At 38.9% G+C, this 72089-nt stretch overlaps 4 protein-coding genes across 5 annotated transcripts; all 4 read right to left on the reverse strand.

The window, feature by feature from the left end:
• Nucleotides 1-5871: 5871 nt before the first annotated feature.
• Nucleotides 5872-7833, reverse strand: LOC121760253 (protein ROH1-like). The gene is made up of 2 exons (XM_042155901.1): nucleotides 7666-7833; nucleotides 5872-7518 (listed from the first exon to the last, which is right to left on the reverse strand). Exon 2 carries the CDS (start codon nucleotides 7359-7361, stop codon nucleotides 6189-6191), a length of 1173 nt encoding a protein of 390 aa, XP_042011835.1. The 5' UTR covers nucleotides 7362-7518; nucleotides 7666-7833; the 3' UTR covers nucleotides 5872-6188.
• Nucleotides 7834-13365: 5532 nt separating this feature from the next.
• LOC121770651 (L-type lectin-domain containing receptor kinase S.6-like) lies at nucleotides 13366-15583 on the reverse strand. The gene has a single exon (XM_042167411.1). It carries the CDS (start codon nucleotides 15505-15507, stop codon nucleotides 13459-13461), a length of 2049 nt encoding a protein of 682 aa, XP_042023345.1. The 5' UTR covers nucleotides 15508-15583; the 3' UTR covers nucleotides 13366-13458.
• A 6138-nt stretch (nucleotides 15584-21721) lies between these two features.
• On the reverse strand, nucleotides 21722-23237 carry LOC121760262 (U-box domain-containing protein 28-like). The gene has a single exon (XM_042155913.1). It carries the CDS (start codon nucleotides 23071-23073, stop codon nucleotides 21850-21852), a length of 1224 nt encoding a protein of 407 aa, XP_042011847.1. The 5' UTR covers nucleotides 23074-23237; the 3' UTR covers nucleotides 21722-21849.
• A 24064-nt stretch (nucleotides 23238-47301) lies between these two features.
• On the reverse strand, nucleotides 47302-56171 carry LOC121785719 (PH, RCC1 and FYVE domains-containing protein 1-like). 2 transcript variants are annotated; one of them, XM_042184138.1, is made up of 9 exons: nucleotides 55557-56171; nucleotides 54574-54660; nucleotides 52315-52404; nucleotides 52076-52162; nucleotides 51880-51999; nucleotides 48888-50987; nucleotides 48644-48790; nucleotides 47728-48275; nucleotides 47302-47647 (listed from the first exon to the last, which is right to left on the reverse strand). In XM_042184138.1, the coding sequence occupies exons 1-9, from the start codon at nucleotides 55602-55604 to the stop codon at nucleotides 47506-47508; spliced, it is 3369 nt and encodes a 1122-aa protein (XP_042040072.1). In that variant the 5' UTR covers nucleotides 55605-56171; the 3' UTR covers nucleotides 47302-47505. The 2 variants fall into 2 exon arrangements, with proteins under 2 accessions (XP_042040072.1, XP_042040080.1); XM_042184146.1 differs by lacking the exons at nucleotides 52076-52162; nucleotides 52315-52404; nucleotides 54574-54660; nucleotides 55557-56171 and having other exon boundaries at nucleotides 48888-50845; nucleotides 50946-50987; nucleotides 51880-51976.
• Nucleotides 56172-72089: the final 15918 nt, after the last annotated feature.

The raw sequence follows: 72089 nt of genomic DNA on the forward strand, positions 1-72089 counted from the left end.
AACTAAATCTCCACCACACATTTTAAAAATATGTGGTCTAGATTTAATCTAACAAAACTATCATTTTATCAAATAAAACTATTATATTTCGGATATATTAAGGGCAAAATTGTCATTTCGTTATAAAATTGGGCGGGTAAGAAGAAAACGTGAATTAAACGCTGCATTCAATTTATCTCACACTCAAACCCTCCGAATCGCATTCCAAACCCTTGCTTCTTCAGTTTCGAAGGAAAAATCATCCAAATTCTGGAATATGTCGAAGGAAAACGCTCAAGCATCATCGAAGAAAGGTTGGATGAAGTTTATTACCTATTTCACTTTTGTTTTTGCTCGATTTTATCATTTTGCTAGAGATTCTCGTTTTTTAGAGTCTATAGTTTTTTAGTATAGATTTAGAGTTACATATGACAGCATGATGAATTTACTTTGAATTTACTTCATACTTGGTTTTGTATCATCAATTCATACCTTATTCCATATCCTAATCTCCTGACCTTTTACACTTGAGAAGCCATGATCTACTAGTAAAACACTTTGGTTTAGAAAATTGTGTGCGACAATAATGCAGATTCGAAGCAGTTTATTTGAGTGATAATTTTGTGAGTAGTGTTTTGTTCTACTTAAGTGACAAGTTATGCTCTCTCTGCTTTTTTGAACTCATTGAAATTTAGAAAATGATAGTTTCAGAAGGTAAAATGATAGTTGCATTTGATAAAATGATGGTTTCAGATTATGAAATGATACTTTGGGTAGATGAAAAGATATTTGTGTAGATAAATGATGGTTTTAATTTATAAAACGATAGTTTCAGGGGAAAAATGATACTTTGACTTTATATAATGACATAAACTGTTTAACACACTGAAATCTTTTGTTTATTAGGAAAGAACATTCGTAATGATGATGATGATGATGATGAAGATAGAGCATTAGTAGATCAAATAGAAAATATAAGAAATAAGAAGAAAAGAAAGAATGATAATGCAACTAATGGTAAGGCAGCTTCAAAGAAGGGCAAGGAAAAAGTTGTTCAAGATGATACAGTCATTAAGACAACGACTTTGGCAGGAAGAAAAAATACTGACTTCTTCGTTGACATGCTTGAATCTCTAAACAAGAATCAAAGAAGAGCTGTTCGAGAGATTGGGTTTGGCGCACTCCTAAACTTCAATATAAGAAGTTTCCCAAGAGCATTGGCATATTATATGATTTACAACTTTATCCCTAAAAGTTCATCAATTAAATTGAACAGCGGGGAATCACTGTTTTTAGATGATGAAGATGTTCACATAACTCTTGGGTTCCCAATCAGATCTTTACCTATGAATAAAATCAAATTTCAGAAAAATATCAACATCAGACACATGAATATGCCATGGAAGAACGATACAAATAAAGTTGACTGTGAAGTTTATGTGATGCGCCATTTGGAGACTTACATGGGTGGTGCTGTTCGTAACTGGAATTCGGGTTTAACGAAGAAGGGGACAGAGTCTTTCACAAAACTCCGTGCCAGATATACTGAAGCATTGCTTATTGGAGATACTAACAAGAAGGCTTTTGAGACATTTACAATGATACAAAAGAAGTTTGAGAATGATAGCAAAAAAGGGGAAATCGATGTTGAAAAGATGATTAGAGAATGTAATAGTAACTTGTATGACTTGATACTAGTGTTTTGTAATAGTGGTTTCGAATATAATCACCCAAGATTATTATTTTATCAGTCAGAAGTATCATTTTATCTGCTGCAAGTATCATTTTGTCATTTTATAGGTCAGAAGTATCATTTTATCTGCTACGAGTATCATTTTATCATTTTATAAGGTTATTGGCATATTATCTGCTGCGAGTATCATTTTATCTGCTTATATATCACTTTTTCAGGTTAAAGTATCATTTTATCAGTTTATATGTCATTTTGTCAGGTTAAAGTATCATTTTATCAGCTTATACGCCATTTCTTCAGCTTATATATAATTTTATAAGGTTACTGTCATTTTATCCGCTTAGAGTATCATTTTATCAGGTTAAAGTGTCATTTTATTACCAATGTATCATTTTATAAACAAAAGTATCATTTTATGCGCTGAAAGTAACATTTTGTTAACAAAAAAGTATCATGTTATCAGCCAAAGTGTCATTTTATAAGCCCAATGTATCATTTTATTAAACAAAAATGTCATTTTATACACCAAAAATACCTAAAGTATAATTTTATGAGCTGAAAGGTATCATTTTATCAGCTGAAAGTGTCATTTTATATCAAATGGCTTCAATCTATCTTCTCATTGACTCTACCACAATTTCTTGAATCATGACGACCCATCTCATGACATTTACCACACCGTCGTAGAGGCTTATTTGCTTTATTTATTGCACTCTCCCTCTTTGATACCTTGTCACTAGCTGATTCTTTGGTACTAACAACGTCTGGAGGATGTACATCAATTACATCAGGTACTACCATTCCATAAAAATCCTCAACCATCTTTTTCTTTTCAATGACTGAAGGTGTTGCACAATTTTCAAATATATGCTCTTCCAAATCATCAAGACCAGCACATAACAAAGACAGATGATCCATACTTCCCTCATAGAAATGTTCATAGAAATCAGCTGCTTCTACTAATGTATTGAATTTCATACCAATCATTGGCTTCAAAGCATAATCACAAACATGAATGTACATACCTACAAATCAGTAAAAGTATCATTTTATCAACTCATAGTATCATTTTATCCGGCAAAACTATCATTTTATACAGTAAACCTAACATTTATAAGCCAAAAGTATCATCTTAACACATAATCGGCAATACATAATATAATTAAATAAGAATTTCAGTACATCAGAAACATAAACCAATCGACAACTAATATTAATCTAAAATCAAATTCAATACATGAAGCAAAACAATCAATAAATTAAAATATGAACACAATCAATAAGCTAAATAATAGATAATGATTGTTACATTCGTTATTTGCTACAGACTCCATCGAAGCAAATTCTGACAGCTATTGAACAGGTAATCAATGAAAATAAGAACGCAAAATTGAAAACATCTTCCCGATCACAATTATGCGAGAAATATGGAAACAAAATCTGGAGATTATGGAATAATGAACCAAATCGGAAGAAAATCTGGAGCATATGGAAATAAAATAGGCGAGAAATATGGAAACAAAATCGCTGAGAAGAGGAGAGAATCGAACTGTGAGAGAGTGAAAGAATGGAGCAAAATTCAGAAATTAAATGAGGAAAATGACATATTTACCCTCTGCGCTTTTTTATGAAGTAAATCTAAGTTTGAATCTCAACCACAAGTTTAGAAAATATGTGTGGTTCATATTTAGTTATAGAGTTATTATGTGATTTGGGGTTATCATATGATCACATCCCTATATATATATATATATATATATATAGGTTTGAGTGAGCTTTGACCAAATGAGATATCATACTAAGAAATATGAATGGACTATGATTTTGTTTCTCTTTCTTTCTCTCTTTTATCATTTATCTCTCCTCTTTCTCTTCTTCCTCCTCCTCCTTGAACTTTCGATCCTTCATTGTCGAAAGACGAAGGAGTGGAAGGAAGAGAACAAATGAAATATGAAGAGGAAGAGAGTCAAATGATAGAAGAGAGGTAGGTCGACATAGCACAGAGTTTTATTTATTTTCAATAAAATTTACAGATAATCAAGAAGAGACAAGAGGACACATGGACGAAGAAAATCAAGAGGAGCCAAAGTCAAAGGAGAGAAGGGGGACATAGGCACATAGCTGGAAGTTTTATTTATTTTCAATAAATCTATAGATAATCAAGAAGAGACAAGGAGACCAATGACTTTGAATATCAATATATCTATCTAGTTAAATAATTTAAAAAATGATTTTTTAATTTGCTTTAGAATTAAGTTTTATATTAGTTGGATTGAACTAATTTGTTTGAATCGGCTTAGTCACTTTTTATAATATAAATAAATAAATAAAATTAAAAATATGATCTCTCAGTACTAGTTAAATAATTTAGAACAATGTTGTTTTTTTATATTTGCTTTAGAATTAAGTTTTGTATTAGTTGAACTGAAGTACTTTGTTTGACTAGGCTTAGTTAGTCACTTTTTATAATATGCTAGTAAATAAACAAATAAATAAAATTAAAAATATGATCTTTTATACTGATTGTGGAACAGAGGTACGAACGACTAACTACTTTTCCTAGGTTTAATAAGTATGTTTAGGAAATATATGGGTTTCAAATTTTGAATTGGTCTTGGGCCTATAAACTAGCCTTGCACCTTTATTTTATTTTTATACTCACTAACCTACTAAGAGCATGGAAGTGGTCGGACCCATTTTTATTCATTTTTTACTTCATGCTATTCCGCAAGAGCACAACACTCACATTCATGCTCTTCTGTAAGAGCATGATCAAGGGTTTCACCATTCCATTATTCAATTTAAATACTTCAATTACTAAAAATATTTTCACAATATAAAAATACATTAAAAATACTCGAACTACGATTACAAATTAAAAAAATATAAAAATTACATAATTAAATCCTAAAAAATAAAAATTACATACTTAAAATCCTAAAAAATAAAAATTATAATTAAAATCCTACAAATTAAAATTTACATAATTAAAGCCTTAAAAATATTCCCTTGGAAGACTAGCTCTCTTGCCCTATCCCCAATGTTTGAGGAGGAGGCGAGAATTCCGTATCCGGACTAGGGAATGGTGTTGGGCCGAACCATTCGTGGTTCCATCCGCGGGAGTCGGAGGGGTGATCGTCGGAGCCGGACATTTTTTTGCACGGGTGAGAATTGATGAGAGAATTTAGATGAGAATTGTATGGTGTGGTGGAAATTTTTTTATGTGGAAATGAGGGTATTTATAGATGAAAATGTGAATTTTGGGGGAAAAAATAAAAAATAAATTAAAAGTGGTGAGAAAATGGATATAATTTATTGGGAAGTGGGAAAATATTTTTTTTTAAATTTAAAAATAATTTTTTAATTAATTAAAAAAAAGAATTAAAAAAATGCCAACGGCTATGGCGTTGGCCAATCCCGTCGCGCCACATCGCCGTGCCGTCGGCAAGAGCACAGCGGCGAGCAGGTGCTTGCGGCGCCGACGGTACGGATGTCGTCCTTAGCATCGAGCACCGATGCACATGCTCTAATGACCTAAATTAATCTCTCATAAAATTTTATTATGATTTTAAATTGAATTAATTTTTGTTTATAGGGACAAAAGAGTATACTTATTGTACAATTTTTCTTCTTTTATTTTAATACCTCCGTCCCACATTAAGTGTTACATTTTGCCATTTCGGTTCGCCTCACAATAAGAGTCTCATGACTCACATTTCACTTTTACCATAAATGATAAGTAGACATCACTATCCACCAACTAATTCTACTTACATCTTATTAAAAAATAATATATATAAGTGAGACTCATAGTCCACTAACTTATTCAACTCACTTTTCTTTTACATTTCTTAAAATCCACGTCCACACTAAATATAACACTTAATGTGGGACGGAGGTAGTAACATTTTATCTGTAGCAAGGGAACGATCAGTGCAAGGACAAAGGAGGAATTTTCCTCGCTTCTTCTAACAACAAAGTTCCAAATATCCCAATGTATAGGTGCAGTCCATGATCAACAATATATGTGCTTCTTTGATTCAATAGACCCATTCATTAAATTACAGAATACTTTTAAAAATATTTTACTAATTTTATTTTATTCTACAAAATTTTTTCATTTCAATCTTATTCCCAAATCATGTTAAGGAAAACGTGCAGGCAAACAACATTCAAATATGTATATGCTAGTAAATCACTAAATAATTGGCACAAAACTATGCCAAGTAAAGAGATTATTAATATCATGTCATTTTCAATACAACTCTCTGTCTTTGACATAATCAACATTGAGATTCATGACAACAACTCATCTCCACTTTCCTCTCTCTCAATATCAACTTCCCAAAACTTGCAACTTCCTGTCTGAATATACACAAATTGGTACAATGTGAAGCTCAAATATACCCACAGACAAAACAAGAACAATGAAAAACACAAGATGCCTCCCATCTAATACATAATCACATTTCTCCAATACAACAAACGACTGTTGATCTCCCTTCAAACTTCATAATCACTCCAGCGCGTTAGCTCGGGCTATGGAGTCGAGCCCCTCGGTCCTGCTCCTCACAATCCTCCGAAACACCTCCCTCACGAGGCGCTCCAACGGATCCAAACCCTCCTTGATCGCCTCGTATATCTTCCCGATCTCCTGAACCCTCTCCTTCACCTGCCTCTCCCTCTCCTCCGTCAATGGGAATTCGACGCAGTCAGTCAGCTCATTCATAAGCCTCACACATTTCTCAATTTCATAAATCTCCCTCATCAATCCACAGCTGTTCCTCCGGTCCCTCCTCTTCGACTCCTCCATGATACGCTCGTAGAGGGAGCCTATGGGGGCCGCCCACGCAAACTGCCTCATGAAGACCTGCGTGGGGAGGCCCCGGTCCTGGCAAGGTATGGCTGCAACGAGCGCCCACATCACGAATAAAAGGACGTAGCTCATGGCGAAGACGCCCACATTGAGGCCATTGGTGGCGGAGGTCTCGTTGCTACGGGGTGGAGCCAGGTTGCTGCTGATCGCCTGCAGTTGCCTCGCGGCCGACCAGGTTCGGGAGACGCTCCACGATAGGGACCGGAAGTTGGCCATGGAGCGGGGCTGGTGGTTGCTCTGGCGGCCGAAGGAGCGGTTGCGGTGGGAGACGGTGGCGCTGGAGTCTCTGTCGTCGAGCATTGCGATGGTGAGGTCGATCAAGGCCTTCTTGGCGCGGCGGAACTGGCCTTCGCCGATGCTGCGCTGGTTGCTGTCGAGGGCGGAGAGGACGATCTCAAGCTGCTTCTGCCAGTGGCGAATCTGCTCGATTCCGTCGCGGATGGCGTTACAGACGTCGAGGGCTTTGACGCTGCGATCGAAGAAATCGTTAATGTGCTTGTCCATGGGGGGTTTCGCGAGGCTGCTCCTGTTGTTGAACACGATCGCTTTGAATTCTTCATGGACGCTCAGGAATGTCTCCAGAAGCTTATGGATCCAGGGGATCGACAGGAGCTCCTGCGAGGGCGCCGCCGCCACGTCTTGAAAGCGCTCCGCCACCGTGCGCTGGAATGCTTCCGATTCGGATTCCTGGCCGTTGGATTCGAGCGGGGAATCCGTCGAGTGGACCTGATCGCGGCGGCGGCTCAGGATCGAGAAACTGAAGGTGGATGGGGATGGAGATGAGGATGATTCCTGAAGATCTGTTGACGGCATTTCTTCAATTAATTGCAACACAAATGTCAGATTATCAAATTGAAACCGTCAGGAACGCATCTCCGATTTCCCCCAATTGAAATTTCACACTCTCTTTTTCCCTATTTGAAGCTCAGAGCAACCGCAATTCAAATTGAAGGAAAAATATCTGCAAATGCTAAAACCAGATAGAAAACACAAAATTGCAGAAATTTAAGAATCCGAATTCCACTCATTCAACAGAAAACAAATCGAAGGCAGCTGAATCGCAAAAGAAATGCAGCAAAAAACCGATTAAACTAAAAATTAATCAATAAATCAGTACGGTTTGAAGAACAGCAGAGAAATTGAACAGAATTGGAGGGTGATTGCCGGTGGAGCGTGGAATGTGGAGATGGGAGAGGGGCGTTGGAAACCCTAAAAGGAGGAGAGAGGCCAGGCCTTATATTGGGACCGCGTATTATGGGGGAGAATGTTCAGATATTCAAAGCTTCACTGATTTTAACAAACGTTAAATAATTGATGAAGAAGGGATTAGTACATAATACAGTGGTGTGTAATTAGTGGTAATTAATCTCTTTAATTATTAAATGCGTATATTCGTTTCTTTTGATGAAAATTGAAACCGAAATGGGCGGAAGGAATGTTTTTTCCCTTTATTTTTGTTACCTTTTTTTGCAGTTTAATCCTCCGGTCATTCATATTTCCTCAAATGGATCCTTCATAAAAAAAGAGAATTTTTTCATTTTCCACGATTAGTTGTGTATAATAATTAAATGTCAATCAGTATTGTGCGAGTAGAAAAGTCGCCACAAAATGCTCCATTTTACTTTTATGATGTTACATACTCCAAATTTCATTAACTTATTTATTTATTTATTTATTATTATTATTATTATTATTCATATTCCTTTACTTTATTACGAAATGCAAAATCTACATCTATAAAATAAGAGTAGAGGAGACATGTAGTAGTAAATCCATACCATAATTTTGAGCTCAGTGACTAAGAACTATATAATCGCAAGCACTGGCAATTCAATTCTCAACTTTTCCATGATGAAATAATTAGATTTTTTATTTGTAATATGTTGTTGATTTGGTGTCATTGTGTTTCTAATTAATGATATGCTTAAATTGTTTGTTAAGCATATTTTGAAAAATTATAAAACTTATTAGGTCTCGTCCTTGTAAAATTTCATCCAAATTAAAACTCTTAAAAAATTAAATTTTTATATAGGAGATTTCAAAGTTAGAATCATAAATCAAAATTTGGCCAAAATTCATAATTTTTCTTATAATTTATCCTAACTAATAATAATAATATATTGTCCCTCTAGAGCCACGGACTTGTTATTGAGCTTATTAAAATAATTAATTCAATAATTGATGCCATGGATAACTAGCTTATCAAACTAGCCCTTAAAGTATTAATAAGTAGTGTAGTTCTAGAAGTTAGTTCATTTATCGCATTAATATGGTCAAGGGAGTTGATGTAGGTTAGTCCAAATGTTCAAATAAATTAAGGTGTAACTCCTATTAATTAATAATTATAATAGTGTTTATAAATATTTTACAGGGAAAGGCCAAGGGACTATTTATTAATTAAAAATGTACATACACCTAACTTAACCCTTTATAATATCATCGTAATTTTACAACCTAACGTCATTCTTGTCATATAGTATTAGGAAAATGATATTATCACTTCGAAAATTACTTTTATAATTTAAATGATTGACAAATTTGACACTTGGCGGTATAATTTTCGTTGCTTCGTTAGTTTATTTACAAATTTTATCATTAACGTGTAATGATGGACAATAATTACTGTAGCTAAGATAGTCAAACTTTATCTACAAAATAAAGTCTAACCCAACTAACCAATTAAATTAATAATTAATTAAACGACTGTCGAAACATGTAATATAGTTTTCTAGTCATCCTGTACAATATTAGAATTCTTGAAATAGTCATTTTTCTCTTTCTCGAGAATCGAATGACTTAATTTGAGTCAAGAAATTAGGTAATTGGAAGTAAATCTCACCACCCAATTAATTTACATCTTGAATTTCCCCAAACTTACTTTGATTGTGAAGACTGCCAAGTGCGGAGTGCCAGCCAACTTGTATATTTAAATTGTATTATTAATAGCACGTTGTGTTTGATTAAATTGAGGTTGAAATTGAATAGAAACATGGCACATTACTACAATATGGGAGAACATGTGATATCAACATTAGGCAAGTCGAGGTTGACCCCACTCAACTCTCTACTAGTTTAATTTCGAAATAGATTTTTTTTATATTAGAGTTTATCAAGCCAATTAGTACAATTTATTAGTTATTACTATTATATAGGCTAATTAAACATTAAATTTAATCATATAATATAAATAAATAAAGTAAATGTGGTGAGAACCAATGTACGTGAGATTAGGACTGAGAAAATATACCGAAATACCGCACTTGTCATACTGAAAAAATATCGAAAATACCGAATTTTCGGTATACTGTACTTTTCGGTACGGTATCATACCGTACCGACAGTTTTAGGTACGGTAAAGGTATGCATTTTGTATATACCGCGGTATACCGCGTTATACCGCAAATTTACGGTATACCGACAAAAGCGGTACGGTAACGATATTTAAATTTTGGTATACCGACAAAAGCGGTACGATAAAAGTATAATTTTTGGTCATACCGCACGGTACGGTATACGGTATGACCATTTCAACGCGGTATACCGTACCATTCCAACCCTACTGCCGAGCAAAAGGGCATGGGGATATTTTTTCTTGCATTGGATATCGATCATTATTGGAAATATTAAATGCATTACCCCACACACATAAAGGTCTGCATACTACTACTAGTATTTTTTTAGTTTTCTATTAGATGTTATTCGCTAGTTCCTTGCATTAATTTTATATCGAATTTTGGTCGGTTCTTCAACTATAATAGATTGATTATCAGTTATAATTGATAAACGAAAAATTTATAAACAATTAACCGAAATTTAATCAAATTAAAATTTTTGTTACTATTAATTAATCAAATAATAACTATAGGAATGTTCCCTCCTAATTATGATAGTAAAACTATGATTAGATCTTGATCAAGACTAGCATTCTTCCCTTATTTTATATCAATAACCGAAAGTGAAATTAACAAAACGATAAGTATTAAGTTACAATCATATTTGTCAACTTCTATATACATATTGGTCAAAAAAATAGTAGCCTTGGCAAAATGATCTTTCATTCATAAAACATCTAGTTACTATTACAATTTGACTCAATAATGTTATAATGAATTAATCAATACTTATCAAATAAGATTCGAAAAATGTTAATCACTACCCTATCTTAAAAGAAAGTATACCATCGCAAACAATGCACATTTTCAAAAGAAAATAACGTCACATTAAAAGTTTATTAATCTTGTTTTTTTCATAGGTTCGATGCATTTATTCTGTTTTGAAACCTCCAAAAGTCGAAAACTAACGACCAGGGAATTCAATTCTTTGATTTGGACCATTTGGTATAGACTGAAACATCAGAAAGACCACTTTCAGAAATTTGACTAAAAGTAATTACTCAAATAAAACATAGATAATTCTTCCTTTTCCCTAGATTTCATGACAAATGTAGGCAACCGTAATTAAACTCGTGATAATTTGGTGAATTAGTCAGATAAAGAGAATTCGTCACCATAAGCAAGTAATTTTTTTTATGACAATATATGGAAAAGCAAAATAAACAAGCTCCATGATCAAGATCATCATAAAGAAATCCATAATCAGGACGTCCAAATGCCAAAAAGCTAGCTAAACCAACAAAAATGAAATGTTAACAAACAAATTAATTCCACTGCAGAAATAGATGGATAATCATGTAATAATTAATTATTATCGTCCTTCCAACTAAAATAATTTATAAGCATCTTCATATCTACACTGAATTCAGCTACTACATAACAGTCAAAGGAGCGAGTACATGATGTGCTTTAAAATAAGGATTTTAGATGATAAAAATCATCACAAAAATTGAATAGATAAGCTTAATTTGCAAATAGAATAGACAATACAAAGAAAAAGAACTCACTCAAAACCAAATTTGATGCTCTCTCCAACCCACAAAAAACGAGACATTTTTTTAAGCACAAAGCATATAGAGTAGGACTTTAGCATAGGGCATGAAAATTGTAACCAGACTTCCAATTAAAACAATTAAATCAGAGTAGCAGAATTTCATTTATTTAAAATGCATATTCATGGCCTGAAATTTCTTTCTACGTATAATACATGGAAGTGTAAATAACGTTTTTCATAATTACAGTATTCAAGAACATAATTACAGCTGACAATTATTGAAAATTGGCATTTGATCTTGCATAAGTTCATTTTGCTCAATAATAATACAGAGTGCCAGTATCATAATTATAAATCAAAAGTTTTATGTTGAAATGATTATAAATAAAATATTGAGTATAAATGCGGATACGTTTGGATGTTATAGAGTATTGAGTCATTGTATAACATGAGACCATGGTCCAGATGAAAATATAACAAAATTATAAATGATATGATAAAAGCAAAATTTAAATCATCCAAAGATTAACTTAAAAAAATTGGAAAAACGATCAAACACCAAAAAGGACTTGAAGTAGACCAAAATCCACAATTGGATCATTGCTACCTTCAGAGGACAAACATCATAGTAGTATTGAAATTACAACATACATATGCCGATTTGAAATTGAATTTTGGGACAAAAAAATTGAGCAAAACATACAAAATGAAAAGGCAGATCAATCGAAAGCAAAATGATAAAGATGAATTAATGCCCTCAGAATCCAAATATGCAGAAGTGGTGATACCAACAAAGCCAGTCCCTCGCCCCAAATGCAAACAAGGCATATTTAACAAGGACGGAGGGAGTAATAGTAAGAGAAGCAGCAGCTAATTGACAACGATGAAAATGGTGGTGGTGATGATGACGAAGACGATAATGATGATGATGAAGCAAAAGCCTTGTTACACTGAAGGGGGCGGGGAGGCTAACGATGGAAACCAAAGCATCATTCTGCATTTCAGATTGAACATCACTGGGCATAACAGAACATACACACACACAACAATACTTATACGTCATCATGTTCCTATCTTTGAGTTTACCAAAGTAGCAACTAATATAGAAAACGGAAACTAGTCACAAAATCAAAGGATTAGCATAACAAAAATTCTATAAAATGCGAAATATATTATAAAATAAATAGAATTTCATATTCATAAAACTAAGCCCTCAGATCTCATAGCTTATGAATCATAAGCGGCGAAGAAAAATGGACCAGATTCATCAGGAGCCTCACGCGCCACCAAAGACAATCTACCAACCTCCGCGTGCACGTGTGCGAGTGCTTGATTTTTAGTGGTGGTGGTGGGGGTGGAGGCGGAGGCGGCAGATTATCCAGGTAACACGAAGGCCACTGATGAATCCAGATCCATCATCACGCCGATTCAATGTTTAAAGTTTTCCATCACCGGGCATTTTGTTTGAAAAAAAAAATGAAAAACTAAAGTTAGGTCAAATTGCTGCAAATCTTTAGATGAAACTGAACACAATCTGGAAAAAAAAAAAGAAGAGAAGCATAGGAGGAAAAAAAGAAAAACTGCAGGCATGAATTGAATCGTGGATTCGTGCGTTAAAATGATCTAGGGTTTCGACGTTAGGTTTAATCAGAGATTGGGGCTTTTTATATAGGCCTAACGAATTGGGCCAATCAGAATTAAAATAGGGCCCAAACGCATACATTATCACCAAATATTTTCAAACAAAAGAAAAACTTGTATACATCTAGAATCCCAACCAAATTCTATGGGGGATTGGATTAGAAGAATAAAATTAGAAGGGTGCATTATGCCTTAACAAACTTGCTTATGCCTACCACAAACATAACATAAACATTAAACATAACAAGAAATTGATCTCAAGATAACAAGAAATTGAATAGAAGTGTATCATTAATCTTCACATTGACTATTTCATGAAACAAGTGTGAAAGTGGAGAATGCAAGAAAAAAGTTTGTAGTTATTGACTCAACTCAAGAAGTCTCAAGCATTATTATCAGGATGATACTGATTCTTGCTGAAGTGTGTTCTAGGAGTAGACCATGGTGTATCAGTCTCCTCACCAGTCACTACCATTTCCTCAGCTGACTGAGGCATCACAACAGACTGAACCATCACAACCGGCCTCTTCGTAGGCAAGGCCGGGAGCAGCGCCTCCCCTTTCAGCATCCGCAAAGCCTCCCTCATCCTCGGCCTCATATCACCGTTAGGATGCACGCACACCAACCCGACCATGAGCATCCTCTCCATCTCCCCCTTCCCGAACCGCCCCATGAGCTTCGGATCAGCCGCATCAACCAGCACCCCCCTCTCCCACAGCCCCCACACATGGTCAACCAAAAGGCAACCCCCCTGGTCCACAGGGAGCCTCCCCGTGGCCACCTCGAGCACCACTACACCGAAGCTGTACACATCCGTCTTCACTGTCGGGATGCCCGAGAAGGCGTACTCGGGAGCAAGATACCCCATAGTCCCAGCCGGGAACGTGGCTCTCCCCATATCCCGATCCCTCAAACTATGCCGGTAGACCTCAGCCAGCCCGAAATCGCCAAGCTTCGGATTCAAGTCTGCATCGAGAAGTATGTTGCAAGTCTTGACGTCTCGGTGGATGATCTGGCTCTCGCACTCCTCGTGGAGGTAGATCAACGCGGCTGCGACGCCATGGATGATGCTGAGGCGCTTCTCCCACGTCAAGAGGCGCGACGAGCAAGGATCCCGGCCGTGGAGGATCTTGTCCAGGCTGCCATTAGCCATGTATTCATAGACAAGAACAAGCTCATTCCTCTCACAGCACCACCCCTGCAGCTGCAGTAGATTTTTATGCTTCAAGCAACCCGCCATTGTAGCAAACTCGGTGTTGAAAGGGACTTGTGCGAGCGATGAGTCATAGTGATTATCCTCATGGTTGAAACGCTTGATCGCCACAGTCCCACAATGTGGGATCTTGCCAGCGTACACAACAGCCGAGCCGCCTTCTCCGATGATCTGATCATGGTTGAATCCGTTCGTGGCTGATCTGATTTCACTCAGAGATAGCATCATCGGCACCATCTTCCCGTTCTGTAACCGATACGGCTGGCTCTGTTTCTGCCCTCCCGGGCGACGAACAAAGCACACGCAGGCGATAATGGCGGCGGCGAACAAGACTGTGAGCGCGGCGAAGGAAGCTAGAACGACAAGAAAGATGAGAATCTCCTTTCTCAAACGAGGGTTATTGGTGAAGGAGCCGAATTCGATGCTGGTGTCGAATTGGGAGCAAACAGAGCAATCCCATGTTTTGACGGCGTCCATGGCTATTGTGGGAGGGATGTTTCCAAGAAAGGTCTTGAATCGCCAGCGCTCGACGGTGTAGGCGGAGGAGCCTCTGACGTTTGCGGCGGTGAATCCGACGCTCATGAACTCTTTGAACCGATCGGAGAGATCGATTTTGGATACGAGGATGGGGTTTCGAGGCCTAATTCGGTTGGAGTAGCTGATCCAGACCCTGATCATGGCGTCGGAGTGGCGGTATTCGATCCACGAGGTTACCTCCTTGCCGTCTTTGAGGCTGATTCCGGCGGCGGAGGAGGAGACCGGGATGATGGAATTGTCGACGGAAATGGCGATGTGGTTGTCGTTGGTGTCGAATTCGACGGCGAGGTAGGAATCTTGAGGGGGGAAATCGATGAGGATGGAGGCGGCGGTGGTGGAGGTGATGAGGAATGCGATGCCGTCGCCGGAGGGGCAGGAGCGGGGGGCGGTGGTGGCGGTGAAGGAGAAGCGGCAGGAGAAGGAGGCGGTGGCTTTGGTTGAGTGGTCGAGGAAGCGGACTGGCTTCGAGTAGAATGCTCTGCCCACGCCGAAAGGAGGAGGCGGCGGGGGCGGGGCGGTGCAGTCTTTGTGTTTAGTGAGGGAAATGGAGTCGCGGTGGGGGCTGCTCCAGAAGGCGTCTTCGAAGAGGGTGACGTTGTGGGCGGGGGAGAAAACGGTTGAGATGGATGGGGTGAAAAAGATGATGATGAGGGAGAGGGCGCGGAGGAGATTGGGCTGCATTCTTGAAATTCCGGTGGGATTTTGGAGGGAAAATCATAAGCGCTTTTCTTGGCTTCTTTTACTTCTGTGAGGTGACAGTAAATAATCAAGAAATAGAGAAACCAAATTCCACTCCCTCTATGAAAATATGGTTTTATTGGTGAAAAATGTCCGGAAAATAATGATTTTTTGGCAAATTTGATTTTTCATAAACTTTAAAATTATCAGAAAACCACAATTTTTAGATTGGTTTGTCATTTATCTTACTGAAAAAGCCTATATGTGATATAGGGTTGATGTTTTCAGCTGCAATGAAACCCATATATGATTTTCCAATTGTTATCCTCCCTACATGTGATATAGGGAGTATCAAATACAATTTCATCAGAAAATTCTACAAGAACAAATCTAAACTATAGACAATTAAGCTCCAATACAAATTAAAATTTGATCAAAATGCATTGTATTTTAGACAATTTTCCATGTATATAATTTATTTTCTAGACCATGATTTTCATTTGACTTGTCGTGATAAAAAAAAAGACATGATATTATTATTCCATTCAGGATAACGAATCTCTTATGTTACAAAATAAAAAAGTTTTCTGAGAAATATTTTGAATAATCCATAATTCATAATACTACTACTATAATCTATCATATGGCTTTTGTATAACAAGTTACACAAAATTATTTATTTAGGCGAATACATAATTTGATCTACTCCTTAAATATCAGAACTTACAATACATAAACGAAATTACAATTCAAATGAGACTATCCTGATGTTCATAGTTGATCTGTCACAACCAACAATTCCAAGAAACCTCAGCTTCAAATTACTGTGCAAATTTAACACCATCTTCTCATTCGATGCAAATCAAACATGTCAATTCATTCAACAAACAAATTGTCACAGAACCAACTTTCTTTTTTCACACGAGCTCAGTTGTATTGCCATCAACTTAGCATGTATAGAAGCTAAAGAAAGTTGTAGCACAGCATATTATAATGTATATCCATAAGGCAGAGCTGGTAAGAAAATCCAGTAGAAAAATGATATGACTGTTATTGACTGAAATAGCATCTTACTTTAGAATGTGAGACAAAATGCAGCATTGCAGCCTCATTTTCAACTAAAGTGATCAAGTTTGTATTTCTACTGTGAAAACAATAAAACAAATTCATGAAGAAGAAAGCCATAAGATATATTTCTAGTTTTAGCAAGAGTGTGTAGTGTCACTGTTTCCTTTCATTGATCTCAAAGAACTACATCACACAACTATATAGCCACATCCCTCCATGTCCTCTTGTGGTCCAGGTGCACATTTGGTGCTTGACTAACAACCTCAGTATCAGGTTTGAATGGTACCAGATCAGTCCTTGCAATGTCTCGTGCTCCATTTCCTTTCACGTGACCAATAGCCACATCATCTTTATGCAACATTGTAAAACAAGCAACCTTAGCATCTCCTTTGGACTGATCTTCAACACGCCCCCTCAATCCGAGGGAAGCTAATGATATTATACCCAACTTAGCTCTCAGCTTCCCGAAGGATTGTCTGCTTAAAGGTTTGGTGAAGATATCTGCTATCTGATCTGCTGTAGGGACATGCCTCAGCTCAATTTCCTTGGCTAAAACTTTATCTCGAATAAAATGGATATCCAATTCAATATGCTTTGTCCTAGCATGTAAGACTGGATTCGAAGCTAATGCTATAGCACTTAAATTGTCCACCCAAATGACTGTGTTAGATTTCTTCTCAAACTTCAGTTCACCAAGTATAGAATTCAGCCAAGTTACTCCAGGTCTATAAGAGAATGCACCGGCGATTCCACCAGAAGCGGAGAGATTCTTGAACAAGGCTTGAGCCGCTGGCGACCCTCTAGCAGCGACTTGAGCCAGTTATGTTTTTTTGGATTTTTTGTGAGATCCTGATTAGAAAGTGTGGTGGATGAGAAGCTCAATTTTGGTTTGGGGATTTTAGCGAACACCTTGCGTGTGGCTGCGGTGGGATTGGGGCTGTGTGAGTAGGAAGGTGAGGAGGAAATGAGGGTGCTGAGATGGTTGAAGGAGGAGTTGAAATCAGCGTGAGTGCGTGGATTCGGGGAGAGAAGGGTGAGAGCATTGCCGGTAGAAGTTTCCATTGAAACTTGGAGTATCCACTATAGCGGACAGCCCCAATAGCTTCGTCCCCTTTTTTGTCCACAATCTCAGTTTATTTGTCCGCGCCTACAAAAAAAGTTGTCCGCAGCTATAAGGTAGACACTTCCAATAGCCCCAAAATTTTGTATCCACTTTTCATTTAATTTTATTTTCATTTATTTTAAATCAATTATAATAAAAAATTATCAGAATGTAAATAATTAGAAAACGAGGTAATTGGGACCGAATATTCGTTGTATTATGGAACCGGGAAAATTTTACAACGAACATTTAAAAACAATACAAATAAAAACGCCGTCACCGTCTACTCGGTGGCGGAGTCAGATTCCTCCTCATCTTCTCCGCCGTCTCCCCCGCTTCCGCCGGCCGCCCCTGCAAAATCCTCATCTGACAAGCCTAGACGGTGCTGGATTCAACCTATGAATTTCCAGTATGTACCCTTGATGATCGGGTCGGTTGCGGTCTCGTAGCGGAGGCAATTATCATGCAGTTGTTGCATCAACTGCACATCTAGGTTCTCCCTCAAGACCTCGTGGGGACCAGGGACCATGGGCTGCGGTATAGGGGCGGGTTGCGGGATGCGCGATCCAGACGCGGCCGACGATAGGTGGGAGGAACTTCCAGCCACTTTAGCGCTTCGGATAGAGGCCTGTTGTCCCGGAGGGCGTAGGCGCCTAGAGTGTGTAGCAGAGGGCTCTTCGGTTTGCTCGTCGTTGAGGTCGATTGATTGCGAGCCGCTGCCGCTGCTGTAGTCCCCGGCTATGTTGTGTCTAGTACGCTTCGCCCCAGGAGCTCCTGCCCGCTCTTGCGCATAGATGGCCGTGAATTTCGGACAGTGCTCGAGAACAAGATACTCCTCCCACATTGTGAACTTCGCCCAGTTTTCCTTGTTGAATTGGCTCATAGACAGTGCTTTCACGTCGGCTTCGCTTCGGCCACTCTCAGCATTGAGCAGGTTGTTCTCGTATATGCCCGTGAACCGCTTGGTGGCCGTCAAAATCCTAGACCACTTTTTGCGGAGTTGTTCCCCGTCACGCGGTTTGGCGCCTTAAGGTTTGAACTCGTTGTATGCCAACAGGACGCGCTTCCAAAAGCTCCCCTCGGTCTGATCGGTTCCCACTATGGGGTCCGATGTGACGGCATCCCACGCCCGCGCCACAGCAATGGACTCCGCTTTGGTGTAGAGCGTGGTCCGTTTACCGCCAGCTTCCGGCGCCGCTGCCTCGCTGCCCTTGCCGCCACCGCCGGTGCTGCCCGAGCCGCCGCTCCGCCCGCGGTTGCCGTCTCTTCCGCCGCCCCCGCCGCCACTGCTTCCACCCGCTCTCGTCGGAACGGGCGTATCCACATGCACTGCCGGCGTATCCGGTACGCCCGGACTGAGCAGACCCATCATCGTCTCCAGTGAGTCTCGATCTGCATCGGTGAAAGGAGATTGACTGGATTGGAAAGGGGTCTCCGGACGCGGATGGTTAAGCGCGTCGAGGTTGGGTCTGTAATCTCCAAACGCCGAGCGACTCGAAAAGGTTGGGGCGTGGGAGAAGACCTCCACGGCTGAGATGGAGGAGGGGTTGGACTTGATCCCCATGGAGGGGGAGTTTGACTCCAACTCCACAGCTGGGACGGATTGTCGCCATATCCCGACGGTTGGGAAGGATAGCCCCCATATCCCGATTCGTCGGTGCCGGGTGATTTGTCGTCTCCACCGTACATATTTAGAGAGTGAAAGTGTAGAAATTGAATGAATTGAGAGTGTGTGAAAAAGGGTGTAAAATGGGTGGTGGATGGGTGGTATTTATAATAGAATTTTTGAAAATAAAAAAATATTTGACCGGGGCGGCTGGCGCGGCGATCGAGCACCGGCATCGCACAACTCTCGGGGGAGGCCCTTCCACCCCGGAAATGCCGTCCGCTCGAGGCGGACGTCCTCGCCACTATAAATCGGCGGGGCGGCGGCGGGAATGGGGCGGCCGGCGCGCCGGCCGCTATAGTGGATACTCTGATGTTTGATGCTTCCAAAATTTGCAGCGTTGTTGTAGGTAGATGCTTATAGTTTTAGGGCATGTTTGGTTAACGCTATCAATTAGGGAATCTATTGTTTTTCATTAATTATTAGTAAAATTATCTTTTTTATTTGTACAATTTGCAGCTTTTAAATTTCGGAGCCGTATAATTATTATACGGAGTGTATTCTAAAATTCGGAAATTCTTGCACTTCATAATTATTAATTTTAAGATATGAAGAAATGGTTTGGTTTATTTTTCCAAAAACTATTACTACGAGTACTGGGTTTGGTTTGACTTATAGTTAAAAATATATACCAAATCAAATCATAAATAATTATATAAATTTATTAGTATTATAGAATTTGATATCTCGTTCTAATTTTTTCAATAAGCATTTAGCAGTTACTCACATAAGAGAAGCTCGGTATAGGAAGCCACCAAATAAGGAGTAATGTTTATCGAATATTTGGTACTTGCAAAATGGAATTACCTTCAATACTATCAATTTCCAAGCGCTAGATGTGCTCGGTGAAAAGTTCATCGCTAAATAAATTAAAAATTTAAAGTCATGCATTCAACAATTATTCTTTAATGACCTAAACTACACATTTACTTCGTATTTGTTGCAATTAAATTCCTACACATTAACAAATACCGATATCAAACCAGAAACAGAGCGTTATTATATATTATTAGAGTATCCACTACGCGTCCCGCGCCCGGCTCGCGTTTCGTTCCGGAGGGACGGAACCGTCGCGGGACGCGTTGCAGCGACACGTTCCGTCCCTAGCCCGTCTCCATGCCGTCCCGTAGCCCGCGAGTGAGCGACGAGGGACGCGACGTCGCGCCACGCGACTCGGCGACGTGGCGAGCGCCCAATGCATGCGTGTGACGCCCACTCGCTGGCCCCGAGTGGGCGTCGTCACGGATGACGCAATAATTCATTTTTTATAAAAAAAAAATCAAATTTTAATAAAAAAAAAAATTTCAAACGATAATGTTACCTTTTTGTTTTTTTTTATTTTCAATTTTTTTTAATTTTTTTTCTTTACTCTATAAATAATCATATTTCATACTCATTTCACACACAAACACACATCTATTCCTCTAAAAACATCTCTATATCTGGCTCGTTCGTGGTTCATGGAGAGCATGGTCGACATCATGTATACGTGCATAATCTTGCGCAACATAATTGTCCGAGACGAAGGACCCGAGGCGGGAAATTGGTTCGACCCCGAATCCCCTGGAAGCTCAACCGCAAGTAGTCCGCCGCGAAGTGGAGCGCATCCGTCTATACAAGAACGGTTGGCTATTCGGGCAAGGATACACGACTCTAGCGCCCACGCCCAACACCAAGAGGATCTAATTGAGCACATTTGGGAAAACTTTGGCGGAGAAGATTAAATTATGTCATTTTTATTTTTTTAGGATTTTAATTATATCTTTTTCTATTTTTTTTAATTTTAAGTTGTAATGTTGTTTTAATTTTAATGAAGTGTGTTTTTAAATTGAATTGGGAAATGAAATTGAATGAATAGTAATTTAAGGGACGGTTAAGGGACGGAGCGTTGCAGGTTCCGTTCCTTAGTTAAGGGGTGGAGTAAAAAATTACAGTGAGATCCTCAAATAGTAGTTTAAGGGACGGTATGGAGACAGCGTAGTGGATGCTCTTAGTCTCTCTTTTCCATTTTGACTTATATACAAAATTTAGTATTTTTGCAATGTTTAATAAAAAGGTCCATTACTTTTTCGTCCTTTTCTACATTTGCTCTATTTCTTAATTCACCGTAAATTTATAATGATTCATTTTAGTATTTATTTTCTCTACTATATTATCTCAATTTTACACTAAAACTCCCATTCACAGCTAAGCCTAATAAGACTATTGACATGAACAAAAGAATGTATTAAATAAATTAAATACAAATCAGAATAAACGAAGGTTGATACTTGATATAGTTGAAGTTATGAACCGATTGCAATTGGGCTTTTGCAATATGATTTCAATTTTGTGAAAAATAAACAAATACAGTAGTACTCCACAATTTTAAAGGAGAGCGATAGTCGAAATTTGTTACTAGTATCTTTCAGTAATGGAGTATCTTTGAATATAACAAACATTTACAGATTTTAATTTTTAATGCATCTACCTAAATAAATAAATAAAAATAGATTAATTGTATGTTAAATTAATAAGGCGCAATGTGAGTAGTCCTAGTTTGATAATACGGTGCCAAATTGGACTTACCACTCTTCGCCCTCAAAACTTTGACCAATTCCCTGCACATCATGCTTGTACTCGACGAGCAGCCGCTCTGCATCACCAGTAGTACCTTCGTCAATCCATTCGCTTCCGCCGCCGTTTCCTGCGCTGATTCATCCCTCGCTAAGCAGCACACGCTCCACAGCACCGCTATCCCGTGCTCCGTCGCCGCGGCGGAGCACTTCATCAGCCTCCTCACCGTCTCCGCCACACACTCTCGATCCTCTCCGATCGCGCCCCGCCCCTCCGTACACGATGCCACGCTTTCCAGCACCGCCACCGCTCTCTCGATTACGCCTCGAGTCGGATCCGATCCGGATAGGATCCGCCCCGCGGTTCGGACGATTCCGAGCCGGATCAGCTCCTTCTTCGCTGTCCTGCTGGTTGCGATTGCTAATAGAGCCGATAATCCGGCTTCCACGGCCGAGTAATCGCTCTCTGCTGTGGTTAGGGTGTATAGATTCTCTAATAGACCTGGTTGATCGGAGATTTTTTGCTGCGATTCAGGATTTATTGCTATTAGCTCCAAAATCTTCGCGGATCTAACCTTCGATTCGGCGTTTCCTTTCCGCAAAACCGCCGCAAACGGCGATAAACAGTCTCTTCCGTCGCCGCAGTTCAAAATGAGCTCGCTTAACTTTTCTCTTACTCCACTCTCCGACGAGATCAGATCGAAAACCTCAACAATCAGTTCGCGAATCCGAATTTCGTCGGATTCAACGAAGAATTCAACGAATCTCGAAATCGCGTTGCTAGACTGTGCGACGAACTTCAGATTCCCCTCCGACACCTTCATGAAATCGATCAATTTCTCCAAGGAAGCGGCGTCGAGCCCGCCTTTGATGATCGCCGCCGCGTCCTGCTTGGAGACAGCACACGGCGGAGCGCGCGCGGCGTCGGCATGGGAGAGCCAGAGCTGAATAAGGCGGCGGAGGGTGAGATTCGGCGTGGTGAGCGTGGACGGCAGGGTTTGCATGGTCGCCGGACAGGTTTTATGGCCAAGCGCCAGCCACTTCTCGATGGAGCTCCGGTCATACGTGACGCCGGTGCAGAGACTCACCGGAGACTTCATCACATCCATGGAGATTGGGCAGCGAAAGAGATTAGGTACAGTGACATAGAGTTCCTCCCTCCGCTTTTCCCTCGCCATTTTCGCTCAAATCTCTGCTTTCTAAAGCGTGGTTTATAAAAGAGAGAGGGGGGTTGAGATAGTCAGAGTGACGTCTTTTCGGTCAAAAATCCAATAACGGAGAGTAAACCAGAAATGGAAAAATTTATTCGATAATAAAGTCCTTAAATTGGAAGCTTGAAACGGCAATACATACTCCATTTATATAGGGATATGACATAAGGAAGGTGGTGGGGGCCACGCGTTGAAGAATTTGATATGATATTTTGATGAAATTTTTGTATGGATTTAGGTAAAGTCAAACACTTGTGCTCCCTAATTTCTATGTTTATTCTTGATTTTTCAATGATTTTGCATTTAAATATAACAAGTGGGACAATTAATTATTGTTAGGCCTAAAAAGAACTGGATTTGTGTAGTGGAAGAATCCAATCAGCTCATAGGGGAAGAAATTATTGGTCCCAAAAGTGGTCATATGTTAATAATATATTTATAAAGAAAATAGCTCGAGATTTTAAATATTGAGTATTATAAGTATGATTTATACTTATAGGATTAAATATTCAGATATATAAATTAGTTTTTTTTATAAATATGTTCTCTAGTTTTGCATTTAATATTAGTTATATTTCAATCATCTCTCTGTAGAATCATATTCAGATATATAAATTAGGTTTTTTTTTAAAAAATACAATAACTAGGTAGTTTTGTTGATGGAGTATTTGTGTTTGGATAGTTTTGCCATTGGTTATTGTTTTGAGGTTGCTGGTTGTAGCTTTAGTTGATGAGATTACTGTAAACTAGTACTCTTAGTTAATTATGGTAGATTGCTAGTTAATTGGTGATGTTTTTTTTAGAACATGATTGTTAGTTGCTTGATTTTTGGACAACTTATTTTGAACTTATATTCACTAATTGTTGCTTGAGCTCATTTTAAAAAAAATGGTTATATTTTTGAGAATTTTAAAGGTAGATTTGAAAATTTAAGATTTTATCCTAGCTATCAATACTTGAACTGACAAACTAAATTTTGAGAATAATACAGATGACAAAATAATTGAGAATGAATATACCCTTAAGAGCATCCGCAACGGTGGCAACCGTCGCCACCGCCGTCCGCGCCGCTGGAACGGATGTGTCTCGCCGCCGCTGCGCTCGCGCCGCGCCAGCGAGCAGCTGACGTGTCGCGCGGCGATTGGGCAACGGCATAGCCGTTGCCTTGAATTTTTTTTTAATTTAAAATCGGTTTTTAATTAAAAAAACAGATAAAAAAATCACTTCCCAAAAAAATTATAACCGTTTATTACCGTTTTCTACACGTTCCCCCCCCCCCCCCAAAATACACACTTTCATCTATAAATACCCCCACTTTCACACCAAAAAATTCACATCAAACTATACAATTCTCATCTTCATTCTCCAATATCCATTCTCATCTTCATTCTCTCATATCCATTTTCATCTTCATTCTCTCATACCCTAACAATGTCCGGCCAAGGCGATGACAACCCGCCCTCTCACGGTTGGAACCCCGAATGGTTTGGTGCACAACCGTTTCCTAGTCCGGAAACGGAATATTTGGCCCCTCCTCTCACCCAAGATTCGGCCGTTCCGGGTGGCTACCGGCCATACTCAATAGACGACCAAGGTGCCTCCGAAGGGCGATATGGGTGGACACCGGAGCCTAGGCCGACCGCCCCCTCCCAAACTCCGCCGGCTCCTACTCGTAGCGGTGTCCGAACACCGTACACTCCGGCGGAGATGGATAAATTGTTCAAGGCGTACTTCGAAATCTCCGAAGATGCAGCGGTTGGCACGAACCAATCCAGCGATCACTTTTGGTGGCGCGTCTCTCGCCGGTACAATGCAAACCGGCCGCCGGGAACGATCGAGCGCAACGGGAGTATGGTGCGCAACTGCATCGGCCGAGCCAACGAAGAAATTGGCAAGTTCAATGGCTATTTCCTCTAGGAGTCGCGGAATGCCGGGAGCGGCCAGAGCGATGTCGACATCATCACTGCCGCGCTGAGCACCTACCAATCCTTGAACGGTAAGTCGTTCAAGTACCTCAACGTTTGGCAGGAAACGCGGTTCCACCCGAGGTATATGGGAGGCGTAACATCATCCTCGAGCGGCTCCTCCAAACGGTCAAGGTCGGTATCCCTATCCGACTCCGGCTCCGAACAAGTGGCTAGCCAACTCGCCGGAGCTAACTTGGGTAGCCCCGACGCCAGACCAAGCAGTTCCCAACGCCGACCGCTAGGAAGGAAGAAGGCGGCGGCCGACCGCCGGTGCTCCGCGACTCCATCGGCTCCCGCCCCCCGAACCCGCACCCTATGTTCCACCTCCACCCCCGAGCAACTCGTTGTGGCCCTTTTGGCCCAACTCAATATGACCGATAGGTCAACTATGACCCCCACGCAACTTCAAACGCACGAGGACATGATATTGGGTCTCAAAAAATAATTGGGGTTGGTGCCGCCGGATGCGTAGTCTTCCTCGGGTAATATTAGCCAATAATCATGTAATTTTTAATTTTTAGGAGTTTAATTATGTAATTTTTAATTTTTAGTATTTTAATTATGTAATTTTTATTTTTTAGGATTTTAATTATGTAATTTTTAATTTTTAGGATTTTAATTATGTCTTTTTTATTTTATTTGTAATTTGTAATATTTATTGTGGTTTTTTAATGAATTTTAGTATTATGGAAATGTTTTTGTGTAATTGAATTTTAAATTAATTGTGCTCGTCCTTGCGGAAGAGCACAGCTGTGGGTGTTGTGCTCTTGCCAGAGAGCAAGCAGAAAAAGTAGGGTCGGGCTCACAACCGTACCGCTGGCAAGAGCACGGTTGTGGATGCTCTAAAAGTCTATATTTATAGAGAACATACGTTTCATTATTATGATAGGTAGGTTATTTGGGGAGAGAGAGAAAGAGAGATTCGTTGAGACAAAACATGTTGTGGTAGGGTAATTATAGGTAGAATAGCATGAATGTTGTATGAAGCGTTTGTGAGTTGATTTTACATAGGCAAAGGAAAAGCTTTTGCAAAAGTGAGTAATTTTGAAGAACATATTCAAGTTGACCATATTGTAGTGCGCACTATAAAAAATCTCCCATAAAAATACTCGTAGAATAATTGTATAATATAATCAATCAAACATGTGATTGTTGCGAATGAAAGCAACGAACGTAGGATTGAGAAAGTTGAGAGGCAAAGAGAGAAGAAGGGATGTGAGAAGACAACTTAGACAACCCACAATAGTGTGAAGAGCTAGAGACAAAGGCAAAAGAAGTCACCCAATGTTTGAGACGTAGAGATTAGGTTTTGATTAATTTTCTTCTCCTCTCACATTAACGAAGTCGACCTCCATTTATCTAAATTAATTTACAAGATATAGAAGATAAGAAGTAGTATATTACAAGATATGCTGATATTATGGCCCATGTCCATTTCATCTATGCTTTGCTCGATATGACTGACTTTAGAGCATCCACAGCGGTTGAGCGCAGCCGTCCGTCTGTCCGTGCCAGCGGCGCGACACCCGCTGCTCGCCGCTTGCACGACGCTGCTCGATGCTTCGAGCACGTCCGTGCCAGCGAGCTGCCCACGTGTCAGTCGTCCATTGGCCAACGACATTTATTATGGCCCATGTCCATTTCATCTATGCTTTGCTCGATATGGCTGACTTTAGAGCATCCACAGCGGTTGAGAGCAGCCGTCCGTCTGTCCGTGCCAGCGGCTCGGCACCCGCTGCTCGCCGCTGGCACGACGCTGTTCGATGCATCGAGCACGTCCGTGCCAGCGAGCAGCCCACGTGTCAGCCATCCATTGGCCAACGGCACAATTTGATTTTTTTTAAAAAAAAAATTGGATTTTAATTAAAAAATCCGATTACAAAAAAAAATATTTTCCCACTTCCCAAAAAAGTATATCCGTTTTCTACCCACTTTTAATTTATTTTTCAAATTTTTCCCCAAAAATACACATTTTCATCTATAAATACCCCCACTTCCACACCAAAAATTCACACCACACTACACAATTCTCATCTAAATTCTCTCATTTCTATTCTTACAATTCTCAATCTTTCTTTCACTCACAACAAAAAAATGTCCGGCTCCGGCGATCACCCCTCCGGCTATCACAGTTGGAACCCCGATTGGTTCGGTTCACAACCATTTCCTAGTCCGGAAATGGAATATTCAGCCCCTCCTCAAACCCAAGGTTCGCAAGTTCCGGGTGGCTACCGGCCTTACCCGATCGACGACCAAGATGCCCCCGAAGGGCAATACGGGTGGACACCCGAACCACCCGTACCTAGAGCGGGAGGGAGCGGCCGCTCTCAAACTCCTCCTCTTCCTACTCGTAGTGTCCGCATCTCGTACACTCCGAGGGAGATGGAGCAATTATTCAAAGCGTACTTGTCAATGTCCGAAGATCCGGAGGTTGGCACGAACCAATCTGGTGACCATTATTGGTGGCGCATCTGTCGCCGGTACAATCAAAATCGGCCGGCTGGAACAATCGAGCGCAACGAGAGTACGGTGCGCAATGCCATATACAGAGCCAACGAAGAAATCCAAAAGTTCCAGGGGTATTACCTCCAGGAAGAGCGGTCGGCGGGGAGCGACCGGAGCGAGCTTGACATCATCAGTTCCGCCTTGGCGACCTACCAATCCATGAACTACAAGCCGTTCAAGTACCTCAACACTTGGCAGGAGACGCGGGCGCATCCGAAGTATAGGGGAGCCGTATCATCCTCCTCTAGCTCATCCTCCAAACGGTCGAAGTCGGTATCCCTATCCGACGTCGGCTTCGAGGATGTGGCTAGCCAACTTGCCGGAGCTAACTTGGGTAGCCCCGACGCTGGCCCGAGCAGTTCTCAACGCCGGTCGCAAGGAAGGAAGAAGGCGGCGGCCAACCGCCGTCGCGCCGAGACTCCATCCGCCCCCGCTCTCGCTTCCTATGTGCCACCTCAACCCCCCACCAACTCGTTGTGGGGGATTTTGGCCCAACTCAATTTGGCCGATAGGTCAACTATGACCCTCGAGCAACTTCGATCGCATGTGGCGATGATGCGGGGTCTCCAAAGAACATTGTGGGTAGAGCCGGATGAATAGTCATCCATGGGGGTAATTTTTATATTTAGGTGTTTAATTATGTAATTTTTAATTTTTAGTATTTTAATTATGTAATTTTTAATTTTTTTGTAATTTGTAATATTATTCCGGGTATTTTTAATGCATTTTAATTTTGTGAAAATGTTTTTATTTAAATTGAATAATAGAATGGTGGGACCATTGAGAGCATCTGTAACGCCATGGGCCGGGCCGCAAATCGTGAGTCCCGGCCCGTCCCATGCATTACACGGAAGGGCGGCACGGCTCAGGCACGTCCCGGGGCCGCGTTCCCGGCCTGGGGAGCGTCCCGCGTCCCGGCCCGGGATGGGGTTGCACGGTGACGGGCCGCATGTCCCGCGTCCCGGCCCAGCGTTACACGCTCTTCGGGCCGGGCCGCAAATGCAATTTTTTTTTATTCGATGTCTATAAATACGAGCTTGCGTTCCATCAATTTCAATCCCGCGTTCCATTTCAATACTCTATTATACCCTTTGTTTCGGCGCCAATGGATTGGTTCAACGGCGATCAACGTGAGATGGAGGAGTTCGTTAACTCGAACAATTGGTACATACCGTCGTCGCAACCATCGCAGACACAACCTAGTCCGGGAGTCGGTAGCAACGTCGACATTACATCGCCGGTCAACACCGAAGAGTTCGAGCTCAGTGAGATGGAGCCCGCTCAAGAGCGGGGAAAGGAGAAGGTCGGGGAGGAGGATGGGCCGAAGAAGTACACTCCGCACGAGACATTGTGGCTTGCAAGGAACTACATCGATGTCGCCGAGGATCCTATCATCGGCAACCAGCAGACCGGCAAGGCTTTTTGGGAGCGGATTGCGCAGAAATATAACGTTGGCCGTCCGGAAGGGTCGATCGAGCGTAGCTACGTGAAGCTGCGCAAGCATTGTGGCCGGGTCCAGGCGGATATGAGCAAGTTGAACGGAAAGTGGGCCAACGTAGTCCGTATGTGGCCGAGCGGGCACAGCGAGACGGACCTCGTCGAGAAGGCGAAGGATGCGTTCTTCACTGACGGGAAGAAGACCTTCAAGTACTTCGAAGTTTGGAAGCTCGTCGAGAAGAGCCCGAAGTACACCAGCGGTGCCAAGCCGGCGGCAACAGGTGCGGCGAAGAGAACCAAAGTTTCCGCCTCCGGAAACTACTCTTCGAGCGAAGGAGGTCCGGCGATCGACCTCAACGTGACGAACGACGATGTCTTCTGCTCCTCTCCTAGCATTCAGAGCCGCCCGATAGGAACAAAGGCGGCCAAGAGGAAAGCAAAGGGGAAGGCAGCTAGCTGCGAGCAACTCCGCTATGGTGCCACCGCCGACCAATCCGTCTCTGGATAAGATGGCCGACACTTTGTCGGAGATGAATATTACATGGCCGATGAGCCAGCTGACGGAGTTGACATCGAGGGATACATCGAAGATGTCGGACGAGGAGATCGAGTTGCACCGTGAGATGATCGCCTACCTTCGCGCCCAAATGAAGAAGTAGTAATCGTGGCCCGGGTTTCTGGTATTTCAAATTTGCTTCGTCTAGTAATGTAATGTTAATTTCTAATGAACAATGCATTTTCCTGGTTTCAATTGTTCAACGAATTGCGTTTACGAGTTAAATATGTTGGAGTTGTGAATAGTGTCATTTATTAGTTGCGGCCCGGGCCGCAACCTGCAGGGTTACTGTTGAGAAAAGGGGAAGTATCAATAAGCATTAAAGAAGAATAGAGTTCCAAGAAGCATTGAAGATGTGCATGCATTGTTCCAATAGTAGTATAGTTCCATGAATATATATTTATTGTAGGATCTCAAAAGTCACCAACATCCCTATAAATATATGGGTATTGAGTACCATTTTATTCATTCAATCAAAATACAATAATCTTCTCCCATTGCTTTCTTCTCTAAATATGTTGTCTATACCATTTAACATGGTATCAGAGCGGGTTTGGACTCAGATAAGGTATCATCATCGTCCTTGATACCTTTCTCGGCCCCTTCCCGTTTTTTTTGTTTTTCCTTTTTCCGCTGTACCTATAACCATAAGCCAAAATGTCAAATGACAACTATATAGTAACCGAAACCTCAGATTCATCTATGGCAGATGAATTTGCCCGGCAATTTGCCAACTTTATGCGCAATAGTTTTGCTATGAACCAACCAAATCCACCAGAAACAGCTGCCATGCCATTCAGAATTGACACGCAGCCCCTCCACATTGGTGAGAATAAGTTGAATGGAGAAAATTACGCCCTTTGGTCTGTATTGATGAAGACGGCAATAAGCGGTCGGGGAATGGTATCTCACGTCACCGGAGTGCCTCATTCCCCACCGCGAACCGATCCAGCCTTCATACAATGGGAACAAGCCGATCACTGTGTGATCACTTGGTTAGTACAAAACATTGAGCCTCGACTGGTCAGTCGAGTTTCACAACATCCGACGGCAAAGCATATATGGGATGCGTTGGCCGTCACATATGGGAGCGGAAGAGATAAAATCCAGGTGTATGATCTTCAGTTCAAAGCAACCACACTGAGACAAGGAAGCAGTTCATTAGAAGAAATATGGAGCCGGTTGGGAGAGATCTGGATTTCAATCGACCAAAAACAGACGAACCCAATGAAATGTCCAGAGGATATGGAGATTCATAACAAATTCATACAAGATCAGAGAGTATGTCAGTTTCTCTACGCAATTGATAGCAAATATGAAACAACTAAGAGGGAGATACTGAAAATGGACCCGCTTCCCTCCGTCGACTATGCATACAACCTGATTCAGCAGGAGGAGACACGACTCCGAGTGCTACAACAGGCAAACACCGGCGGAGCAGCTGCCATGGATGGAATTGGAACTGGCCTCGCCATCCGAGGGTGGCAGAACCCTACCGGCGGCTCTCGGGGTGGCGGTCGCGGCAGCAACGGTGGTGGTCGCGGCAGCAACAGTGGTGGTCGCGGCAGTGGCAATGATAGAAATCGGCGAAGTGATGAAGAAGACAAGTCAAAATTGGTGTGTTCCTACTGCAAACGGAAAAGACACACAAAAGATTCATGCTTTGAACTAGTTGGATATCCAGATTGGTGGGAAGAGAAGCACGGCAAGCCGCCGCAACCGCAAACACCCTGGAACCGTGGCGGGCACGCCGCCACAGCAGTTGGAGGCGACGGAGGCAACGCCGTGCAGGGGGTCGTGCAAACCGCCGGTGCTGTCCAGCCAGGAGGAAGGACCAGAAATGAAGCTGCTCAGCCGGCGAACACAACCGGGGCAGCAAACTTCATTGCCAGCGGAAGTGGGAGTGTAATTCACGATTGGAGTGAAGAATTGATGAGGGGAGAGGCGGCGCCTGATTCAGGTAGATTAGGGTTAGGGGGCTCTTTTATTGGAAGCCCCCAAATCTTTGGGAAATTGCAGGTTTTACCCCACCAAAATTCTCAGTCACAATTAGCCCCCAAATCTCCTGAAAATTCCATAATTTCCCAAACCACTTGCCAAAATCGATTTCAGCCTCTCGAGAAGCTTGGAGTTGTGTGTGCAGTATCTAATGGCCATGAGAAAAATGATAAATGGATTTTTGACTGTGGGGCAACCGATACCATAACATATGATGCCTCAGACCTTACCAACCTTCAGAAACCTCTAAAATCTCATATCCAAACTGCCAATGGGGAATTTACGGTGGTTGAGGGGGCTGGAACCGTTAACATTTCCCCAACTTTGCAGTTATCAAATTGTCTATATATTCCTTCGATGTCTCATAAGTTATTATCCATTAGTCATGTCACAAAGGAATTGAATTGTACGTTACTAATGCAGCCACAATTTTGTCTGTTGCAGGATATCCGAACCGGAGAGATAATTGGACGTGGCACTGAACGTGATGGGCTTTACTATGTGGATGAGATAGCTCAAAAAGGGACTGCCATGTTAACTCACGGATCAGCTGACCGGAAAGCTTGGCTTTGGCATCGGCGCTTGGGTCATCCATCTATCGGTTACTTAAAATTGTTATTTCCTAGTATTATTCCTAAGCATGACATGTACTGTGAAACTTGTCTTTTATCCAAAAGTCATCGGAACTCTTACCCATTAAGTAATACTCGTGTTGAAACTCCATTTGCCTTAGTACACTCTGATGTTTGGGGGCCTGCACCAGTTATTGGGGGGCAAGGTTTTCGATATTTCTTAGTTTTTGTGGATGATTGCACTCGCATGACCTGGATATATTTCATGAAACAAAAATCTGAAGTTTTGTCACACTTTACCCATTTCTATAACCTTATCCAAACTCAGTTTCACAAAACCATTCAGGTCCTTCGGTCAGATAATGGGGGGGAGTTCGTTAATTCTACCATGAAACAACTCTTCCAAAACAAAGGTCTTATACACCAAACCACATGTGCTCATACTCCCGAACAAAACGGTGTGGCTGAAAGGAAAAATCGATCTCTCCTCGAAATGACTCGTTCTATGCTTATAGAGTCAAAAGCCCCGAAACACTTCTGGCCAGAAGCCATTGCCACCTCAGCCTATCTCTTAAACCGATTGCCCACAAGTATTCTCAAACACAAAACTCCTCTACAAGTCTTGTCCACCTTCACAAAAATTCCTCCGCCCTTGACTCTTGAACCTCGCGTCTTCGGATGCTCCGTTTTTGTCCACATTCCTAAACATGAAAGAACTAAACTATCCCCTTGCGCTATCAAATGCGTTTTTGTAGGATATGGGGTAAATCAAAAGGGGTATAGGTGTTTCGATCCAAAGTCCAACCGGATGTTTGTTACAATGAACTGCAACTTTCTTGAAACTGAGTACTTCTTTACCCATCTTAGCGGTCAGGGGGAGAGTAATGTTAGGGATAACAATGATACGGACCCGCTAAGTTGGATCTCAATGCCACTGCCAACGCCAAGCAATCCTGATGCGGATCTATCAGAGAAAACAGTAAGCAATTCCGCTGAGCAAGTCTCTGATGTGGTAGAGTCCATCGTAGAAAGTGGCATCGCCTCAAATATTTCTCCGTTAAGGTTATCCAATGTAAGTAATCCTGTGGATACAGATAATTGTTTGGCTAACACTGTAAGTGCAGAAGAAAATTCAATTGAGGCCGAAGAAAGGGAAATTGAGGAAGTCGAGGTCGAAGGAGTTGACCCTGACACTGGGAGGTACATACTTCCACCAAGGTCAAACAGAGGAGTTCCACCCAAAAGGTATACGCCAGAGAGGATTGACAAGAAAAAGCGGTACTCTGTTGTGAACCTAGCCAAAGGCCATTTATCAGAGATGGCTCGGGCTTTCGAGAATGCACTATATGAGGAAGAAGAAATACCACAGACATGGGAAGAAGCTATGAAATTCAAGCATTGGAGGGAAGCAATGAAGAAAGAGATTGATGCACTGATTCGAAACCACACATGGGAGAAATGTGCTCTACCAGAAGGGAAACGACCAGTGGGTTGTCGATGGGTCTTCACTATCAAAAGAAGACCTGATGGCTCGATAGAAAGGTACAAGGCACGACTTGTCGCAAAAGGCTATACTCAGACATATGGAGTTGACTATTCTGAGACCTTCTCTCCAGTAGCTAAGATGAACACAATTCGGGTGTTGTTATCCATTGCTGCTAATAGGGACTGGCCATTACACCAGTTTGATGTGACGAATGCCTTCCTACATGGAGAGTTGAAGAAGGAAGAAGAAGTTTACATGGAGGCACCCCCAGGTTTTGCAACAGATTTTAAAGCAGGTGAAGGGTGCCGATTGAGGAAGACCTTGTATGGATTGAAGCAATCTCCAAGAGTATGGTTTGGGAAGTTTGCTGGGGCAATGATTAGCTATGGATATACACAGAGCAATTCAGACCATACGCTATTTTTTAAGAAGCAGGGTGACAAGATCACATGTTTAATCATATATGTTGATGACATGATTATTACAGGTGACGACCTAGAAGAGATTGAGGAATTAAAGAAAAATCTTTTTCAGGAATTTGAGATGAAGGACTTGGGGAATCTCAAGTACTTTCTTGGGATTGAAGTGCTAAGGTCAACCAAAGGAATTTTTCTGCGACAAATGAAGTATATCTTGGACATCCTAGCAGAGACTGGCCTACTGGAATGTAAACCAGCAGACACTCCTCTGGCGGTTAATCACGGATTACAAATCAGAGAAGGAGCCAAGTTGGCTGACCGTAGTCGATATCAGCGACTAGTCGGAAAACTCATATATCTCTCGCACACTAGGCCAGATATTGCCTATGCAGTTGGGGTCGTAAGTCAGTTCATGCATAAGCCGCAGACAGATCACATGGAGGCAGCACTTAGGATTTGTCGGTATTTGAAGGGAACTCCAGGGCATGGAGTGTTGTTCGCTAAAAATGGGCATCTTGAGATTCATGGTTATACAGATGCTGACTGGGCAGGGAACCCAAACGATAGGAAGTCTACAGCAGGCTACTTTACCTTTGTTGGAGGTAATTTGGTAACATGGAGAAGTAAGAAGCAGAAGGTGGTGGCTCTTTCGAGTGCCGAAGCAGAATTTCGTGGGATTAAAAGTGGGTTGACCGAGATTTTATGGTTAAGGAGATTGATGAAAGAGATTAATCTCCCTCCAAGCAAGTGCCAGTTGTATTGTGATAACAAAGCCGCTATAAGCATCTCACAAAATCCAGTACAACATGATCGAACGAAGCATGTGGAGGTTGACAGACACTTCATCAAAGAAAACATTGAGAATGGGATTGTCGAACTCCCTTTTGTTCGCTCTGAGGATCAACTTGCCGACATCCTAACTAAAGCAGTCAACTCAAGGAGCTTTGAAGATGTGCTTTCCAAATTGAGTTTTGGAGATCCCACCACTCAATTTGAGGGGGAGTGTTGAGAAAAGGGGAAGTATCAATAAGCATTAAAGAAGAATAGAGTTCCAAGAAGCATTGAAGATGTGCATGCATTGTTCCAATAGTAGTATAGTTCCATGAATATATATTTATTGTAGGATCTCAAAAGTCACCAACATCCCTATAAATATATGGGTGTTGAGTACCATTTTATTCATTCAATCAAAATACAATAATCTTCTCCCATTGCTTTCTTCTCTAAATATGTTGTCTATACCATTTAACAGTTACAGCAGTTGGGGCCTGGGCCGCAACTGTAGAGGAATGATGACGTGGAGGGGACTTGGGGCCGGAAATGGGGACGAGGTTAATGATGCCCTGAGCTTGTCTTTGCGAAAGAGCACGGATGTGGGTGTTGTGCTCTTGCCTAAGAGCAGGGAGTAAAAGTGGGACTGGGCCCACATCCGTGCTTGTTGGCAAGAGCACGGATGTGGATGCTCTTATGCATGACATAGCATATTTGCGGTCGATTTTATGCTCTCTTAGTACGGAACTTATCAACAATTTACATTGTTCGAAAACTATAAACTAAAAATTCATGTACATATTTAAGATTAGGTCACACGATCCTAACTAGTCGTCCATCAAGAAATTAGAAATATACACTCGAAACCGAATTTGAATTAATAGATTAATATGAACTGAAATCGGAAGGAAAGATAAAGTGTTAACTTTTCTTATCCCTCTCTAGCACTTTTGGTGTGGATGCCAAATAAATGCTCGTTGCTCAACCATTAATAGCAAATTTTAAATTTTAAAATTCTTTGATGTCATAACCTCACTATTGTTGCTTTATTAAAAAAAATACTATAGTATATATTTTACTAGTCATTTTAGAAACTAAATAAATACTACTAGCACTAATAACTTTTATATCAATAACACGATTTTATCATTTGATCCATTTTTCAATATATTTTAGACCAGCAAAATTAGACCGACCACTAAAGTTTTGTCATTATTATTGTTATATTTTGACCTAACAAAAGTGGGCAGGTAGCAAATAACACGAGTCAAAACATTCAAGTTTGAATAAACAGATGTGTGTTTGATGCGTGTGTGATTCTGAAATTAATCAAGACTAGACGACGAATACATTATGGAGATGAAGAAAATTAAAAGACAAGTAAAAACGAACACGCCTCTTCTTTTTTATTTTTGGTTCTATTTCTTTTACCTTTTTTTAGTTGACTTATTTATAATATCACAAGTCACTAGCTATTTTAAAATATTCGATGTAAATTATAGTCTAAATTGGGTAACGGGAGTATATCAAACAATATTCCTATTTTTTAATAATGCCGCACCGACCTAAGTATCTTTAATTTATTTAATTAATTAGGTAGAATGTTTTTCTCATTCAATCTAAATTGTAAGTTCGATAAGATTCCACTTCCATTTAAAATATTACCACTAATAAGCTAGTACTAGTAGTATTTAATTTGTTGTGAGCAGCGTGAGAATTGATCAGGTGTTTTAGGTTCGTATATATTACGATTTTCTGTATTCATATTTACATAAGATTATTAAGTGATTTGTTGTTCTTATCATTTTCTGATAAGAACATATTCATGTTGACCTTTAGAATAAAAAAAGGGATCATAGCCGATCAAATGGTCTAGTAACATGCTCAAATAAAAAAGAATAAAAAAAATTGCACAATGCCATAATAAAGCAACACTCGAATTGAATAAAAAAAACACATAAATCTAAGACTAAAAGACTAAAGGGTCCTATTACGTTGAGATTTTTTTATTTTAATTGAGAATTGAGATGCATTTTCAGCCACTCATTCACAACATTTTCGAAATGTGAACTGCAAGTAGATTATGTCAACTCGGGGTATATATATGATCCAGTTTGGTTGAGATTTTTGGGCCAAATTGAGAACTAAGATGCATTTTTAGCCACTCATTTACAATTTTTGTGCGATGTCAACTACAAAGACATTATGTCAACTAGGGGGCATAATTGTCATTTTCGTGCGATGTCAACTACAGAGATATTATGTCAATTACGATGTCAACAACAAACGTTATTTATGTCAACTATTATGTCAATAACAACATTTTACAAATAATTAATGTCAACAACAACATTTTATAAATAATTAATGTCAACAACAAATATTTTCATATCAACGACCTATATTATTTATGTCAACAACCACGTTTTACGTATAATCTATGTAGATATATGTAGTTGACATTATATGGATGTAGCATGTATTATATATGTAATTGACATGGATTGTACACATAGGTGACATTTTATGTGTATAGTTGACATGAATTGTATTTGTAGTTGACATGAATTGTATATGTAGTTGACATGGATTGTACACATAGTTGACATTATATGTGTGTAGTTGACATGAATTGTATATGTAGTTGACATAGATTGTATATGTAGTTGACATTATATGTGCGTAGTTGACATTAAAAAGGGAGATAGATAAATCTTGAACCTAACTCTTCGCAACTAATTCCTAACTGGGGAATAGCACCAAATACCTAGAGTGCATTATGATTAAGCTTGATTCCCCAATCCAGCTCACATCCAACACAATTGATAATCCAAACTCTAAAACTTCCAATTCCATAAACGAATAAATAATTAAGTTTGCAAAAAGTTCAAATCCTATAACAAAAGCAAATTTTGGAAAATCAATCTCTCAAATAATTACAAAGAACGAAGATGGATGATAAATGAGAGCAATTAGGAATTTAAGTGGATTTGGGGGATAGGTTGCAATTGGTGTCGGGGCACAGCGGTGGAGAGAGAAATTGACGGAGGAAATGGGAAAGTGAGAAAAGTTAGGGTGGCTATGAGTAATCAGTAATCAACGGCGTCGGGGCGGCGCCGGCAAGTGGCTGACGGCACCGGCGGATTTGACGGCGAATGGGAGGGGAAAAGTTGGTGCTCTTTGTTTTTAATTGGGTTTGTTTTCAACTAAAATTACCCTTCTACCCTTTTATAATTAATTAATCTAAAAATATTTTTTATGTGGCAATTTGGAACCATTCATTTAATAAAAAATAGTGACTGATAATGCATCACAATTTTCAATTAAATTAAAAAATCTCAATTGATCACAACCCGGGCAAAACAAAAAGATATAAAAAAAGGGGGGGGGGGGGGGGGGGGGGGGGGGATTTACAAAAACCAGGTTTAATGTGGTTGATGGTGTTGATTTTGGCGAATTGGTAATGATTGGTGTTTATTTTAGTTGCTTGGTGTTTGGGTGTGGCCGATTGATATTTATCTTGTTTTTAATCCTTTCAATCAAAATATTAATTTAGTTTTTTTTAGCACTTATCTCTTGGGTCTTATTAGTTTAATTTATCTACTCAGTGCAATTATTTGGTAGCTGAGCTGAACTGATTGATGAAAGTAATAACTAGCCCAAAATTTGAACACAATATAGCACAGGCCCAGTATGCATCCGCAATTGTAAATCTTTAGGCCATCCACAACGCTATTCCTATACCGTTCCTAAACCGTTCCTTAAACTACTATTTGCAGACCCCACTGTACTTTTTTACTCCATTCCTTAACTAAGGAACGGAACCTGCAACCCTCCGTTCCTTAACCGTTCCTTAAATTACTATTCATTCAATTTCATTTTTTATTTTTATTTCCAACTCAATTCAATTAAAACAAACACACTTTAATAAAAAAAACACACTTTATTAAAAAACACATAACATTAAAACAAAGTTACAACTTAAACTTAAAAAAATAAAAAACACACAATTAAAATCCTAAAAAAATAAAAGTACACAATTTTAATAATTTAATCCGCCAAAGTTTGCCCAAATGTGCTCAATTAGATCCTGTTGGAGTTGGGTGTGTGCGCTAGAGTCGCGTGTCCTTGCACGAATAGATAACCGTTCTTGTATAGACGGATGCGCTCCACTTCGAGGCGGACTACTTGCGGTTGAGACGGATGTGTTTGTAAGTGAAATGAGTATGAAATAGGAGTATTTATAGAGTAAATAAATTTAAAAAAAATAAATAAATAAATAAATAACGGCAAAAAAACGGTAAAAATACCGTTGCAAAAAAAAATTTATTAAATTCGAATTTTTTTAAAAAAAAATCAAATTATTGCGTCACCGTGACGACGCCCACTCGCGGGGCAACGAGTGGGCGTCACGCGTCAAATGGGAGGCCGCCACGTCGCCTCGGCGCGTGGCGGAACGTGTCGTGCCGCGTCTTGCGGGAACGGCACCCGGCACGGCACCGGCACGGAATGGCGACGACACGGGCGGCTGCAACGCGTGCCGCCGCCGTTCCGTTCCTCCGGAACAAAATAAGGCACCGCAACGGCACACGTTGCGGGTGCTCTTATCGTTTTTAGAATTTTGTATGATATGATTCAATAATTAACTCAACTTTATACTTCATCCGTCCAAAAAAAAATAGAACACATTTGCCATTTTTAGTTGTCCACAAAAAATAACACATTTAAAAAGGGAAAGTTTTCAACAACATCTCTCTTACTTTTTTCCCTTCTCTCTTACTAATAATATGGATTATGGACCCCACATTCCACTAACACTACTTCTCTCTTACGGAGTATTTTTTTCCCTTTTCTCTTACTTTACCAATTCCACATTAAAACATGTGTCATTCACGATATGTCATATTTTTCGTGGACAAATGGTGTATTGTTTAAGGTGTATATTTTCTATTCAGTTTAGGAAGTATTCATAAAATTCTAATTTTCAAGATAAACCAAAACAATATTTCTACAATCCTATAGTACATTTCATTTTTATTTTTATACTACTCATTTCGTCTCATAAAAATAAGGACACTCTCTTTTTTCATCCGTCCCATAAAAATATCTCATTTCTATTTATGAAAAGTTATCCCAAACTCATTACTTATGTACATCAATTTATTTACAACGTATACCACTAGAGTCCACCATTAAACACTAATAATAATGTGGGTCTCATTATCCACTAACACTATTTTAATTATCATTTTCTTCATCTCTCTTATTTGACCAATTATACATGAATTTTCATGTTATTTCAAATGTACTTTTTTTTTTTTTTGGACGGAGTGAGTAAAAGTAGTCACTTTTTTGGGTATATATATTTTACTAATTAAATATTATATGTTGGATATTAATATTTATAGTATTATTTTGACAAAAATCTAGTACATCATTTTGTACAAAAAGAATTTGAATTTTCCATGTCGCTAAGAAGTTATGCATACGAGTCAATAATTTTGTTTTCTTTAATTAAAGTCAAATTATGGTGGATTGGAGATAGGAAATGGTTAAGTCTCTGAATTCTAGAACCTCACTTAGATATAGGTAGCCGCACCGTTTAATGATGAAATGATGGCGAAACTATAGGTATGTAGCAAAAGATTAAGTTCAAATCTCACCAACACTTTTAAGCATAAATTATTGTCACACACATACTACACATCTCTTTTGTGTAAATTACAAGAAAATAATTATTGATTATGGGTGGTTTACATCATTAATCTACCATAATAAGAACAACAAACAACTTTGAGACTGAGTGGGTCGATATTGTTTATGTCACATCTAGAGGTGCCCACGGTTCGTAAACCGGCGGTTTCGGTTTCGAGAAAGGCAGAACCGGAACCGAACCGTGAGGCTATTTCACGGTTCCGGTTCCGGTTCCGGTTCCGAACCGCCGGTTTTCGGACGGTTCTCACGGTTTTGGCGGGTTTTTTTTTCTTTTTCTATGTAATTTGAAATTTGGACTTATACAATAAATTGGAACAAGACAATGGATGATTTAAATTGAAATTAGACGAATAAGGTGAAAATCATATCAATTTTATTGAATTTGAGTTGTAACGGACAACGATACATTACAATTTACAATACATATACAAGTATACAACAATGTGATATAATTTACAAGTGTCGTCGGAACATAAATAAAAAAACATGAAATGGGGAGGAAAAGGAAAAAAATTGAAAAGGGCTTGAGCTCAACTTAAACTTTTGAAGTTAAACTTTTCAAATTTAAGTTGAGTTGTCTACGTATCCACAATTTTATTGAGGAATCAAAGCCCACGTAGTTCTCTTACCTTGCTTACCTTTTTGGTCGGTCGTGCTCGCCATTCACCGCCCCCTCCCCTGTCATTGATATTGTTGAGCGCCCTCGCTTCCGACCTCATCATCGGTGGAAAAGTCTTCACCATCACTCTCTACACGGAAGTCGAAATCCGGCTCTTGTGCCCTCATGTCCGTCTTTGGCCAATCATCAAGTAACATAGTGGCTTCCATGTTTTTGGCGGAGAGATTGCACCTTTTGTCGTCTAGGACACAACCGCCGACACTAAAAGCTTGCTCAACGGCGACGGTGGAAGCGGGAACGGTGAAAATCTCCTTAGCCATTATCGAGAGTATCGGAAACTCTCGATAGCCGATCAGTTCCCAAGAATAGATACGTAAGGTTGCTTTTACGTTTTACCAGTGTTGTCTTGTCTCATAAATCCAAATCAAATAGTCAAATCCAAACCGCCGGTTCCGGTTATAACCGCATGTTAAATTGATTTTTTTTTATCAGCGGTCATTTTAAAAAGGTACATTACCGATTCCCCTCTCATCTCACTCACCATAAATACAATCGTTTAATTACTTAAATTCAACCGATTCTGAACTACACTCACCTTCTTCACTTTTTCAAACCACCATTCCCTTCACAATCCTTCTTTTATTTGCTCAATCTTAGCTATGTCCAGTGTAGGAAGTGAGAAGAGAAAATGCAAGAGGATGCGGGCGGCGCCACCACCCAAAGGCGACACTCAATTCGAAAAGCTAGTAGATCCGATCGCCGGAGATCTAAAAAATGGGGGGGGGGGGGGAAATGGATCAATTTGAATTCAAAGTCAGAATGTAAAAAAAATTTGAAAATCGACCGAAACCGGCGGTTTTGGGGTAAAACCGGTGGAGCCGTCGGTTTTTGCCGGTTCTGGTAAAAAAACCGCCTGAAAAAGCTGCAAACGACTGATGCTTCAGATACCTTGCCGGAACCGTTAAACCGTCCGGAACCGGCGGTTCGGTGACGGTTTCGGTTTGTAAAATCTTGAACCGGAACCGGCCCGCGGTTCTTAATACGACGGTTCCGGTTCGTAAAAATTGTCCTCCGGTTCGGCGGTTAACCGCCGGAATCGGAAACTGTGGGCACCTCTAGTCACATCTATCCCTAATTTGATACACATATTTATGATTTATCACTTATAATATTTTCTTGATTGAATAAGCCCTATTTAAGTGAAGCTAATTGTGTTTATTTCGTGAAATATCATTAAATTCGTGGGGTTTAAATAAGAGAAATTTCGGAATATGGGTTTAAATTCGCTGACCTTTCGAGATAAGGGATTCAATTCGCTTACCTTTCGAAATATGGGTCCGAGACATGCGAATTTTTCGGAATAAGGGCTTTACACCTTTTTATATTTATTCTCTTCATTTTTCTTATTATTTCCCTTCCAATAATTATAGATTTACTAAACTATCCTTTAACCATCTCTCAAAAATTTCATTTTACCTCCCTCCAAGCAATTTGCGGTCCACTCTTAAAAGTCAATCTTCTCTCTCAAATTATGCGGTTTTGTATTTGAAGTCTTTTTTTCATTTTCTAATTTTTATGTATTTGATCTGTTCGTGTAATTTTATTAGTTCTTGTAATTGATCTGTTTGTGTAATTCTAATAAAACAGAAGCAGCAAAACCAATTAGGAAGAATGATATGCAATTTTCCAATGAGAAGTAGGAGAAATTCAGAGGTTTAATATCAAATTTGAAGCGCATGATTAATAGAATTAATAGGATATAATTAGTTCATTTTTTCTGCAATTCTTAACTTTTATATATATTGTAATGGACATTTTAAGAATCATTCATTCCTTATTTTTTTATCAGCGGAGGCGGAGCGAACGTGAGAATTTGAGAGAAGATTGACTTTAAAGAGTGGAGCGCAAATCGTTTGGAGGGAGGTAAAATGAAATTTTTGAGAGATGGTTAGAGGATAGTTTAGTAAATCTATAATTATTGGAAGGGAAATAATAAGAAAAATGAAGAGAATAAATATAAAAAGGTGTAAAACCCTTATTCCGAAAAATTCGCATGTCTCGGACCCATATTTCGAAAGGTAAGCGAATTGAATCCCTTATCTCGAAAGGTCAGCAAATTTAAACTCATATTCCGAAATTTCTCTTTAAGAAAAAGCCATCTTAGAAGGGCTTGAAAATTTTCAATAATCTTTTGTCATCGTGTTGTCATTATTACATGTGATAGTTCACAAATATACTATACATATTCTACCTTATAATGTCTAGGTAATTACATAAAAAAAACCTAGCCGACAATTTTAGTAAATTATTTTCCCATGATGAAAAAGTCGTCCATCATTATGCAATATTGAAGTAGATATAGATTTTGTGATTGCGAAAGAAGAAAGGGACTGAAGTGTAAATAAAGGAAGGAGCATATGTGACAAATTTGCCCCTGGCTAGTATTTAGTCAGATGAGGGTAAAAATTTAGTGATTGGGACATGTAGAGTATCCAAACAATTATTATTATAAAAAAATTCTCTCTATTTTTATCAAAAAAATATTTCTCTAATTATGAATGCTTGTACACATTATGTAATATAACGTGTATGAACTTACTAAATTTGTACTTAGCTTAATGGGACCTATGCCTATGTGGCCACCTAACCATGCAACACTTACTCTCTTTTTTCTCATGTATCATGGTACCATATATCTCAATTTAATCCAATTAAAATTTCTTTAAATAATATAGATGTATCGACAATTAATTAAAGATATAGTATCCTTATGGGGTATGAGCGTTTACATTTCAATTCACGGTGACGGCACGTTAGTGATCAAAATGAGAATTGTCACATCTTATAACTATACAAACAATAAAATCCCAAACTAAATATAAGGTGGTAAAAATCTTATAAATACCATATTCATCTCTTTTAGGAGAAAATATTCCATGGTCTTGACACACCAAGTTGACAATATGATTTGGTGTGACAAACTAATAGTTTTTTGACAAGTGTAATTAATAACCATGTGTAATATGGCAACTAAATACACCTAATATATGGAACATTTCCTTAATTTATTGGCCTTTATTTCTTTTATTGAAATTTTTGGTACACATAAATTTTATTTTCTCATTTTTTCATATTTTTTATAGTATACTATTGAAATATTGAATATAAGAATTAATTTATAAATATGCTAACAAGTGTAATTATATATAATATTGAAACTAAATGCATCTAAATTACTTTTCCAATTTTTATGCTATTATTTCTTTAATTAAATATTTTGATGCATATTAAATTTATTTTTTAGAAAAATAAAATAAAATAAAATTTATCTCCAACCTTTAATATTTTTCATTAACTTTGCATATGTTATTAAAAATTAAGATTAACTAATCAATATACTAAAAAAGTTCAAATTATCACATTTTATCACTACTTCTATAGATTTTTATAAAATAAAAAATAAAGTGTCATTTTAGTATATTAATTTATTATTATGACTACAATTTAGTTTTCTTGGAATATTAATTAAATAATATTCATCAAAAAATATGTTTTCTTCCATCTTTAACATTTTACTGTATATGTTATTGAAATTTTTGATGCATATAAATTTGTTCAGTTGCATAACAAATGTAAGTGTTCATACACTATTAATATTTTATTTTCTTGCTTAATTTTTTAAAATTATTTTTACATGTTATTAAATATATTAAAAGTTGTAAATAATTAATTAATTAATATTCTAATAAAGTTCAAATTAATTAATTTCAATTTTGAATACTCCTATAATAGTATTAAAAAAATTAAGACAAAAATAAACCTTATATGCATAAAAAATTTCAAATAAAAGAAATAAAGGCTAATAAATTGATGAAATCTTCCATATATTAGGTGTATTTAGTTTCCACAATACAAATGATTATTGATAACACTTGTCAAAACACTATTAGTTGGTCATACCAAATCACATTGCCAACTTGGTGTGTCAAGACCAAGGAATATTTTCTCCTCTTTTAGATCCATATAAATAAAAAGAAGATTCATTAAATCTATAGAATTAGTGCAAAATCATGGGAAGGGTTTAGTCAAAGCCTCATAGAAACACTACTTTTCCACTTGTCTTTCTTGTGTATAAATGATAGTACTACTAATTATATATATAATTCAAACATCAACTACAAAAACCCTCTCTTCCCCAACTAACAGAACACACACTTCTATTTCAACCCTCTCTCCAAAATCATGAGATTTTTCTTGTTGTGATGAGGAAAATGCAGCACCCAATAATTATACTAGTGTTTTGCATCTTATTTTGTTTTGATGGTGCAAATGGAGCTAGGCACACACACTTTCTCAAAGTGAGGCCCCAACGGCGTTCTTCACCGCAGACGACTACTTTCTTCGGCTTTCTTCCTAAAGGCGTACCTATACCTCCGTCCGCCCCCTCCCGAAGGCATAATAGCATCGGCTTGGATGGCGAAGGTGGCCTTCGTTGAAATTCTTCATTATCATTAATCATCTCAAAGTCTTGGAGGTACATATATATCTTCTTGATGATGGATGACGATTTTGGGAATCGAGATGAATAAGTTTTTAGGGTTTTAATCTATTTTTCTGGCCAACTTCATTTATGGCACGAAAGATTTTTTTTCCCCCTTTTTTTAGAGAAGAAAGTTTATTTATGTAGATTTATTTGGATTCATTGTTGCATGTTTTGATTATATACAAAGATACATAATATTAGCATTCATTGCTTGTAGGGCAATAAAAAAATTCTTCTACCATATTTCTTGTGGTAAAATGACAATTTTTTTTTACCTTTTTAATATAAATATATATAGTATATTTAAATATGAATGTTAAGAGCTTTTTAAGAAAAGTTGACTTCGAAAAGGCAAAACTACTAGTATACTACTATTCTGGAACCGATTTTTGAGTAGATTATAATATCAATATTTTAAAGTTTCTGTCAACCAATTTAAAACAAAAGAGTGATAATTGAGGATGACGGGCAGTTGCATGCCCCGAATCAATTATTGTTTTACACTGTGAGACTCTATAAATTATTTGAAAAATCAAATAGGGGAATGAATATGTAACTAAATATTTAATTTTAAAATGATATTATTCCGTTCAAACTAAACTGAGTCAAAAAATTTAGGTACAGAGATTAAAAAATTGTGTTGAAAAATAGGAGAGATGAATAAAACATAAAAGATAAAGAGAGAGTAATGTAGATAGTGAAATAAAGTAAGAGTGACTGAATATTTTATCTCAACTTAGTTGGGACGGAGGGAAGTATATAAGTAACATTCATAATTAAAGTCTTAGTACTCCACTTCTTTCGAAATATTGGACAGAGAATTGAACAAAGTAGAGACGACAAGCAATTTGAAGCAGCTAAGAGTATTTATTTAATTACCGAAAATGCTTCAAATCGTATTCAATAAAGTAATTAATTTATAAACTGTAATTTTTTAAAAACTTGCGAGTTTGATTAAATAATATGGTTCAAATCATTGAAGAGAGAGAATTTACTTTACTAGTACTACAATTTAACAACTCTTGTACTATGAGTTCAATATCAATAGTCTTAATGGGACTTATACTAGTGACATTTTGATCACAAGTTCACCTACTTTAATTAAGCTGCCATCCTAATATTGTTCTGTTATCAAGAAAATATTTGAAAAACAAATTTAATTACTTCAACATTGTCGATTGGATGGGTACTCCTTCCTACATTGTAGAGTATGTATCACCTAGTACTTAATTTGGTATATTCAAAATAAAGTAACATTTCAAGAATTAAAATCGAATTGGAATGTTTTTCGCTCGCCATGCTTGGCTTGAGCTTTTGGTTTTATAAAAAACAAGATGAGCCAAGAAGCATAAATTTGTAGTACTAAGCATAAATGTTGGGACTTGAATGTTAGAATAGCCCTAAAATAAAATGAAAACATTTTCTTTCCACCTCATCTCTATAAATTCAAACATTCTTACCAAATCCCTTTAACCACTTTCAAATTAGTTGTCTTTGTCTTATTTTAAGTCAACTTTCGTTGATTGAAATCTCCAAGTTTTTCCGTTTAAATTTGTTTATGCGAAGGTCAATTAAGAATTTCATAAACTACTAAAGAAACGACAATCTGACATGGAATATAATTATAATAACTTGAGAGCTTAATATGTACAGCATAAAAGCAGATGGATGGCCTTCCCTGCAGATCAAATCGACCAAAATATTTAAATAATAACAAAGAATAAAAGCGAAGGGCCAAAACTCATGATTTCTTTCACATCATGCTCATCTTCTCCCTTAACCTCTGTTTTTACCTATATTTGCGAAGAAGGTTAAAGCCCTCCCTCCGATCTTCGGGCCACCTGCCCACTGACCGATGACTTGTCTGATCCTCTCACGTTGTATTTCTCGTACACTTTTTCTCGATTCTCTGACCACCACATCTCTGCTTGGTGTTCCCCGAATCTTCTCCGGCTGTATATGCAGACAAAACCATATGAGATCTCCCAAAAGAGGGAACATCGATTATAACAAGATGAGAGGGTGGCAAATACCTGAAGCGTACGCGCTTGAGATCTCTTGTTCCATCTCGAAGGGCTACAAGTGTTATATACACACCCGGTTCGTACTGTTCAATCCATTCAGCTTCGATTTGGCTGGCATTGCCTGGGACTGCTAAGTTTCTAGATTTCGAGCCAGCTTCACTGTTAGTTGTTGATTCTTGCCCATCGAGACTTTCAGACACGCTGCTCCTGTAGGACTGAAGAACTCCCCCACCATTAGGAAGTCGAGCAACCAGACGATCATTTGTTCCATTTGAGGAGCCATGTTCAAGTCTTTGAGCATCTAAGACACTTCCACTGCTTCCAATAGGATCTCGGAGCAATTGAGATGGACCTTGCACTCCATTTTGCACACCTTGGTCTGTGTCAGGGTGAGAAGCTGAGTATAAGCTGTTGATATCGTCTGATCTTGAGTTCCTTTCACCGTTTGCACCTGAATAGTGTACACCATTTGATTCCGAACCATTTGGCAAGTAAACTAGTTTGAGACTTTCAGGGTCATAAGCCCCAGGCGGCAACCTTTCTGCCATATCTTTAAGCTGGACATAAAAAATTGCTCAAATCAACAACAAATGAATTGGCACTTATTAAAAATTTCTTTAGAATCATCAGACAGAAAAACAAAACAGAACTTGACTAATCATGTGACAAACCAGGTATCTAATGACCCACCATGTGACAAAAGGCTAACATAAGAAAGTAATCGGATATGTAATGATCCACCATGTGACGAACACGAATCAGATAAGTAATGACCCACCATGTGAAAAAATTACTCGTAGGTTACAAAAGTCAATTTATTATGAGATTAAGTTGTATTTTGACCCCTTACATAATAACAATAACTTGGATAAAGAAATTGATAAATATATGTAAAGTAAGCATAACCGTAGAAGTCAAACATAACCTGTGCTGCAAGTGATTTGATAACTTCTTTTGCAGCTTTACATTTAGCAGATTCGTCTGCAGCTAATGCCATTGCTTCCTGAGTTTTCTTGACTGATTGCTGGAGCTCCAGTTCTTGCAATTCACACCGGTTTTTAAGGCTTTCTACCTGAACAAGTTCATGATAACAAAAATTAGGACCCGGTAACTTATTTACCCAATACCTTAGAACAAAAAAAGGACACATGCTGAATTTAGTGATATACCTGCCCCCGTAACTTATGCACTTCCTGATTCAGAAGCTCATTTGTCTTCTTTAGACTATCAGTAATGCTCTTGGAGAAAGATAAACCCGATGTTGTAGGAACTGGTGTTGCAGATCTTGGGGGGCTAGGTTTCCTCGAAAAAGGTGACACAGACCTTGAACTAACACTCGAGGTTGTGAGAATTGGCTTAGGAACAGTTCGACGTACATCAACAGCAGTAGACATAACAGCATCTCGCAGCTGCGATAAAGATACTTGAGAGGAGCGGCCTAAAGAGAATGTATCAGCTTTTCTTCCTTGTTTAGCTGCTTTTGTATCCAATTGTTTGATCAAATCGAAGTTAGATGGCATGGCTGACTTGACCAATCTAAGGTCAGCCTTGTCCAGTCTATCCTTGTTTTCACCTGAAAGTCGTGGTCCAGAATTTCTCCGGTTGTTAGCTCCAGCTTCTGCCACCTTAGATAGCTTCAGAAAACATGAATCACACACACGATATGGTTTTCTGGGATTGGGAGATAATGCAGCCCGTGGTGCTTTTCTAGAACTGCAAGAATGGCAATGAACTAATCCACAGTTATAGCAATTATGTCTCTTTCTTGTGAAGCCAAAAGCTTGTCTACAAGCAGAGCACTGGGATTGTTCAGCACTGGAGACCCATTTATGAAGACATATGGCAGCTGTATAATTTGAGCCGCAAGCAATAAATTTAACATGTCTATCCTTTAAAGCTTCAACTAGAGTGGGTGCTTTCCTGTCTTCTATATCACCAAGGCCCAACCTTCCATTAGCTCCTTTGCCCCAAGTGTAAACCTCGTTTTTGGATGTCAACACAGCCACATGATATGCACCACAAGAGATTTCCTCAACAGATTCAGCTGCAAGCTTGTCTTCCACCAAGCATGGTACCTTTCCATCGGACTGAGGATTTCCAAGTTGACCATACACAGTACTTCCCATTGTGAAAACACGCCCAGATGTAGTCAGGCCAACAGTTAAACTGTGCCCACAGGCGATTTTGTGAAAATTGTAATCAATCAGTGCAGGCACACAGGTAGGTTTCAGTCTTGGTTCTTTATCACCATGTCCAAGGCGGTTTTTGTCACCATCTCCCCAAGTGAACAATTTTCCAGATGAAACACTTGCACTGGACTGGGTTACAATCACTTCAACCACGGCAGCAGTATGCCACACTCCACATGCAACAGCAATCGTCCTCAAACCTGCTAGAGATTCAACCTCTCTTGGGTACGAAACATTTTCTCTATTTCCATGGCCCAAGACACCAAAAGTTCCATCTCCAAAAGTGAAAAGCTGTCCAGTTGATGATATCAATGCAGTATGCCATGGACCACATGTCACAATTGCAATTTGAAGTCCCTCAAGAGGGCCAGCAATTCTCTTTGGTATCCAATGGCTGACATCAGTACCATGACCCAATAGCCCGGCATAATGTGTACCATCACCCCACGTGTAAAGTTCACCAGCCATTGTAACTGCACAAGTGTGAAACTCACCACATGCGACAAAATCAACACTGCAAAACGTTAATGATTCAACTAGACAAGGTTCGGTGACATCTTTCCTGACTCCATGACCAAGCCGCCCACCAGATTCTTCACCCCAGCTGAAGACTTCACCCTGCCTTGTGACCAGAGCAGCATGCCGTACCCCACATGCTATATAATGCACATCCAGCACTACGTTTGATTCCAATGGCCTGGGTAGAAGAACATCAGCTCTGGTACTAATTGAACTAGCATTCTTCTCTGGCCCAACCTTGATAACATTATCACATATAACTTCACCCCAAATATACACATCCCCTAGTGCATCACAATCATCTGGTGCAGAACCATGACTTGATGTGCTGGGGGCACTAGATACACTAACCCGAAAAGCATCTGATCCAGATCCTTTCACTTGCATATTTGTTTGATCCAAAGCTACATGTGACCTTTCTGAATAGACAAAATTATCAGGTCTATAGCTCTTAGGAGAAGCAATTATGTTTGAACTAACGGAAGCCTCAGGTGAGCTAACTTCCCGTGTAGCACTTACAGAACTGTTACTTGGACTATTTGACGTCAAATCTCTATTTTCCTGGAAACATTTAGTCAATGAATATAATTGAAACAGGTTCAGAAATGGCACCACATAATTAATCACATTTCAATTGGATGAATTTGAATATTAGCAACTATATTAAGTTGAAGATAGATGGTACGGATGAATTTGAAAATGAGCAATATATCAAGTTGGAAAGAGGATGAATTTATCTCGAAACGATAAGAAAAGTTGTTACTTGGCAAATGTAGTGTAGTAGAGAACCTAACAAACAAATGAAAGCTAGCCACCAAAAGTCATCAGTCAAGCACTTCATCAAGAAAAAGTTACTTCCGCAGTTCTTGCAATCAACTCCTCTTTGACTCATACTCCAGTCTCCACCAAGAGTGGCTTTGACAATTATCCTATATCTTCATGCAATCTTTCTTATAATACTTGTGAATCCAAGACTAAGTTCTCAGGTAATTACCAAATACCAACTTGAAACTAGGTTCAAGAAAATTTTTAGTTAAAAAGGTGTTTTTCAGGAAAAGTTTGTCACAGATGTACAACTCATTAGTTAACTGTTTCAAATGGCGAGAAAGATAATACTCCCTCCGTTCCATAGTAGTGGAGGCACTTCTTTCCGGCACGGAGATTAAGAAAGAGGTGTATAATGTATTAAATGAGAGAGGAAAAAGTAGAGAGAATAAAGTAAGAGAGAGAAAAGTAAGTGAGAAGAAATGTGTTACTTTTACTAAAAATGGAAATGACTCCACTACTATGGAACGTACCAAAATGGCAAAATGAATCTACTACTATGAAACGGAGGGAGTATAAATCAATACTGACACCAATAGCTGGATGAAGAAAGAAAGCTGGGGTTTAAACTAAGCAGATAACCACAGTGGAGGATGACAAAGTGATCATACAAGGTAGTAAAACTCACATCAAAGTAGAGGCCTCCATCACCCCAGCCATCAATTTTTGAGCGCCCAGCTAGTCCTGATGTTATTAAAGCCTTAAGTCCAGCTATCCAATTTTCTGCCTCAACTTTATCCTTGCAGATCTAGTGGAGTAATATGCAACAAAATGAGCAAACAGCCCACTTGAAAAGAATCAATGAATTTTAGCTCATCACTAACCAGGTCGAGAGATCTTTTCCCGTTGTTATATATGAGAGAAAAGGATAAGTACTCCTTTTCAGGGCACAGATATCTTTGAAAAACAACCTGGAGAACAAGTTCAAGGCAATCTCTAAAATCAAAATCTAGATAAAATATCCAACATATGGGGAAACCACAATCAGGAATAAAGGAACCAAAATGAATACAAGCAAGAAAAAGCAGATTAATGGAGTGAAACAAATTCCTTAAAATATTACAGTTCTTTGTCCAGGGATAATCCTTGAAACTGAAGCTAACTTCAAACTCCTATCACCACTACTAGAAATCCAAATTAATGTTGTTTCGTCCTGCAAAAAAGTTAACAACCATTAAAATGGAAGTAAATAGCACAATAATAATAGACTTTGTAAAAGGGAGTAATGTTGAAAAATCTGAACTATTTTAGTAACCAATATAACATCCTGTCTCTCCACTTTACAACTAATATTTGAAATATGATGAATCTGGTGGGCTTTTTAACAGAACGACTAGAATATTTCAACTTCAATGAAATTTCACAAATTGTCTATGAGAGAGAGCGTGATAGTAAGTAATGTGAGGACTCCATACTTGAGATTTCAAATTACAGTACAGGCCACCCTGAAGTCCACTAGGAGTTTTATCAACCACCGACTATATAAGCAATCTTAAATTTCAAATCACAGTTCTTTGAGGGAAACAAGTTTACTTGCTTGATACATTTGATATTAAAATTTTTAGATGGTCACATTTTTTTTTAATTAACTCCTATATGAAGGAGGAAATTTCAAATAAACTCCTATACTATAGAAAGGACGAAATTGCAACTGATGTCAAGAGGGCTCGAACTCGGCACCTCATACAATAATGTCTAAGCTCATTATTGTATCTAAGCTTAGATTATTTTTGGTTTATTATCAATTTTTTAAATTTGTGATTCCCTTTACTTGCTATTCATAATCTGATAGTAATTACTATCTCAATGTACCAGTGACTAATAGTTCTTTGATAAATAGATCATTCAGGAGTGCTCATTTTGATAAGAGTTTTTATCATATAGTATCTTGTATTTGAAACATAAATGGTTTAGCAAATTGACTGTGAACATTGTAGGCAAATGAATATTATCCTAAAATCATGATCATTTATCTAAATGTACTTGTAGGAAAGGAATCAGGCGTTTTGAGCGAAGGCAAGTATCCTGGCCCTCCACTAATGCATTTCAATAATCTCTTGAATTTTTAACATGTGTTTGAATTGCCTCATGACAGAAGTATATGAAGTTAAGACACTTTTACAAGTGGTACTTGTTATTAAGAAATTCAATCAACATGAGCAAGATAAACATAAATAACCAGAAGTATACTACAATTGTAGCGCGTGATGATTGCATACCACTTTGCTTTAGTACCTAAGGGGAAAATAAGTTATTGCACAGCTTCAACGCTCAAACATACAAGTATCCCATGAACCCAAGAGGCGAGATCATATATATCTACAACCAATTTCCTTCTAACGTGTGTAATGACATTTAGGTCACCTTTACCAAGATTACCCTTTTGCCATCTATTTGAGTGAATTTTTTAATAGTAATAGTTGTGGTATATGGTTCCTATTCCTATATCAGTTATTCAAAGTTATTGTACTTCCTATCAACAGATAAGATTGCCTCCAGAATCTTCTTCTTTACGTGTCTCTACCAAACTTTCTCTTGAGTTCAGGAGTTTAGGTGTGTATTCCATCAAGATGAACAAGATAGGTCCACACTACATTCAAAGCATGGAGCAACAGGCAGTCCTGATTTTTCAGAAGTGTAGGCTTATATGTAAAGCTAGATCCAAAGGTGTAGACATATCAACAAATTATGCTATTATCCGAATTATACCCAGTTTACTCAATGTATTTTTGTAATGTTCCAGAAAATTGCTATTTGGGAAATGAAGCTTGCGAGTTATACTACAAAGAATGGCGAACAGATCACCTATATACAATATCCCAGAAAGGAATAAGATAGCAGCAAACCTCGAACAACAATTCAAAGCAAAAAATGCAAACATGACCGGGAAATGCAGATCTTTAAAAATATGTACTTGAATAAGAACTTTTCCAAAATAATTAACTGCATCTATATGTAATACCAAATACTATGGATTACATACCTAAACATATCAGTCCTGAATATCAGAATTGCAAACTCATAAAAAGAAGGTTGAAAGGCAAGACATATGTAAGCTTAGAACAATGTAAGTCCTTTGCACTCAATGCAATATTAAAGCATAAGCAACGGCAAGAAAAGTAAGAATCAAGCACCACTTGTCCTCTTTTATAGCATTAATGATGCCTAGATATAATAATCAATTCACAAAGAAACTCAACAAATCCATAAAAAGAAAACAAAAGATTTGCAACTGCAGAATGATAATGGCAAAGCATAGCTTGTAAGATCATATAAGGTAGTAAAAAGTAGCATAAGGCTTTTTAAGGCATGTTAGTCTTACGCTGGATAATCTAAACGGATAGCATTTCGGCTTTCCCTTACGGCCATATTTAAGTAGTTGAGCTCCCTTCTTTAGAGCCACCAACGCCTACACAAAGTGAAAATGAATTGTCAAAAGATATATTGGCATCTAAACAAACGTGTTATAGAACTTGACTATACAAATTTCAGAACACTCCTAAATCAAAAATTAACCACGCAAATTCAGTGTGAATTGAGAAGCGTGGATGTTAAGAAATGGGGGGTGATTTGTCGAGGAGGAAATACTGTGACAATCCTACAAAATATTTCCCTTTACTCTCCAACCACTACGTTTAGCACTTCCAGGTTTAGATCCAACCATTAATCACATTGTTCTCCAACACATCAAAAGTTAGGGAGGAGAGAGTGACAGTGCAAATACTCAAGTTATGCTCGATTAGCCACATGGTAAATGGTTTGTCAGATTTTCATGATGTGAGAACGACCAGACATTCAGAAAGAACAAAAAAGAGTACAAGAAGTGACACCTCAAACACAAGAATACAGATAAGACTCGAAATCTCTACTGGAATATGACAACCACTGCAAATAAAAACAAGATTAAATGCTCTGAATTAAGCCTATCCGTGTATGTTGTCAAGAGACGTCAATTGTGAAGAAAAGCCCTGCTCAGAACTGCACTATCGCATACAGAAATATCAAGATTACAACTTTGGAGCCACGTGTTTTAAATTATCAACGAATGCTAAAGACGGGATATGCAAAAGAATAGAACAAACTCAATTGGTAAATGAAATACACACACACATATATATGTATATATGCACGTAAATTATCAATCACCTGGCAAACAAACAGAATTCTCCTAAAACGCATTAACAAAGCAATCAACTTTGATCGCCAAAATATGAAGTAAAACATGAATTGCCCTAAGAATCACACCTCCTTGACAAAAGCACAATAAAAACAGAGCTAGGTAGACAAATCAAAGAGTAAGTATACCTGCTCGATGTCACGGTCGGAATTACTGTAGCTAACAAGATCTGCCATTCCATGTGAAGCACTCACCTCCACACCAGCACCACCGCCACCACCATCCCACTCCACTCATTATCATGCCACCACTCCGCCACCTCTTCCTCCTCCGCGCACTACCATCCACACCGCCAACTAACTTCCCTACCTCCCCCTCCGAATTAATGAAAGCAAAGCCTCAACGATCCAACAATAAAACCCTCGCCTTCTCTCTCCTGCAGATCTGGATAACTTTTCCCCCAAAAACAGCGCTCCTCAGTTTCTCCGCTCTCCTCTCTGTCGAAGCTCTGAAGTCAAAATAAGTCTTACCTCCTCCCGACGGAGTCCGATTGACTAAGTCCGGCGATACGGAAACTACGTCCACCGGCGGAATTACGGCGGCAAAGATGACGTGTGAAGAGGAAAAAACTATAAAGGGAAATGAGAAATGAATGCGCGTAGGGAGAGAAAGAAATGGCGGAAAGAGAGAGAGAGGTGATGAGTCAAAGATGAGGAAAAAGCAGAGGGAGAAACGCAGCAATTCCAAAACTTTGCCTGAGAATCGAGGAATTTCAGCTGTGATCATATGTGGGAAGATGTACCACTGCTTCCCTGCATCTCTTTAACCCCCTTTTTCAAACTTTTACTTTCAATTAATAATAAATTTAGGAATTTTAATGAAATTTTCGGAAATAGTGATCCGATTTTACTCTAAATTTTTTAATTCGTGAGTAATAAAAGTTAATAGTAAATGGATGATTTTATTGTAGTATTTACGGCGCTTTCTAAAAATATCCAATTCTTTGGATAATCATTTAGTATCAATTGTTTCTTTTTTAAGAAGAAATTGTCCTACAAAAAAAATTAATAATCAGGGTATATTTCTAGCACCTGAAAATACACGTTTCGATCTCTAGACATTTTATTTGAAACTACACTTCACACGCGATTGCCATATAGACACGGGACGTGTATTTTCAACTGTCACAATGATATTCTAATCACCAAATTTTATTATAGAAAAGTTTATTCTAAGACATGAATAGTAGTAATTGCTTAGCTTTTTCAATAAATGCCACAAATAATAGGATAAAATTGATCATCTTACAAAAATTAAAATTATACTATGACCTTATTCTTCTTAAAATAGGTTGTTTACTATGGGTTGATGATGTACTATTAGGTTTTTTCCTAAGAATGTATGTCCAACTCCAATGTTAGTTGAATGTGAATCATTCACTACATTAGATTATATTTCCAAATTGAAAATTATTGCCTTACTTATGTGTCAAAATATAAAAAATTTCCTTTATTTGACTAGAGTCCGGGATTTGATTTTTAACTGTCAAGTGCTTTCTCTTACGATAATAAACATTTAATTAGTACGCCATTCACAATTTGAAATAAGAAACACCAAATGTCAAAATTTATCTCAATCAAATAATCATTTTAATTTATGTACTCTAAGAGCGTCCACTATGGTTAGGCGCGGCGGTAGCCGCGCGGCGCGGCGGTGGGGCGGCGGATTATAGTGGAGAAGGAGGATAGCCGCGGGCTGGACGCGGCGAGGGGTGGGAGACGCGGCGGACGCGCGATCGCCGTGTGCGGGGCGATGTCGCGCCGAGGGGTGTATAGCCGCGCCTATAGGCGCGGCGGCTATAGTGCATCGAACCGCCGCGGCGATTTCGCCGGCAACGAGAAATTGACGTTTTTTCCACCATCCCCTCTATAAATACCACACCCCCCTCTACTTATTTTTCACCATTTTCACAAAATCCATCCACTCACTATCCACACAACTACTCTCTAAAAAAATGAATCGAGGAAACGACGACTCATCCGACTCTGAGGAATCGGGATATGACACCAATCCATCACAGCCGTCGGGTTTTGCCGGATATGGCGGGACTCCGTCCCAGTATTGGAATTGGAATCAATCTCCCCCACCATGGGCATCGAGTCCACCCCTTCCTCCATCTCAGCCGTGGAGGTCTTCTCCAACGCCGCCTCCTTTACAGCGGAATCTGAGTCGTTCCGCATTTGGGGATTACAGACCCAACCTAGACGCGCTTCACCAGCCGCGGCCGGGTTCCCCTTTCCAAGCCAGCCAATCTCCGATCACCGAAGCAGATCAAGACGCATTTGATACTATGATGGGTCTGCTCAGTTCTGGCGGCATCCCAGACACGCCGGCCGCGCGGGTGGAAACGCCCGTTCCGACCCGAGGAGGTAGCGGCAGTCGGGGCCCTGGTGGCGGTAGGGGCGGAGGCCCTAGGGGCGGAGGCGGCAGTCGTGGCACCGGCGGCAGTCGTGGACGCTCGGGCAGCTGGGCCGGCATTGCGAGTAGCTCGGCCAGTGACGCCGGCGTTAGCCGTGGCGAGGGGTCCAGCCGCGGCAAGCCATACACCAAAGCCGAGAGCATTGCCGTGGCGAAGGCGTGGGATTCTATCACTTTGGACCCCGTGGTGGGCACCGATCAGGATTCGGGGAGCTTTTGGAGGCGCGTCAGTGTGGCATACGAGGAATTCAAGCCCGACGGCGCTGAGAAGCGCGACCCAGAACAGATCCGAAAAAAGGTCGGTAGGATTCTGCGGGCTACCAAGCTGTTCGCGTCCATCTACGAGAACAACCTTCGCCACGCCGAGAGTGGCCGAAGCGCAGCTGATGTGAAGACCCTGTCGGAGGGCCAATACCGCAAGACGGGCCAGCCGAAGTTCACCTTGTGGGAGGAGTATCTTGTCCTCGCGGATTGTCCGAAATTCAGGTCGATCGTCGCGCAAGAGGTGGGCACAGCTCCTGGCCCGAAGCGCACAAGGCACAACCTTGCCGGGCAATACAGCAGTGGGAGCGGCTCGCACGAGTTCGAGCAGTCCGACGAGCAAGTAGAAGAGCCAGCCGCGACTCACATAAGGCGACGACGGCCCCCGGGACAACAAGCCTCTATCCGCAGCGCCAGAGGGGGTAGAAGTGCCTCCCACATATCGGCGGCCGCGTCCGGATCGCGCTTCCCCCAGTCTGCCCCAATCCCACTGCCCACGGTGCAACCCCACGAGGTATTGGCCAATACCATAGACGTGCAGTTGATGCAACAACTGCAAGACGTATGCAGCAAATACGCAGGGGAAACTGACCCGTACCTCAGGAACGTCTACAAGCGGCTCATCACTCGGATTGAGAGTCGACTGGGGTCTGTTGATAATGCTCCTGGGGAAACCGCGGCCGGCAGCAGCGAGAGAGAAGGAGGAGAAGGAGGAGAAGGAGGAGAAGAAGAAGAAGACGACGACGAGGAAGCCGACTCCGACACCGAGTAGGAGGTGGCGGAATTTTTAGTTGTATTTTATTTTACATATTCGTTGTAACATTTTACCGGTTTGAAATACAACGAATATTCGGCCCTAATAATTACCTAGTTTTCTATTTATTTATAATGCGATTATTTTATTTATAAAATTTTGGGGCTATTGGAGGTGTCCACTATAGTGGCGGAAATAGAATTTTGGGGCTATGGACAACAAAACTGGGGCTATAGACAAAAACTGGGGCGGGGCTATTGGGCGTGTCCACCTTATAGTGGACACCCTAATTTGTAACGGATATTTCATAGCTCCACAATTTGCTTGTTTCACCAATATCAACAATTAAAGTGGATTGATCCGAAGATGTATTAGTAATTAATAATATTAAAAGATCAATCAATTGTGACGGTTGAGGGTCGGTTTCAAACTTCTTGTATCGTCAAAAGAATAATAGTCAGAAATTTGACATCAATCAGTTATTTATAAATCAAGCTTTATCATGATTAAAAAATGGAAATAAATATAAATGATGTAGAAGGGCAGCACAGCACCTAAATTTCTGAAACGAATAAAAATGAGATTCGGAGAAATTGCGTGGACAAGTCGAACGTCATGACACTGATATTGTCGAGCTTGTGAGTTATTTGTAGTACTACTAAATTTTGGATTATCTCCACAAAAATAAATTAGTTGATTTACAAAACAGAAAATAGCACCAAACCTCAAAATTTGCAGATGGTTCCATTGCAGCCCCGTGCATTGTGGGGATGTGAGACGCGGTTGATTGCGGTGTGTTAGGGCCAAACTGCAACTGCAATTTGATTCTTAAATTTTAATCAATAATTATTTTTATTTATTTTGCTCTAGTATTTTCGAATTTCTAAAAGCATATCTACGATTGTTGATGCTTTTGATATGTTGTTTGTCAATTTGCGTTCTTATTTTACATGGATAAAAACATGTAATATTTGAAATCATCATGTTATAGCCTCAAGACTATGTGAGCTTCAATTCTTTGTGTTATTATAGGAACACTCAAGTCCTATAAAAACGATATTGTATCTTATATTTGAAGAAAATGAATAAAATAAAAATTATACTAAAAATACTTACTAGTAGTACATGTTAAGTTGAGGTCATCCACAATAGGGCGCCCTAAAGCCCGACCTATGCACTGCCACATCAGCATTTTATCCTCATGCTCTTTCACCTGCAGTGGGGCGCTCTAAGCATTTTACTATTATTTTGTTATTTAATTTAAATATTTTCAAATATATAAATGCAAACTTATTAAAAAACACAACGATTAACTAAAAGAACGGCAAAAAATTCATTGATTTAAAAAAAAGTTACACGAGTTAGAGATAAAAAAAATGACTATCCTACAAAAGCCCCAACTTCCGGCTCAACTCATCGCTCAACCTCTGGAGGCGCTCGGATTGAGCCGGATCCGTACACTTCATAAGGGCGTTGTGTGTATCCAACAACGTCGCGCCATCGAGGCCGTTGCCAAATCCGCGTTGGCAAGTGTCGCCTGGATCGTCGCCGGGGTCGGGATCGGCGATGGGGGGGCGGCGGCGGAGGAGGATGTCGCCATCGTCTTCCCCTTGTTCTTCGCAGCCTTGACGCCTATGGGACGCCTCCGAAAGGACATCGGTGTGCCAGAACTCTCTTCCTCCGTGCACGTCTGGTTGAGGTCCACCGGACGAGTTCTGCTTTCGTTGGTCGTGTAACCGCCAGTGTCGGTGGTCTTCGTCCTCTTCGCCGCACCGACGTGCAGAATCCCTCCTTGGAACTTCTGCTTGTCCCTCAAGAGCGCCCAAATGTTGAAATGCTTGAAGTCGTCGTACATGGACTGGTACGACAACAGCGCTCTATCGTGCACGTCGCTCAAGCTCTCGCCGCTTCTCTTATCCCTCGAGCACTTCTCGTACTCCGCCGCGAACAGGTTGACTTGCTTCTTCACCTGATCCCAGTGCTTGCGGAGCTGCTCCCGTTGGCGCTTGTACGCGCTCGGTGGCTTAGCCTCATTGTAACGCTCGGCGATGCGCTCCCAGTACGCGAGCTGCTCCTGGTTGTGCGCGAATATCGGGTCCTCCGATATATCCACCCAACACCTCGCCAAGACGAGGGTTTCATCCGGCTGGTAGTTCGTACGGCCGGGGGCGTACTCTTCACAAGTTGTCGGAGGTGGCAACTTGTGCGCCGGGTGCTTGGTCCGCTTCTTTATGGCGGGGGCGGCGGCGGGGGCAGCGCGACGGGAAGCGGCGGCAGGGTGAGTTGGAGACGGCTCCATGTCGGAGAGACAGTACGAATCTGTACTGAAGTCCGGATCGTACTGCGTGTTGGCGTCGAACGACTGATATTCGCCAGGTTGTGTACCCGGCCACCGTTCGCCATCTCTAAACATCGGGCTACTAGGACTTGAGTATCCACCGGAATCCATTTTATAGCGTAATTTGAGAGTTTAAAAGTTAATCGAAAAGTTATAAATGAAAAGTGAAGCTGGGGTATATATATAACAAAATTTTCGAATTAAAAAAAACTAAAACGCGTTGCATCGTCCGTGTCGCCCACAGTGGGCGGACGATGACGCGGACGATGCCCTATCGTCCGCACTTCGTCTGCAGACTAAGCGTCGGGCGCGGACGACGCATCGTCCGTCGTCCGCGGTGCTACAGTGGTGGACGATAACGCGTCCGATGCATCAGGCGCACTATCGTCCGTCCCATTGTGGATGGCCTAATTTGAGAGTTTAAAAGTTATTCGAAAAGTTACAAATGAAAAGTGAAGTTGGGGTATATATAACAAAATTTTCGAATTTTAAAAATAAAACAAAAAAACTAAAACGCGTTGCATCGTTCGCGACATCATCCGCGTCGCCCACAGTGGGCGGACGATGACGCGGACGATGCCTTATCGTCCGCGCTTCGTCCACGGACTAAGGCCATCCACAATGGCGCGCTATCGTCCGCCACTGTGGCTCCGCGGACGATGCGTCGTCCGCGCCCGACGCTTAGTCCGCGGACGAAGCGCGGGCGATGCAACGCGTTTTTGTTTTTTTTTAATTCAAAATTTGTCTATTTAAACCTCGATTGTCATTCCATTTTTCATACGAACATTCATACGAACATCTCTCATGCGATCGCGCCCCCCGCTCGAGGATTACCGATGAGCTTCAATGAGGTTCTATCTAGACAGGCCTCAATGCGCAACCAACACGACCATGCGCAGCTCATGAACGACATGATTGAAGAAGTGTGGGCCTGTAACCGCCGTCGCTGAGTTTGCGTATTTTTTTGTAATCCGTATTGTAATGTATTTATTTTGTAAATGAAATGAAGGTTTTCCCAATTTTTATAGTTATTTAAATATTCAAATAGAAGAAAATGCTTAGGTGGCGTCTTAGGGCACCCCACTGCAGGTAGAAGGGCATGAGGATAAAATGCTGACGTGGCGGTGCATAGGACGGGCTTTAGGGCGCGTCTTAGGACGCCCCATCGTGGATGGCCTAAGCGTCGGGCGTAGACGACGAATCGTCCTTCGTCCGCCCCAATTGTGGATGACCTGAAGAAAATCATTTAATAAAAAAATAATCGGGAGCGCTATCGTCCGCCTCCATTGTGAATGGGCTGAAGAAAACCATTTAATAAAAAAATAAAATACGCATCTAATAGTATGAACTATCCCCAACAATAGAATGAATTTCTCGTAGTGTATAAAATCAAACCAAATGCACTAGACATGATAGAACTTCCTAAAATTGAGAAGAAGAAGTTAATATTGAAAAGAATAATGCTATGCGGCCACATTATGGTCAGCCATAAATTAATTAAATAACAAAAAAAATGATTTTTTTTCAAATTTTTGGTTTAATACTACTTGATTTTACTTTTATATCATCTTCATTATATGTTGTTCAACATGTTAGTGTTGCTCTTTCGTAGTTTTTGCTCAACTTATTACTACTGTCATTTCTTGATTGTTGTTCAACGTATACAGTAACTCGTGATATTAATGTGTTTTACGTAATGGAATTCAAAGATAAGTATCAACTCACAAGTCCATTCACACACATATAAGTTTATATCGGTAATTCTAATTTTTTTATACATGTAAATGGACTAAATTAAATCTTTATGGCCGGCCACATTATGGCAATTTAGCATCACTCTATTGAAAATGCCATACGGTTAAGAACATGATTAAACAATTGTGTCAGGATTCGGTAGGTGAGCGAACACCGTAGCTACGAAGCACCCACCACTAGATGGGGCGTATAATGTGAAGACAGGATGTTCCAATCTTCTTTAGAGCATCCACAACCGTGCTCTAGCCAGCGGCACGGTTGTGGGCCCGGGCGGTACTATTCATGCCTGCTCTCTGGCAAGAGCACAACACCCACAACTGTGCTCTTCCGCAAGGACGAGCACAATTAATATAAAATTCAATTACACAAAAACATTTTCATAATACTAAAATTCATTAAAAAAACCACAATAAAAATAACAAATTACAAATAAAATAAAAAGACATAATTAAAATCCTAAAAATTAAAAATTACATAATTAAAATACTAAAAATTAAAAATTACATAATTAAACTCCTAAAAATTAAAAATTACATAATTATTGGCTAATATAACCCGAGGAAGACTACGCATCCGGCGGCACCAACCCCAATTGTTTTTGGAGACCCAATATCATGGACTCGTGCGTTTGAAGTTGCGTGGGGGTCATAGTTGACCTATCGGCCATATTGAGTTGGGCCAAAAGGGCCCACAACGAGTTGTTCGGGGGTGGAGGTGGAACATAGGGTGCGGGTTCGGGAGCAGGGGCAGATGGAGTCGCGGCGCGACGTCGTTCGGCCGCCGCCTTCTTCCTACCTTGCGGTCGGCGTCGGGAACCGCTTGGTTGGGCATCGGGGCTACCCAAGTTAGCTTCGGCGAGTTGGCTAGCCACTTCTTCGCCGGCGTCGGATAGGGATGCCGACCGTGAGCGTTTGGAGGAGCCGCTAGAGGAGGATGTTATGCCTCCCTTATACTTCGGGTGCGTCCGCGTCTCCTGCCAAACGTTAAGATATTTGAACGACTTACCGTTCATGGATTGGTAGGTGCTCAGCGAGGCGGTGATGATGTCGACCTCGCTTCGGCCGCTCCCGGCATTCCGGGACTCCTGGATGAAATAGCCGTTGAACTTGCCAATTTCTTCGTTGGCTCGGCCGATGCAGTTGCGCACCATACTCTCGTTGCGCTCGATCGTTCCCGGCGGCCGGTGTGCATTGTACCGGCTAGAGACGCGCCACCAAAAGTGATCGCCGGATTGGTTCGTTCCAACCACCGCATCTTCGGAGATTTCCAAGTACGCCTTGAACAATCTTTCCATCTCCGCCGGTGAGTACGGTGTGCGGACACCGGCGCGAGATGGAGGATTCGGCATTTGGGAAGGGGCGCGAGGCCTAGGCTCCGGTGTCCACCCGTAGCGCCCATCGGAGGCACCTTGATCGTCGATTGGGTATGGCCGGTAGCCACTCGGAACGCCCGAATCTTGGGTGAGAGGAGGGGCCGAATATTCCGTTTCTGGACTATGAAACGGTTGCGAACCGAACCATTCGGGGTTCCAACCGTGAGAGCCGCTTGGGTTGTCGTCGTTACCGGACATAGTGGTGTTGTAGGGTGTGAGAGGAAGATGAAAATGGATATGAGAGATTGATGATGAGAATTGTGTAGTGAAAGTGTGAATTTTTTGGAGTGAAATTGGGGGTATTTATAGATGAAAGTGTGTATTTTTGGGGTAAAAAAAATAAAAAAAAAAATTAAAAAGTGGGGGAAAACGGTTATAAACGGATATAATTTTTTGGGGAAGTGAAAATTTTTTTTTTTATTTTTTATCGATTTTTTTAATAAAAATCCGATTTTTTTTAAAAAAAATAAAAAAATGTTTGAAACCAACGGCTATGCCGTTGGCGAATGGGAGACCGCCACGTGTGCGTCCGCTGGCACGGACGTGCTCGATACATCGAGCAGCGCCGTGCCAGCGGCGCGGTTGCAGCGGTGGCGGTCCTTCGCCTTGCCGCTGGCACGGACGGCGGTGGCGCCAACCGCCACCGCTGCGGATGCTCTTAATTTCTTATTTGACTCTATTCATTTCATGTTAGATATACTTATATTTAAAATATATTTCTCATTTTTGGTATAGTAATGTTTTAGATATCATTCTAGTAAGCCAGCATGGAAATGTGATTGTTAAAGATGTACTTTTTACTAATAGATTTTCATATAGTCATAATATACACCAACTTGTAAATTAAAGATACCACAGTCATTTTTAGGATATCCATGTATTGACGGACAGATATCCCAACTTTAAAAAAAATTATGAATAAAAAATGCATGATGTGGGGACTTGGTGTGATAATAAATTTGGTATTCTTGGAAATGTATTTGACTATTTAGAAGGTTATTAATGTATTTTGTATTATTATTTTATTTTTAAAAAAATGATTTGCCTTCTCATATACCTTTTTTCTTTGAAGTGTGTTATTTTTTTGAAAAGATATATTCCATTTTATGAGAAGATAAGTAGATAATATACCCCTTTTATTGACCTCTTCTTGTTGGAGATGCTCTTAGAGCATTCGTTTTTCTTCATACAAAATGAAAAACCATCTGTCATAGTTCGGACCAAATTAATAAAGGGAGTTTGTAACTTTTGACATAAATTTAAAAGTACTGGAATAAAAAAGTGTAGCCACTAAATAATTGCTTGAGGAAAAGAATGATTATAAAACTAAGAAAATGCAGCTTTCGAAATAAAATAATATCTTTCGTTTCTTTAAATATTAACATAAGTATATATATATTAACGTTTTTAAAGCATAATACGTACCTTGATACCTGAAATTCCTTGCAATAATCTTTGCTTTAATTTTGGACTACCTTTTGGTTTATGCTTTAAGGTACCAAAATATGTATACTATTAATTAAATTTTATTATATTGTAAATATAAAGTGGAACTGAGGAACATAATAATACTTCCTGTGTGTGGTAGTATTAAAATAAGTAGAATTAACATTGTATTTGGAAACCTATAAATAATCCCTTCAAGATACATGTTATAATAATCCATAGTTATCCGTGAAGATAAGAGGTTAAGAACTGATTTACTAGAAGATAGATAAAAATTTTCTTTTCATATATTATAATAATATATATAGTACAATCTTTATCAGAAACTTGAAAATTATTCTTCAATCGTGAAAATATATGGTTATATCTCTATACTTGAGGAGTATAGATCACGGTTTGAAACCCATGAGGAATGAAAATTTCATTTTAAATTATTTTGTTTTATTTGATTACAAATGCAATGACTTAATTTATATTTAAAATAAATATGAACATTTTTAGTCATTCGACCCAAAAAAAAAGATGCTGATTTATTTATCTTAATTTTTCTAAGTACAGAAAATTCATTTTGAATAGAATGACTTTATGTATTTATTGTATTTCTACGTACTTTCTAATTTTCACGATAAAGTTTGTACACTGACTCATTCACCAAAATAGAATACTACTCCACTAAACACGGTCAAGTATAATACGTAGTATTATAGTAGTGGCATAAAAAATGATGAAAAGTGACATTTCTATATAATGGAAAAGGGATTTAGTTTTTAATGATAGCATAAGGCAATCATAGTTGTCATTATATAATTATCCCTCATTTGAAAGCCGACTTTGCCTTGTGTTTCTGCAATCATTGTGATTTTTGAATAATGAAAGAAAGCTATATAAACAGTGCGAAAAATAGCCGAAATGATTAATAAACAGAAAACCAGACAAAATAATATATGCGATGAAAAAGATCAAAGAGGAAAAAAAAAAGAAATGTAGGGAAAAAGCAACCTAAAGACATACACAAACCCTAAACTTTGTAGGAGAAAGAAGCCAAATTTAGAGTTCAAAAGGGATTTTGAAATGACACTATCAACTATAGTATATTGCCCCACTATGTTTTTATGTGTTAAGTGTGTTTTCCTAAATATGCACATAAATATCTATTGGTTAAGTAGATTAGACATTTCTTTTCTAAAAAAGAGAGGCAAGTACGTACCATTTCAAAGACGATGAGCTAAAAAAACGAAGTTTAGTAAAAGATTAGATGAAATCAAATCAAACCAAGCAAGACTGTACAGATAAGCAAACAAGTTCAAAAGAGATAAGCCTCCATTATCATAGGGGCGTAGCGCAGTTGGCAACGGAGGGGCAGATCTTGCTGCAATGAGTCTGGGTTCGAATCTCACTGCTGTCGTGTAGTTGCTTCCATCTCTCAGGCACAAGTGTGAGGCCTTGGGAGATGGGCTTCTGGCAGCCAGTGGGTTAAGGCCTCCCCCTTAACGGCCTACTGTGAGGCCTTTGGAGATGGGCTTCTGGCAGCCAGTGGGTTAAGACATCCCCTTAACTGGCTACTGCGTACCCTGATTGAACCCCCTCACATGATTTCTGGCCGGAGTGTGGGGGCCGCCAAGGCGACGGAATCGCCTTTTTGCTTCAATAAAAATTAAAACAAAACAATCTCGTCATCAAAAGCTGCAAATTAACAACTCGCAAAATGGAAGAAGAGGCAAAATGTCACATAGCTAATTGGTTCTTCGATTATATTACGTCTATCTTCAAGCCTTAAGTAAGTCATCACACATTTACTTGGCCTAAGGTATAAGTAAATCAATTAAATATTTTTGGTTCTCTTAAAAAATTATTACATACTAGTAGTATTTTTTGTCATTAATCGATGCACATATAATCCTTCGTACATTTATTGTCCCATTTATTCCATCTACGTACATTTATTGCCCCGATTATTTACATCTATGTTGTGCTCATGCCACTTAAGCTGTCACGCAATTATGATACTATTTAATTGCAATAGTTACGTGTATATGAACTAATATGACACATGCAACGTACAGTTCATGCGATGCTGTTACATTTTCAATAATAAGTTTATATTTTGAAATCTCAATCAAATACTCTAGTAAAATGTTGCTATGTCTCTCGCCACTTAGTTTAGTATATTTAGGAGGTATTTTATTTAGGCATCCGAAAAGTAACTAGCCAAATATCTTAATAAAATATTATTTCCATTGAAAAAATATATATAAAAGCATTTCACTATCTTCTAAATATAATGTCGATCTATTGTGGAATATAATTAAATACCATATATAGGAGTGAGTTACTTACCAACAACCTATCGTTATCTCATTAATAGCCATATATAGTAGTGACGACTTGCTAAATGGGTCACATGTTCTAACAACTATATTAGGTAAGGAATTTCAGTAGAAAAAAGAAACAAATAGAAAATCCCCAAAATAATTTTTGACTATTTTGTGACAAAATTATTATCCCTTTTATATAATAAAATAGATTAGAGCCTAAAATTGATAAAGCAACAAAATAGTTTAGAACCTAATAGTTGGGAATAAAATTAAACAACAATACAATCAAAGTATAAACAAAAAACTAACGCTCTATTAGATTTCACCAAGTCTAATTACACAAAAATGTGTGGTCGAATATGTTAATTATTGTACATCTCTACATTTGGGCGAAATTCAATGTACAGCCCATTATTAGCATACAAATCCAAATAAACGGGCTTTAAAACAGGAAGAAAAGATAAATCCTTACGTAAATTGATAAACTTAATTAATCTAATGGATTTTGATCAATAGTCATTTATGCAATAAAGTCTGCACTATTTTCTTTACCAGAAAAATAGTATTCCCTGTCCTTCAAGGTGGTGTTCAGTTTCCAAGATAAAATAATACGAAGATACAATCTAGGATTGAGTTGTGAGATTATTTTAGTCATACGAGGTTAGCTATGATTAATTATCTCATGATTATCCATCTAAGATTGAGTTGTGTGGTTGAATCTCACGAACCAAACGCATTACAAATTTAATCCCGGATACAATCTTGCAAACCGAGCACCCACCAAAAGTATAAAAATAGTATAGCAGAAAAAACTGTAGTAATTTTTTGATAAATAAGAAGAGTTTGGAAGGTTGAAATATAGAAATGAGTGAGGAACCATTTTCTCAAATAAAAATGACCAAATATGATAACCGCTCAAATTAAACCATTTACTTAATTCATTAAAAATTAAAATAATTATTATTTGATTAATTTATCATGATGTGGCTGCAAGTCCCCTCTCAACTGCCTTCACATTCGAATACCAAACTAATTAACGTGATTGCCACATTCTAAATTCGGGTTTTCTCATTTTATTTATAAAATACAAAATAATTGTCTTAAGAAATATATACACAAAAATGAAATAAATTTCTCAACTTCAATCCTAAAAAAAAACAAATAATTTCACGCTGGCTAATTTGCTAGGCAAACTTGTGGAATAATATCAACTAATTGAACTAACAACGAAGCACAACTTAGTCATGGTAAGACATTTTTTCTTTAATCAGTAGGTCGAAGATTTGAGTCATGTAGAGATTACTGAGCGTTCGAGAGTCTTAAAAACAATTGTTATTAATATAGTATATTGTTATGTTTATAATATGAATTAGTAGGTAAAATGCAGAATCTCAGTGACATATTCCATATTTTTGACGAGGGGAAATTGTGAGGAAATGTATATGATCTGCATGTTGGTGGTGGCTTCCCACACTTGAAATATTCGTGTGATTAATCATAGACTTTGGAAGGAATCAAATCAATCAAATTAGATATGAAATATTTTAAAAAAATGCATACTACATGATTTATTGTTATAAGAAAGTTTGTATCTATTTTTTGCAAGAATTGACTGTTAGTTTTTTTTTTAAAGAAATGATGTTGTTTTATTAATTGTAATTTTATGTATAGCACGATGTTTGGTAAGTAGATAAGTAGTTGTTATTGTAAAGATATTTCCCAATTTTAATAATAACTAAAGAGTAAATTAAGCGAATATTCTTGATTTTTTCGTCTTATATTAATGTAAGACCATTTATATAGTACTATATAGGAGTATGTTTTACATGGATTTTGAATTGTGGAGGATGAATTTGAAATAACATAAATAGTTCCATTTACTTTAGTCCATATTATAGACATATCAACAGGATGATCAATTGTTAACTCAATCTTTAATTGCTAACTGTGATTAAATTAGAATCATAAGATTGGTAGAATCTAGTGGTCTATAAATTGTCATGTATAATTTCATTTTATTTATTATTTAAATTTAAAAAGATAAGAAAACTACCAAAATTAGGATTTTATATCAAATTGTCAATATAATGTATTAAACATATCAATACAATTCATTGAATATGTTAACACAATTTAGTATTGACATTATATATGTATTATATTAACATATTATAATAGATACATTGACATTTAGCTAAATCTTGAAAATTATGAAAATTCAAGAATTTTTTTCAAATTTTGACGTCGGAACATATGCAAGTGGGATTTCGTTGGAATCCTTATAAAATTATCTTTCATTTGATATATGTTCTGTAAAAAAATAATTTAAATTGAGTTATATAAAATCATTTAAAGTTTTAAGATATTTTTTGAAAGTTAATTATAACTCATTTTTGGTCAATTGACATTAATACCCTTAATTGACATTTTTATTATATTGATATTTATTGATGAATATCTTGTGCCTTAATTTCATGATTCAATGCATATTATTTAATTGTAGTTAGCAATTTAGGGATTAGTTAGCAATATAACACACCCCTTCTTGTATAATACTATATAGAGATACAAGATTAAGTCTCTACATGACTGATCATGTTTCACGATGTGTTTGATCATGAATTAAAATAATTATATTGTTAATAATGTTTATATTTTGTTAGGTGCTTTCATCATCAACAAAATCGAGTAATAAACTAGCCTTTGAATATACCTAATCAGTAATTATCATTTCTTAATTATTATTGAAAATTATCATGTACTCGTCGTCAATCAATCAGAAACAGTTTAGACTTTGAAGGTCTTAAGTAGTACACAATTATTCTAATTAATCTGCATGCAGAAAAATAAAAAAAGTAAGGCGCTTTGTTACTTTTCCAATGTGTAAAGTTAGAGGTAAAATCTAGAGATTTCTTTTCTTCCATTGTTTTGACCATCAAAAAGTTCATAATAATTCATTAGGGCATCTCTAGTGTCTTTCGCCCAGCAATAGCTCAGCAATAGCACAACCACAAACTCCTCCTGCCACATCATCAATACTAAAAATCCTCTTGTCACATCATCAGAACAAGCAAATAGCCCAGCAATAGCCTAGCTACATCACCCCTAATTATATAAAACAAATAATTGACAATCACACAAAATACGGAATTAAATGTACGACACAGATACGGGAAAATTCAATAATATTATTTAAATTAAAAAAAAGTACAATAAAAAAATACATTAATTTAAAAAAAATTACATTAAAAAAATACATTAATTTAAAAATTAAGATAGAGAGAGTACCCGTTAAAACAAGTGGTGTAAATGAAAATGACGTGCAAATCACGTATAAATAGTGTTTCAATTTTTTTTAAAAAAAAATTAATTCGCTCTCCGAACGCTCGCCGGTCCTGAGCCTGCAATGGCGGCGAGCGGACCGGCGAGCGCTAGCCGATTTTTTCGCCGAAATGGCACTCGCCGGTTCCAATGGTTCGGCGAGCGGACCGGCGAGCGCCGAAAATCGGCTAGCCGGCCCGCTCGCCGCCATTGGAGATGCTATTACTACTAGTATAATTTTTTCAATAGATGCTTCTGAAATTATGATGAGTCTCAAACATATAAAGGGATATTAGCGATTGTGGAGAAAAAGTAAATTACAAACATTCTACGGTGAGTATAACTTATTTGGACGAGAAAAAAAATTAATTTTCTATAATACTCCGTATATATATAATTATAGATTAATACTATTTGATACTATTTGTTTTTGTTTTAAATATTTAGTTTGAGCCAAATAAAAAATAAAAATAATATTAACAACATTAATTTTATAAATTACACAACAATTAAAACCTCTTTAATATATAATTAATAAAGTTAATAACAAATTAAAGTCTCATCATAAGCCCCACATGATATTAATCAATCATATTAAAAAAAAATTAGGTATCTTCAACGCATATGCAACAATAATTAGACATTATCTTTCCATCTTTAAATGCAACATATCATATTCAG

Source organism: Salvia splendens, chromosome 2, assembly GCF_004379255.2.
Source record: "Salvia splendens isolate huo1 chromosome 2, SspV2, whole genome shotgun sequence".
NCBI lineage: Eukaryota > Viridiplantae > Streptophyta > Magnoliopsida > Lamiales > Lamiaceae > Salvia > Salvia splendens.

Excerpts from the sequence above, each read along its gene's own strand:
- LOC121760262 (XM_042155913.1), bottom strand. The coding sequence starts at position 23,073 with ATGGCGAGGGAAAAGCGGAGGGAGGAACTCTATGTCACTGTACCTAAT.
- LOC121785719 (XM_042184138.1), bottom strand. The coding sequence starts at position 55,604 with ATGGCAGATCTTGTTAGCTACAGTAATTCCGACCGTGACATCGAGCAG. Across the intron at positions 52,405-54,573 it reads ATCCGTTTAGATTATCCAGC|GACGAAACAACATTAATTTG; the intron begins GTAAGACTAACA and ends ACTTTTTTGCAG. Across the intron at positions 48,791-48,887 it reads TGCATAAGTTACGGGGGCAG|GTAGAAAGCCTTAAAAACCG; the intron begins GTATATCACTAA and ends GAACTTGTTCAG.
- LOC121760253 (XM_042155901.1), bottom strand. The coding sequence starts at position 7,361 with ATGCCGTCAACAGATCTTCAGGAATCATCCTCATCTCCATCCCCATCC.
- LOC121770651 (XM_042167411.1), bottom strand. The coding sequence starts at position 15,507 with ATGCAGCCCAATCTCCTCCGCGCCCTCTCCCTCATCATCATCTTTTTC.